General features: G+C 37.9%; 1 protein-coding gene across 1 annotated transcript; it reads right to left on the bottom strand.

Moving 5' to 3' along the window:
- Window positions 1-17114: 17114 nt before the first annotated feature.
- Window positions 17115-48292, bottom strand: ANKRD50 (ankyrin repeat domain 50). Its single transcript, XM_077861112.1, has 5 exons — window positions 48063-48292; window positions 45553-46498; window positions 27933-28162; window positions 21775-25325; window positions 17115-20178 (listed from the first exon to the last, which is right to left on the bottom strand). Exons 2-4 carry the CDS (start codon window positions 46062-46064, stop codon window positions 21778-21780), a joined length of 4290 nt encoding a protein of 1429 aa, XP_077717238.1. The 5' UTR covers window positions 46065-46498; window positions 48063-48292; the 3' UTR covers window positions 17115-20178; window positions 21775-21777.
- Window positions 48293-72089: the final 23797 nt, after the last annotated feature.

The following is a 72089-nucleotide window of genomic DNA, read 5'->3' as shown; positions in this document are numbered from 1 at the left end:
CACTAACACTACACATTGTTTTGAATGTAAATTATGCCTTTTTTTCTTCTATATGTAAGGTACAGCCTAATATTTAACATCTTCCTGTTAACTATACTGGAATTAAAATTAAAAACTTAATAAAGAAAACATTTTCCTTATAGATTTTATGAATTTGGAAGTAATGCTGAGTCACCCTTCACCTTTTGTTTTCCACACTTTCCAACCTCCCTTTGCGTGACCATTCATACACCCTAAATTGTCACCTGCTTCTTCAGCTTTTCCTTCTACGTAATATTCAGTAAAGCAAATCCAGAATTTTGGCACTATCTGTTTACTAATTTTTTTTGACAATGAACAAGTTAAGTAGTCCTCGTAACATGATTTCTCAATTCATAAAATATGAGTAGTATAACTTCATGAAATTTTGTAAGGATTACACGCAAAGTAATTGTATATGATGCATTGAGCACAGTGCCTAAAAGCACTTGGTAAATAGTCTATTCTCTGTAGCTCTTAAGCTGAGGAGAGGAGCATGGGGAAGGTCTATAACATAAGATGGTTCTCTGTAGAAGAAGGAAGGAGGGAAGGAAGGAAGGAAGGAAGGAAGGAAGGAAGGAAGGAAGGAAGGAAGGAAGGAAGTTGAGAAGGGAGGAAGAGAATATGGAAGTGGAGGGTGGAGAGAAAGAAGAAAAGAAAGAAAGAAAGAAAGAAAGAAAGAAAGAAAGAAAGAAAGAAAGAAAGAAAGAAAAGAAAGAAAAAGAAAGAAAAAGAAAACCACTAAATTAGTCTTTACCAATATTCATGGATTCCGGAAGCAGGATTTTCTCCCCACTCTGGTCAGTTCACTAATGCTGTTCTGTCCTTTAACTACCCACTGCCTTGGTGTTAGCAGGACTGACTCTGTTTGGGGTTTTGCCTACCGGCCTCATCCTAAATAGGCTATTTCTTTGCAAATGTAGCCTCTGATTGCTTTACACCCATGTGTTCCGCCCGCTGTTCTCATTTCCCCAACTCCAGAGCTGACGTTACTATTCTTCAAATTGAGGGCACCCTGAGGATGGAAACCTGCAGGGAAGCAGAATGAACTTAATCCCGTTGTTAGTTTCTATTCTAAACTGCTCAGCAAGCAAAGAGCAACTCTTGATAGAATGTGTTGCTCCTGAGAATGTGTTGCTCCTGAGGGTGAAAGGGTAATGAACTGTGAAACCAGATGGCTCAGTCCCCTCAGGCCATTACAGGGTTAACTTCCCACCAACTCGGGGGCAGCCTGGGTGCTGCCTCCTGCCCATCACCTCCTCACATCCCTGTGTCTTAAAAGAAGTCCCCTTTCATTGGGGGAAAAGAAATGTTAAAATGTGCTAAGATGAAGCACAAGTCATTTGTTGTAGAAACTGATAGGGACTGTATCCATTTCCTGATCCTTTTCCCTTTCTTTCTTTCTTTTTTTTTTTTAAGATTTTATTTATTTATTCATGAAAGACACAGATAGATAGGGAGAGAGAGGCAGAGACACAGAGGAGAAGCAGGCTCCATGCAGAGAGCCCGATGTGGGACTCCATCCCAGGACTCCAAGATCACACCCTGGGCCAACCCAGGGATCCACCCAGGGATCCCTCCTTTTCCCTTTCTATCCATTCTATTTTTTCAATAATTGTATTAAGACGATGACAGGAGCCACAGGTGATTAGTGGTCAATGTAGTTCTGAAGATGTCTTTTTTTCTCTCAAAACTTAGTGGAAGGTACCTTCATCCATCCAGTAAAGTTAAGACGAGAAGAAGAGGAAGCCAGTGTTGTTCATTCGGTCCACATTACAATCCTCATTGTCCCTTGGCCTTTTTTCAAGTTGTAATACTGTCAGAAATCAAATACAACCACAAATCTTGCAACACGATTTTCATTCTGCATTGTTCTCAAATATCACTATCTTGATTATGACATGAAACATGCAGAAAACTCCTTCAGAAAGTCATTTGGGGAACCAAATGCTATTGCTTTGATGCCTGGTTTCTAGAAGTCAGGAGCAGTCTTCATGGGACATCCCAAATAAATCACAAGTCCCCCCTGGATGACCTAACCCGCAGTTTCATTTTCCTAAGTAGAATATTTCAGAGTATTTATTAGCCTTTGAAGGGGAAGCTTGTTGCTAATGCTAATTTGGCTTCTAATTTGCTTGTATCTATTTCTTATTTACCTCTGCTTTACCTTCACTCCTAACATGGTAGTCACCAGGTGTAACATTTTGCATTACCCCTAGTTGCTAAATCAAAGCATAGAGCTGTCTACACTATAATTAATCCTGATTAGTAAGGAAGAAACAAAAAAAGTCTGCACACAAAAACCCATTTCGCAGTTTTCATGGAATGAACTTGTCCCAAGAAATCCATGAACCAGCTATCAGTCAGCATCTCGTGAAGGACTATGCTGTTCATTTAAACTGGCAGCCCAGGTGAACGTACGTTCATAGGCTGTGTCTATAGTCTTGGCCATAATACCGGAGAAGGCAAAAAAACTCATATGGCCAAAGAGTTTTATCAGAACTGTTCACACTTAATTAGACTGATGACTACAAGAGTCATCAATGAATGAATAAGGGCTAGTTATTCGAGTCAGTTAATTTAGAGTATCATTTGCTAAACCTAGCAAGGCAGGTGGGAAAAAGAAAAAAAAAAAAAGGCAACTGGCATTTGTTTTGTGCCTCAACAGGTATTCAACGTGAATTAACTCCTGGAATCCTCCCAACCTTGCAGTCAAGGTGTTATGGTCCTGATTTTGTGAAAAGGAAATCGAAGCAGAGAGAGGTTAAGTAACTTGCCTAAGGTCGCAGTGCTAGGAAATGGTAGATACTGGATATGAAATTAAGTCTGACTAAAGCAGTTTATACCTTGCTCTTATACTTTGCTCGTGGCGTGCCGCCCAGGCAGGATACTGCTTCATGTCTTTCGCTCATTCATGGGGTTGCAAACAGGGAATGCTGAAGGGAGGTGGTGATGAGTCATGTTGGCGTAATTCCAGCCCACGTACGAAGTGGCAAATGGGACCTACTTCACATGCAGGAAAAAGATTAAATGGACGCCTGGTAAATAAATAATATTTTAAAATATTGACCTGGAGGGGCACCTGGGTGGCTCAGTGGTTGAACATCTGCCTTTGACTCAGTTAGTGATCTCAGGGTCCTGGGATCGAGTCCCACATCAGGCTCCCCATAGGGAGCCTGCGTCTCCTTCTGCCTATGTCTCAGACTCTCTCTGTGTGTCTCTCATAAATAAATAAGTAAAATCTTTTTAAAAAAATATTGACCTGGAAAATGAGAATTCAGCTATCCCATTTCATTGGCCATTCTTTTTGAAATGGGAATACATTCACTTGGTAGATAAATAAGAGGTATCCAGTGAGAAAGTCTCCCTCTAGCTTGGCTCTGAGGGCCCAGTTGGCATCCTCTTCCTCCTACATGGAAACTGTTGTTTAGGGGATCCCTGGGTGGCGCAGTGGTTTGGCGCCTGCCTTTGGCCCAGGGCGTGATCCTGGAGACCCGGGATTGAATCCCACATCGGGCTCCTGGTGCATGGAGCCTGCTTCTCCCTCTGCCTGTGTCTCTGCCTCTCTCTCTCTCACTGTGTGCCTATCATAAATAAATAAAATAAATTAAAAAAAAAAAAAGAAACTGTTGTTTATACAGAACTTATCATCATCACCCTTTTGCTCAAGGTGTTGTGTATCAAGCTTTTCTCGCGTGACACAATGTTGTGGGGATCACTTAGTGTTAGTACACGGGGAACATTCTCGCTTTTATGTTTTTTTTTCTAAGATTTTATTTATTTATTCATTAGAGACCCAGAGAAAGAGGCAGAGACATAGGCAGAGGGAGAAGCAGGCTCCCTGTGGGGAGCTCTATACAGGACTCAATCCCAGGACCCTGGGATCACCACCTGAGCCAAAGGCAGATGCTCAACCACTGAGCCACCCAGGCGTCCCTTGCTCTTACTTTATAGCCATACTGTTCCACTGCATAAATAGGCCAAATAATGTATTGAATTAGTCTCCCATCAATGGACATGTCTTTCAGATGTCTCGCCATTTCAGTTTTTGTTTCTTAATTGTACTCTCATTTTTTGTTGGGCTATTGTCTCTTTCAATGAATTAACTTGTGCCGTCTTCATTTCAAACGTGTACAGGCCTATCTGTAAGTAAACTATCAAAGTGGAATTTCTGGATCGAAGAGAAAATTAATTTGCAATTTCATTATGTAGTAAGTAAATTGCTTTCCACAGAAATCGTAGCAGCCTGTACTCCCTTCTGCAGTGTAGTAACATGCCTGTTTTCTCACAGAGTTTCAAAAAGGGGGTTTTGAATGATTGAATTTTTGGGATTTTGTCATTCTGATAGACCCCAAAAATGTCATTTTCATGTTTTTCTTCCACTGTATGTTGCACCTGGTTATTGAGTGTATATGTGAAAACTGCTGAAAATACATGTTAACGGTGTACCTCACTGCTTTATTGAAATCTTTAATTGCTTATGGTAGTTTTTCAGTTGATTCACTTGGGTTTTTCTAAGTATATGATGACAATGTTGGCACATAGTGATAATAACATTCCCTGCTTCTTTACAAACTCAACTCTTTTTTCTTCTTTTTCTAATCATGTTGGCTATGACATTAGAACAATATTGAATAAGAATAGGGATAGTGAATTTTCATGATTTATTCCTGACTTTATTTATTTATTTATTTACTTACTTACTTATTTTTAAAGACTTTATTTATTCATGAGAGACACAGGGAAAGAGAGAGAGAGAGACATAGGCAGAGGGAGATGCAGGCTCCCTGCAAAGAGCCTGTTGCAGGACTCGATCCAGGGACTCCAGGATCATGCCCTGAGCCAAAGGCAGATGCTCAAAGACTGAGCCACCCAGGTGTCCCCTATTCTTGACTTTAGAGGGCTGTGTCTCCTATTTCTTCAGTAAGCCTAAAAATGAATTTTATGCTGAGAAATATATTTTATCCTATTTCTATAGTGTTTTTGCCAAAAACTATTGTAATTCATCAAATGTCTTTTCAGAATCCATGAAGGATGTGTGTATATATAATTAAAAGAACTACTATATGAATAGCTTTCCCAATATTGAACCATGCTTGAGTTTCTGGTTGCCAATATTTATTTAGGTTTTTTTTTTAACTAGAGATTTTATTTATTTATTCATGAGACACATAGACAGAGGCAGAGATGTAGGCAGAGGGAGAAGCAGGTTTGATGTGGGACTCAATCCCAGGACCCCAGGGTCATGACTTGAGCCAAAGACAGACACTCAATGACTGAGTTATACAGATGCCCCCACTCAAGTTTTTTTTTAATCAAAAATCATAAGGAGGGTGCCTGAGTGGCTCAGTCAGTTAAGTCCTGGGTGGTCCTGGGATGGAGCCCCACATCAGGCTCCCTGCTCAGTGGGAAGTCTACTCTTCCTTCTCCCTCAGACCCTCCCCCAGTTTGTGCTGTCATCCTTCTCACACGCTTCCTCTCTCAAATAAATAAATAAATAAATAAATAAATAAATAAATAAATAAATAAGTAAATAAATAAATAATAAAATCTTTTTTAAAAATTAAAAAAAAGAAAAAAATCATAAGTAAGGTCAGTCTATGGGTCCATTATTTTCTTTTTCATGTAAGTTGGTACCAATTACCAACTCATTTTGCACTGCAGTGTGAAAATGTAAAATTGACTCTGCACACTGAAATCATGCAAAGAGATCTTAATAACCTTTGAAATTGAGTGCACATTTCTCAGCAGCATCCAGGGTTGTGCTGACAGTTTCACCAGATGACGTTAACCAATTCGCATCAACTCCTGAGACAACGAAACCAACATTTATTGGCAGTGAAATAAACGTCAGTCTTCTCATAACAGCTGTATACGGTTTCAACCACAGTGGTTTCCTGTCTTTAGCACATTTTAAACGAAAAGATGTTAAAACAAGTTCGGTTTGTTTTTTATGTTTATCAAACTTGGCTAACATGGTTTGTACTATAACTTCGTGGAGACCCAATCTCACCCCATCTTTGGTGTTAAATCTTCTTCTCACATCCAGTTTTACTCTGGCATCATCCATTTTCATGTCTTTGCTGTGCTTAAGTCTTTGTTGGCCAATTTCCTCTTTCAATGATCCATCCTTGTAAAATGATACAAGGGTTTGTCATTGGGAGACAAAGAAACAACACGATTTCATGTTTTGCTGTCTGTGCATAAAGTGAGTGATGGATCCTCAGTGACCCATCACAATAGACTTTGAAAGAGGTAACATGATGGACACTGGTCATAATGCATATCTGTTATGTACATAGTGATTTATGGACTGAAAGCTACAGTGAAGTGTTTATTTTATGCAATTACTGTTGGTTAATACATCTTGGTTACTGAAATTTGAACCCCGTTGTTGAGGAACTAGTGTTATTAAACTAAACTATAATAAGTTCATGCATTATGAAGACTGCATACAAAGTATTTGAATTTTTTTTCACAATGTTTTAGAACAGTTTTAAAGACATGACAATTTTCAGCTCTTTGTCACATAGAATTCTGTGAGGTGATCTATTCTTGCTTCTTTTCTTTTTTTTCTACTCTAAGCTATATTTCTTTTATAGAAATAAGATATTTAGATTTTAAAAAATCTTGTCTGGGGTCAGTAGTGGTAAGTTAGATTTTTTTAAAGATTTATTTATTTATTCATGAGAGGGACAGAGAGAGAGAGAGAGAGGCAGAGAGACACAGGCAGAGAGAGAAGCAGGCTCCATGCAGTGAGCCTGATGTGGGACTTGATCCCCAGACCCGGGATCATGCCCTGAGTCAAAGGCAGATGCTCAACTGCTGAGCCACCCAGGCGTCCCTAAGTTAGATTTTGTAGGAAAATTATCCATTTCAGATTTTCAAATGTATCTAACATTAAATAGATCTCAATGTATGCATCAAATATAGGTTGGTTATTTCAGGTTGGTCTTTTACCTTAAGAAAGTGTATTTTTGCTGCATTCTTTTGTTTTTTTGGGGTTCTGCTGCCACTGGGCCATCTTGCTGTCCCCTTTCCCTGAAACTATATTTGCTGATCTTCATCCCGAGAAGCTTAGGAGATGCTCTTACTATGCACAGCAGACCCTATCCTTTTATTTGCATCTGTGAATGATGGTTGTCTTCCGATTTCACTGAAAATGAACATACAGGTTTTGTTAATGTTCACCTTGCTACTTTTGTATAAAATACAGAAAGACAAAAGGGAAATTGATGCCTTGCATTTCATGTTTTACCAGAAGTAATCACTGGCTTTTCAACACAAAGTTAAACAATTTTATTATTTAACATATACATGTATTGCAAAAAAAGTAGGACTTTCATAACTAAATGACCTGTGAATACCTTTGTCACTGTAGCTGCCAGGGGCTTGGTTTGTGGGAAAAGTGTGATTATAAAGGGAGAGCTTGAGGGAGTTTTTGGGGGATGATGGAACAATTCTATATCCTGATTGTAGCAGAGATCATATAAATTCATGTGTGTGATCCAATTTCATAGAACTATTTAAAAAATGAAAAACAAAAACATGGGGAGTATAATTAAGGTTTTTTTTTTTTTAAGGATTTTATTTATTTATTTATTTTGAAGAGAGTACAATCAGGGGAGGGGCAAAGGGAGAGGAAGAGAGAGAATCTGAAGCTGACTCCTCACTGATCTCAGAGCCTGATGCAGGGCTCAAGTTCCCAACCCTGGGATCATGACCTGAGCTTAAACCAAGAGACAGAGGCTTAACTGACTGAGCCACCCAGGAAACCCACAAATAAGGTTTATGGGTGTTTTTTAGCAGTATTTTTTCAGTATCAACTTCCTGGTTTTAGTAAGTATACTATGGCTATATAATATTATCACTGGGAGAATCCAGGTGAAGAATACACAAGAATCCTAAATCATTTTTGCAAGAAAAATAAAAAATGTACTTACATTTGAGCAAACTTTTATTCTAATTCTTAGATCAATTTCTTTTTTTTTAGATTATTTATTTATTTATTTGAGAGAAAGAGAGCACAAGTGAGGGGAAGGAGGCAGAGAGAGAGAAGCAGACTCCCTGCTGAGCAGGGAGCCCAATGTGGGGCTTGATCCAGGACCCTGAGGTCATGACCTGAGCCAAAGGCAGATGCTTAACTGACTGAGCCACCCAGGTGCCCCTATTTTTATTTTTATAGAAACTCAGACCTTTTAGATATTTAGGTATGCTTAGAAGTAGTAAGAAACTCAGTAATATTGTTTAGTCTATGCTCATTCAGGGTTCATATGTGTTTCATTATGTCATGGTTGTATTTCCATATAGCATGGTTATCTTCACTTGAAAACTTGGATAAAAATTTTCTCAAAATTGGAATATATGCTACTGTTTCCTGTACTGATCTTTGATGGGAAAACAGGCATCTTTGTTCAGTAGTGTGAGGTTAAAGAAAGAAATATGATCCACTGTTCTTCAAAATAATCAAACTTGGGATGCCTGGGTGGCTCAGCAGTAGCATCTGCCTTCGGCTCAGGGTGTGATCCCAGATCCGGGGATCGAGTCCCACATCAGGCTCCCTGCGAGGCACCAGCTTCTCCCTTTGTCTGTGTCTCTTTCTCTCTCCCTGTGTCTCTCATTAATAAATAAATAAAATATTTTTAAAAAAATGTTTAAACATAAAAGAATAATAAAACCTCACCGTGGATTCCCTTCAATGGGGGAGGAAGAATGTCAGAATAATCGAGACAAAAAGTGAAAGGTAAAATCTTAGAGGTTGATGTGGGAAACCTGGGAATGGGAAATCACTCAGCTTGGATGAAGAAGGTCTGGCACATGATTGAGATTAAGTTTTCTGAGTCATTCCGTTAAAGGAGGAGGTTGAACCAGAAGACCCAGGGCAGTGCTTCACGAGCACAGCTGGTGTCCAGAAGATACTGAGAAGCTGCTAAAGTGGCCAGCTGGATTTGGAAATCCACAGATCCAAGATAAATTTTACATCAAAAATTACTGCTTTGGGGCACCCGGGTGGCTCAGTGGTTGAGCATCTGCCTTTGGCTCAGGTCGTGATCCCAGGGTCCTGGGATTGAGTCCTGCATGGAGCTCCCTTCCCTGCATGGAGCCTGTTTCTCCCTCTGCCTGTGTCTCTGCTTCTCTCTGTGTCTCTCATGAAAAATAAATAAAATCTTACAAAAAAATTTACTGCTTTAAGTAGGACTATAACAATATCCATTGCAGAAAGAAGTGATATTCCTATCTAACAACCAATTGATTGAAAAAGTGAGTGTTCTTAAACCAGTCTACATATGCATTTTCAGACCTTAGAGAAATATTCTTATTTATAAGAGCATCTTATCCCTTGGAAATTCTAGATCACCTACAATCTTTATTCTTATGCATTCCCTTGTGAGCATATTTGACTGAAATATATTGTAAATAGCAGTTTTAGTGCCATGAAATCAAAATTTTCTTTGAGTTATTCTGAAGTACTTCATTATCATAAAGGAATTCATTATTTGAGGTTTGAATAGGATCACTACAAAAAAAAAGGGAGGAAATACTTCAGATAAAGCCTCTGTTTGACTTTATAACTGATAAAACATTTCTTTAATGTACATTCTATTTTATACTCTCTCTAGCTTTTCATTACTTAATTTTCAAAAATGACTGACCAGTTTTTCTTTCTCTTAAAATATATATATTTTTGATTGTTTATCACCTCCATGGGGTAATCACTTGAAGTTCTTACTCTTGTTTTGGTCTGTATTAGCATATACTTTGGTTAAAAAGAAAAAAAAAAGGTTTTTTTTTTTCTTTAATGCAAGTTAAAGACTGTTTTTTTGTTCCTTGTAACTCTTGATTTTTACCCTAAGCCACTGATATGTTTTTAAGGCAGAGATATTCCTGTGAACATTCCTGTGAGGCCCATTGCAGGAGAAACTATCACATGTAGGATAACTAAGGTCATGGCCCCCTCTTGGCCCTCTTGTCCTGTCAAGGTTAAGGGTGTCGCTCTTGGCTCTGGTCCCACGCTTACATTGCATCACTGCCCTGGGAGAAGGGCGGGAGCCCACAGTGACTGTCCTGGGGTTCTTTTCTTCAGGAAGTCTATGTGTTTGGATAGGGAAGGTGCCTTTATGATAGAGAGGAATGTTTGATGGGGAAACTATTTCAAAGCAAGGTGGCCACAGTCTTCTTCTCCCTTAAGACCCTATGGAGGCCCAGACACTCCTCTGGGAATACCAAAGAACAGCTTCTGGAGGGAAGCACAGGTACTCTGACATGAAGGCAACGGCATAAAGCTGGTCTCTTGATTGAATCCCAAACAGCTTTGCCTGATTTCCTCGTGTTCCTGCATCTTCTTCACAAATACATTTATATAATTCTCCAAGTTCCACCAAGCAGATGGAGGCGCAAACTGGCAAAAGATCCATCCTGTTCTTGGTGTCGTAGGGCTGCCTGACACATACCAGAAGCAAACGACAGGGTTTGAGGATACTACCCAACACCAGCCCCAGCACTGCTGCCCTCTTCCCTCTGAACCTACACAACCTACACAAATCCCTCAGCTGTATGTCCCTAACCATATTTTATTCTCTAGTCCCTTTGAACTCCAGTTTTAATGATTTGGACATTGGGTTTTTCTTCTTCTTTGGTTTGAATCAGACTTTCATCTATCAGTGTCTCTTTGCTCCTCTCAGCTCATTCTCTCATCTTGTTAGTAGACAATTCTCCATGAATCCCTCATGTTTCTGCCCATCTTGTGACATAATTTGTCTGGAATGTCTTTTCAAGGATGTCTGTGTTGCAAATAGCCTTGGAATATACAGCATTTCCTTTCAGTCCAGAGGGAAGATTTCTTTGCTGTCCAAGATGAAAACGATGGCTCTCTCTGGGATGAGTATAGGCAAGTGTGCTAGCAGCCCTTTTAGAAGATTGAGAGTCCTAGGCTCACAGTTTCTTGGTTGTGCATGTGATGTTCTTCTGGGCCTGCTTCTGCATCATTCCCATTGAGCTCAGGGATAAGGAGAACCAACTCAAACACGAAACCCATGAGGCCTGCTGTTGGTATGAATAATAAAGTTCTGTCTCTGATCTAAAAGTCTTGTGTCTTCTGCTAGTATATCTCTGAAACTGTGACACACTGACTTGTGACTTTATAAGTGGGATAATCACAGTTCTTGGTGTTGACATAAGCACTCAGTTGACATAAGCACTATGGCTAGCATTTTCTAGCTGGGGTTCCCTAGCATTTATTTTCCTTTCCTAATAGCAACCCGATGCCCTCTCGAGAGTTCTGTATTCCCTATTGGACAGTATCTCGGGAAAATGATTTCATGTTCTGTCCTCTCCTAGCTAAGAGATGGGAGCATGACCCAAGTTGACCTCACTGAAACTTAAACAGAATGACAGACACAATGAAAAACAATTGGTATTCATTTATCCCAGCAACCTAAACAAGTACTTCCTGCTATTTCTGAACATCCTTTTTTTAGAATCTATAGATAACCTGAACTCTGCCTGTGTCCAGCCCAGTTTCTTCATGTTTCCCATGAATTTTGCGAGTTCCTAATATTCCCCAAATGAATTTCCTTTGGCTTGAGTTGGTTTTTATTTCCTTCAACCAAAGACTTCTAAAATAATCACCTCAGTCTAGCACTTTGCAAGTCATAATGCGTTTCATGTGTGTTGTGGATTGTGTATTCACATAACATGATTATCCTTCACTATGTAGAGTTTTGGGGTTAGAAACAAGACAGTTTTAGACACATAAATTAAAAAAAAACCAACTAAATATCTAGATTCTGTAGATCTTTTCTCTGCCTGCAAAGCTATTTCAAAGCATTCATTTATTAATTTAACTAATATTTACTGATCACCTTCTTTATATTAAGAACTGCTAGGACTATGAACAAAAGGGCAAATGTCTATTTTTTTATACAGTTTCTAATCTCATTCTATTATACATCCTAGTTTTACTCTTTCTTTAAAAAGAGACTGTTAAGGGACGCCTGGATGGCTCAGTGGTTGAGTGTCTGCCTTTGACCCAGGGCGTGGTCCTGGAGTCCTGGGATCAAGTCCCACATTGGGCTTCCAGTGTGGGGCCTGCTTCTCCCTCTGCCTGTGTCTCTCCCCTCTGTGTATGTGTGTGGGTCTCTCATTAATAAATAAATAAAATATTTTAAAAAAGAGACAGAGAGAGAGAGACAGTTAAAATATAAATGCTTTGTGGGCAAAAACCTTGTTTTTCTTCTTTATCACTTTTATTGGTGACTGCTTATTAAGTATTTAATAAATATTTACTGACTAAAAAAATAAGTCTCACTTCTAAAGGGAAGTTGCTGGCACTGAAATGTCTGCATTATTGGTCACAAACAATTGTCCAAAACAGAAGATTAAAAGCAAATATCCCAAAGGGATGAGAGGATAAATAAAGTTATCTTTGTATTTAAGTCTTAACTTAGTAATAGTATGACAAAGTCTCTATGTCCAAAGGACACTGGAAGTCATTCTTTATTAATAAGAATTTAACTGGAAAGTATGATTACCTTTAAAGAGAACAAGTAATAAATGTAAGAAATGCAAATAATAAAATAAATGTAAATAAAATTTAATTTACAGTTAATCAAAGTATTTTTTTGCACAAATCAAATGAAATATAATTCAGAACTTTAAGGCAAAACCATTGTCTTCGTTAATTAGTTCATACAATCTCATCTTCCTTTCCCTTTCAGAGCCTCTGTGTTTCTTTTAAGATCATATTTTCTTTTGTTTTCCATCCTGGCACATATTTTTTAAAATTTTATTTCACCAGTTTTATTTCATTTTTAATAGGCTATTTTTTCCCACATGCCCAACTGTTCCCATTGCAGCTTCTATTAAAATCTACATCAAATGAATTATTATGGATCTCAAATCAAATGCCTATTACTATTATACTGGAAGAACTTACTTTGGCTTCTTAGGGAAAAGGTCGGGGAGTGATGCATCTGTGACATGGAGCAGAGCCGTCACTTACACTTAACCTTGTTGTGTCCCTGAAACCCTCTGGCTTTCCATGTTTGCTGCATAATTAAGGGACAAATGGATACATTTTCTCAATTTTAGTGACGGTTACTAAGTTCTCCTTAAAAGAATAAACTGAATTCAACTTAATTGTTTCCAGTTACAAAGAGGTCAGGTCAGGTTATCAGCTGAAAGCAATCAGAGTCTGTCACATGTTCTAATAAATGATAAATAATTGGCTTGTTTTTCTGCGATATTCAATACAAGCTAAGTGAGTAGAACAGATGGAAAAGCAGTGATGGGAAAATATATACTATTTTTTACCGAGTTTGATCACTCTTGGAGGTTGGGTAAGCTCAGTATGTTTTGTCCAGTGGACCAAAAATAGCAGAATTTAAATATTTCTCCCACAGCTGTCTCTGAATGAGAAGAAAGTGCCATGAGAAGAATAGTAAATGAACACTTACTATGTTCGAGACAATCCAAAAGATACAAAGATGAGTTAAGACTCAATGCCTGTCAAGAAAGAAGATTACAGTGGGAGAAAAGGGGACAATGTTTAGCATAATGCATAAGAAGGACCACAAAAGGCAAGTGTAAAAATACAAGAGTAATTAAAAAGCCCTTCCCTCTGGTTGGGAGATGGGGAGAAAGATGAACGTGGGCAGAGAAATATAGGTCAGAAGGAGCATGGAGTGTTCTAGCAATAGCAAATATGTCTGTGGGGGTTGGGGAGCAGAGGGTTTGGTGTGTGGCCAGTGGGGTGGAGTGGTAGAGGACAGGGAAGCAGGGGTGGTGGGCAGGAGGGGCAAGAGCTAATCTGTGGGGGGCTCTTGGTGACAGGCATGAACTGTGCTGGCAGATGGTGAAGGTTTCTGGGCAGGAGTAAACCGTAATCAGAGTGACGTTCTAAAAAGATAACTGGTGGCTACCTGAAGGACAGACTTCACAGGAGACAGAGTAGAGGCTGGCTGGAGCCTGTGACAAGAAGAGGGCCATGCTTTCAGAGATAGATGTGTTCAGTCTGTAGGGGTGGAGGAGGCCCAGCACAGGGGAGAGGAGTCCTGGTGAAGAGCGGGTTCTGGGGGAACAGATGAGGCCACAACACGAATGGTGGGAGTGAGAACTCACGGGTGACAACTAACCTTGTGAACAGGGAAGAGAGGCAAGGCAACTCTGTGATGCATTTCTAGCCCATGTTTTATTTAACAGGCATTATTTAAGACTATGGAGCAGGGAGTGCAATCATCAAATTTTTTTTTTTTTTTTTGGAAAAAAAAAACACTAGTATATACAAAGTTAAATTATCTTTTCCTGAAGGACCTCTCAGAGATTTTATTTTATTTTAAAGATTTATTGATTTTTTTCATGAGAGACACACAGAGACAGAGGCAGAGACATAGGCAGAGGGAGAAGCAGGATCCCCTCGGGAAGCCCGATGGGGGACTGGATCCCATCCTGGAACCCAGGGATCATGCCCTGAGTGAGCCACTCAGGTGTCCTGCCCTCAGAGATTTTGATATGATGATGTGCATTATGACTGGCCAAGAGAATAGCATGCAGCACTTAGAAAACCTAGTATAACATAAACATCTATTTTAGACCTAGCAACACCTTTTGGAAACAAAGCACAGTAATGTTACTTTGGAGTTTTAAACCTACCTGCCTAGGAGAGTGATGTGGAAAGTAGAAACCCTCTTAGGAATTCAGCTAGGATGGATATTTGGTTTTCTTTTTTTTTTTAATTGGAGTTCAATTTGCCAACAGGATATTTGGTTTTCTAATCAAACCATTAACTATTTAAAATTTTAATCACAACACATTGTATTTTAGCTAAAAATATATAGCAGTGCATCATCCCTTGGTTAATTTCTTGAGGAAGGACCAAAGCCTTGTCTACGAAGAAGGGCTCCCTGATGGGATTTCCCTGTCCTCTCCCATGCATAAGCCACACATATAGAGCATCATCTACAATATCTGATTTCAGTTTCTTGAAAGTAGAATGAAAAACTATTCACAAAGGAGTTAAGAGGACTGGTGTTTAGGTGAGAAAGTTGACGGCTTTAGGTTTGGATATACTGAATTTACGGTGTATTTAAATGTGTTTGCAGGTTTTTTTTAGCAGGTTATTTGGGAATGCATAACTTGCCTTTCCCTATGAGAATTAATCACAATTATAGCATTTCTTTCTTTTTTTTTTTTTTGCATGTATACAAGTGTTTGTTCTATCTTTACCTACTGAAAGCTACTAATGGAGTTAAATCACCATCGAATCTCATAAGATCACGTTTTCTTTTAACCTCTACCTTCACAATAATCATTATTCTCAGATGCAGGAGGTTTATAAATATATGTTTTGGCCAATATCTTGGTCAGGATGATGGTTAAATAGGTATGCTCAATTTGTAAAAAATGATAGGACAGTGCCTTAAGATTTGTGTATTTTCGATACGTTATAGTTCAGCATAAGTTTACAAACAAAAAGGGAATAACACTCTTCAAAAATGTAAATCAATTCTTTTGGGACCTATCATTACATCACTTTTCACCATGAAGACTGAAAACATGCAAAAGCTTTAAGTAAAAGCTTCTTCTTCTTTTTTTTTTTTTTTTTTTTTTAAGATTTTTTTATTCATGATAGACACAGAGAGAGAGAGGCAGAGACACAGGAGGAGGGACAAGCAGGCCCATGCCGGGAGCCCGACGTGGGACTTGATCCCGGGACTCCAGGATTGGGCCCTGCGCCAAAGACTGATGCGAAACCACTGAGCCACCCAGGGATCCCCAGTAAAAGCTTCTTCTGAACATTGCAAATATATCCTTCTACGAATATGTTTCATAATTTAAGTTTTGTCAATGTGAGAATGACTGTACATTTGAGTAGTACTCTAAACATGCAGTAAATTTCAAATGACTCCATTTTAATATTGGATAGTTTTAATTTTACTGTACTAGTAAGATAGGTCAGCAGAAACCCTATCTTGAAAGTAAGATTAGTGCATATATTTGCTTAATGGAAATTTCCCCCCAAATCCAGGAATCTAAGCCTTCATAATATCTAACACTACTATTAGTTGGAATCCTCCCAACTACTAGGGCAAAAGAGTTAAAACCTTAGTCATTGCCAAGTTCTCACAGTGTATTTCTTTGGATTACCAGCTAGAAAATTCCATAGAAGTTTGTTAACCAGTCTTTTTCAAAATTCTCCTAAGTACCTCACAATTTGTGTTTAAACATTGTTATTAAAAAGTTTGAGGGATGCTTGGGTGGCTCAGCAGTTGAGTATCTGCCTTGGGCTCAGGGTGTGATCCCGGGTCCTGGGATAGAGTCCTGATAGAGTCCCACATCAGGATCCTTGCAGGGAGCCTGCTTCTCCCTCTGCCTATGTCTCTACCTCTCTCTTTTTGTGTCTCTCATGTATAAATAAATAAAATCTTTAAAAATAAAAATAAAAAATGTTTGAGTCAGATTTTTATTAATCCATTTATAAAGAATATATGTAATTACTGTAGAACTCTATAATTATCATAAAATCACCTAACACAGAATTCCTTGCTGGCTTTTGCACAAACCTCTTTAGAGTAATATATTGTATATGTTCACACAAATATAGATACATGCATATGATGTTGTGTTCTGGTGGGAGAGGCAGATCATGAAGTGACCCAACTTTACTAAGAATACATAGAAATTTATTTAGAAAAGGACCATATTTGCAATTAACTCCAAAATATCAAATGTGAGATGGCCATAATATTCTAATGACCAAGGAGCATGCATGTACACAACTGATTGGATTACTGCAATTTCAGAGTCATGAAATCTGACATGGTGACAACAGTAATAACAGTTATTAGGTGAAAAAAAAACAAACCACTAAGTCCTTATAGTAACTTTTAGATGACATAAGTCAAGTTCTTTTTGTTTTTCCATCTTTCTTTGTGAAGTTCTTATATCTCTTTTTTTTTGGTAAAATGTTTCCAAATTCGTCTTCTCAGTATTTATTTAAAATAAGTCAAAAACTTAAAACTGATACTTGTTTTTTTTTTTTTTCTGCAAATGTCATGCATGTTCTGTTGGGTCAAGGATTAAAATTAAAACAAGATATCCTCTGTAGAGCAAATATATTTATTATGCACTTTCATATACATAGGGATTTTTGCTTAATATAATACAAGGAATAAAATAAAACTTTTACAATGTGAAATTCAATGTACATTTTAGGCTATTTACATACCCCAAACCAAGGAAAAAATAAAAAAAAAAAGCATTTGTCTGCAACTACATTTGCTGAGAAGTGTAAATGGAGAACATTAAGCAAAACAAACATTTGCATAGCCAAACAATATTGAGCAAATTATTCACTCCTGTTTTTAAAGTAGTGAATTATTTTTGGTAAGGATTCCAGTAGGGGTGTGGAATGAGGAAGAGAGACACAAGATACTGGCTGTACTCTGCAGTACATTGGGGTTCCAGTCAATTTTCTTTCCAAAGCCTTTCCAACATATATTCAGATCTTAGTTTTTCTTTACTGTATTTTTTTTTTATCACTTCCCTTATTACCAGCTCATGACTTTTAGGGAATGGGCATAGATGGAATGTTAAAAAAAGTTATAAGCACATGGCATTATAGGTGTGTACTGACATCAGGTGATTTACAAAATTTAAACATTTTGATTTTTAAAATAGCTATTTAGACATTTTAAATTGAGGGGGCTATTTTTTTACTCTTAATGAAGCAAAAGCCACATTCATTCATGTTATTCAATCCCCCACAAAAACAAATAGGCAAAGCAGGGCATCTTCAGCACCCTTATCATCCTTATCCTAACTAAAAGCCATTTCTTTCCTATTCCAAAACACAATACAAAAAAATCCAGAGGAGTACTTACTTGTGAAAATCATATTTTTCCAACATATTCTCTTCCTACCAACTGTTTCAAGTGTACATAATATGGATATGAAAACATTCAGCTCTTTGAAAAACATAAATCCCTTATGTAATGAGTCATATCTTTGCCCTTTGGCCACAAGGTGCATTTTTGTAAAAAACAATAAAATTAAATAAATACAATTCCAATAATTCAAAGTTATAGAAAAACTGGCAGCTTTCAGGGTTCTCTTTCTAAAGAAAAATACACCTAATAAGAAATTAGAGCTTCATCTTCTACAGTAATGTAAATGTACTGTATTTGAGATACGAGTAAGATTGGTTCTAATAATAGTATGTATTCATATTTATCAATAGAATCATTAACACTTTTAAGGCTACTTTGCAAGAGTCCTATTAAGTGTATTTAATAAATGTCCCATGGGGACAAAAATTCAATACTTGAAACATTCACATTCGAGTTATCAATATTGCCATGTCATCTTATATCGATTGAACTTCTCTCCTATTCCTGATTATGACTTACCGATGACACAAACAAAATGTGTTTTGCTGACTTTAAAAAGTAAATTAGAAAATAAAAACCTTACACGAAGATTCAAGTGAAACACTTATCACAACCAATTACACGTTTCTATTTCCGTGAACAATGCATCACATGTGTCCTTCATAGATGAGGATGACATTACTGACCTCTGTTACGAAGACCTTTGTTACTCAAGATTTTGCTCTAGTAGCAGTGTTTTTATGCTGAATCTCCAAATTCTCTTTCCTCATTCCTCTTTCTTATCAACAAATGCACATGGGAAAATAGAATTTCTGGGCTGTCTAAAATTCACGGGGCTTATCCAAAAATCAAACCCACAACAATGGCTTCTCAACAATAAATTCTAACCTTTCCAGACATCACACAACCCACCTAAGTCAGCTCTGCTGGTTTAGTCCATCCAGGATGCCCAGGCTGTGGGTCCCCTGCTCATTTGGGCCAGTCACCTTGGTTTTCCTTGGTCATAGACTTCACCTTTAACCCTACCATCCAGTTATCCTGTGAGCAACTGGCCAAAGAAGAAAACAGGAAAGAGTATGTGGACAGAAAAGTGCAAATCTATCACTATCATTTACCAAAACTCAATTAAAAAAAAAAATACACATGTGCTGTGACTGGCAGGTTAGTGGTGTCACCTGTGAAGGACCCACATATTACGTTCATTAGAAATATTCACCCAGCTACCACTAAAACTGCTTCAATTGATTTTGAGTGGGGGCTATTTTGGTCATTCAATGATTTACAAGATAGAAACAACTGAGAGAGAAGCCAGCATGAAATTTACACTGGTCAATTCTATTTAACTGGACAGGAGATAAGTGTGGTCGATGAATTGTTCAGGGATCAAAAATCTACCCTCAGGTGCATCTCCTTCTATGTACACTCGCCCTGAGGCACAGCCTTGTCCCTGAGAATTTCCATGCCTCAGAAATGATGGGTGGACTGACTAGTGAGTGGAAGGTGAAATTGCATCCCAGTGAATGAAACAGAACTTTGTTCTGCCTATAGTCTGTTTTGTTATTTCTTTCTTTTTTCTTTCTTTCTCTCTCTTTCTTTTTTTCATCCTTAGCCAGAGATTAGGAGGATTCTACTGGGAAATTCAAATTTAAACTACTTAGAGCAGCTCCCTAAAACACTAGAATTATTTTTTAAAACTGTCAACAAACCATTTTTCACCTCAATGTGGCATTAAATAGAAACACATGTTCAACCAATGCTGAAGGTGTACTGAACATAAAATAGTTGCATGATTTATTTTATTGAGCAACATTTTTTAAGATACAAGAAACAAGCCATACACTACAACAATGCAAATGTGACTGAAACAATATGCTTACGTTTCGTTTGCCACTAAAAAGAAAAAAAAATAAATACAAAGAACACTGCCTTTTCGTATATAATTGATCATGGCACATGCACATTTATCAAATCTTAACTTAAATTTTTTTCTCAGCTTTTATCAGCGAACTGCAGTATATACCTGCATTTAAAAACAAAAGTGCTTATTCTTGTGTAGTGAATACAAAGCACACAAAATGAAATTTTTTAAGCACAGAGGGTTACATTGAGAAGGCAGCCTTACTATTTAGGCACATTACAGTAATTAAGGTAACTGTACTGCAGATATCACATTCTTCATTTTTTTTTTCAGCAAATCAACAGGCATTTTATGTTTTCATCCAGTAGCTGAAGAACCACTCCAATCACAATGTCTTCTGTTTCACAGAGTAGGAAACTAATGTAAAAGTTAAAAAAAAAAATTAATTTCTACATTATACTTACTATATAGCTACATGTAGTTTTAAGACCATATATAATTATAAGTACATATAATTATATATAATAGTATATATATATACATATATATATATATACTATGTGAAGCAAAGTAGACACATCAATTAGAGATTCATTATTCAATTTAGAAATCACTTTTAAAGATTCCACACAATGTTTACCCTAATTCATGTGTTTTATTGTTTAATATAGATTTATGCTTTGCCTTTACAAAAGATATCATTAGAGTTAGAGAGTTGTACCATTAGAACTAAACATTCTTAAAATAAATCACATTGCAGAATGAACTACTTTATACAAATTATTTTTGAATGGGATTTGACCAGTCATCCATCTATTCATATTGAAGGGTATTTACTATTAGAAAGCACAGGAAGTTTATAATTTATAATAATGCTTCACCTAAAATACCCCTAAAATATAGCTCCAAAGACAAAGAAGGGAAAGGAGGAAATACCAGTTTGCTAAAGTAAAGAGTACAATTCTGTTAGAGGATGAAAAATGATTAAGCAAAGTGGGATAAATATACTTGCAGTATAAATTAGCAAAGATTCCTAATGAAACCTTGGAATTTATCTCAATGGAGAGAAATGTGCTTCTGAAAAAGTATCTATTATATAAAATTACGTATATACTTTCTCATTAACTTCCCCTATGTAAGTAGTGAAGCATCCATTGTAGTGTAAAGAAGTAAAAGGTTTTATTTAATAAATATGACTTTATTTTGATCTTTAAACATAATTCTTATGTCTAAGTATAGGCCCTAAATACCCTCTTACCAATACACCCAATTTATCATCTTCCCTCACCTATTCTTGGTGTGTGCAAATTTTACTCGGAAGATTCTTAAGAGATGTGTCATCATAAAAGCTACTTTGTGCTAAGTCTTTGACTTCTTCCAGGGTGAGAAGGAAGGAAATTAACATTGACTACCTATCTACTAAGCACTACATACACTATTTTATTCAAATAAAAATGTGAGTATTACAGAAGTGGTCCTCTCCCCTCCATTACCATCAAAGAACTTTAAAGAGGGGAAATGACTGTCTCGAAAGAAATTCTTAATCAGAGATCCGTAAGTAGTATATTCGTTCATTCATTTATTCATTCACTCATCCACTCGTCCATTCACTGACTCAATATATTTTCACCGAGAAAAGACTATAGGTCAAACAGTATTCCAAGTGCATGGAATATGGCAGAGAACAGATAAAAATCCCTTCTTTCACAGAGTTTACATTTTAGTTGGGAAGAGACAAATAAACATAAAATACATAATAATAAATAAAATACATGAAGTATGCTAAATAGTAAGTTCTTTGGATAACAAAAAGCAGGAAAGGAAAAGAATGTTGGTGGTGGGACAATTCAAATTCACAAGGAAGCTAAAGGCAGGTTTTGCTGAGAAAGGGGATGGCATCTGAATAGAGATTAGGTGAGAGAATTAGCCATGTGACTAGGAGGGAAAAAGAGTATCCTCAGTAAAGGGAACCATACTTTGGATAGTTTATTCTTTAGGTTGATGAAAAGTTACCTTTTATAACGGTGTTTCCTTTTTATAGTTGAAGCTAGGGTCAGAACCCTCAATCTGAAGCTTCAGGGCTTGCTTAAGGCTTAATTCCGTCTCTGAGGAAGGATATCCTTCTAACACTTCCTGATGCCCTCTGTCTTGTATTGTCCTTGGGACTGAAACTCTACCAAGAAAAACCTGGTTGCTCTGAAGATGATAATTTGGATTTGTCATTATTCCATTTCTCTTCTTCTGCTCCCCACTTTGTTGATGAATAAGAAACTGCTGCTGAGATCGACCAATTTCTTGCTGAGTCGAAGGTACCATAATTTTGCACTGAGATTCTGCTGGCATTTGTTTAGGTGGTGCACTAGTCCCAGATTTGGCTGGAGGCCCTCTTTTATCAAACTGAGTCATTTCATATTCTAAAACCTTTGGCTGTGAAGAATTATTTTGTTTAGCTTTTTTCCCAGGTGCTCCAGATTTGCTGGAATTTTCTGATTTCCCTCCTTTATTTGTTTTCGTCGACTTCAAACTGGGTTTTACCTGACTCCACTCAAATTCACTACTCGGTGAATTATGGCTCTGTCCCAAGGATTGTGTTGTGGAAGACGGAGAAACAATTGACTGTCGACTTCTACTGCGCGGCAATGAATGCTGCTGAATTTGTTCTGTAAATGACAGGCTATGAAAGCTATCAATTGGTACTGTTTGAGCTGTTGCTGTAGAGGAAGTAGTTCTCAAAGATGAATTTTTTGAGCTTTTCAGGGAATTATTTGACAATGACGACTTCTGACGATCGACTGTAGAATCTGGAGATTCTGAAGGAGAACTGAATGCGTGAGCTGGCCCATTAGGTAAACCACGGAGTGAAGGCTGCATATCCCCTCCACCAGTACTGCCAGAGCTATTTGATTTGATTGTTAACGACTGCATTTTTGAAGATACTGATTGCAGAGGTTTTTGCTCCATCGTATGAACGGGAGAGGGGGAACAGCCATTCAAACTAGATGCACCGTATTTTTCTAATAATTTGATTATTTGAGAATGTCCGTTTTTGGCTGCAACACGCATAGCAGTGCGTCCGAATTGATCAGCATGGTTTGGATCAGCACCGTGCTCTAATAAAACCTGCACAACATCAATGTGCCCTTCCTGGGCTGCAATACAGAGTGCAGTCGCACCCTGATTACAAGTGTGGTCAACTATGGCACCATGCTCGATCAGAAGCTGGACCACTTTTACATGGCCCTGCCAAGCTGCAGACTGCAAAGCAGATCTCTTTTCGTTGTCCGCAGCATTGATGTCAGCATGGTAGGTTATCAGAACCTGCACCATTTCCAAATGGCCTTGCCAGCAGGAAACATGAAGTGCTGTCCTTCCTTCGGCATCACTCGCTTCTACATTTGCACCATTTTCTAGAAAATACTCAGCCATTGTAAGTTGGTTTTCTAGGGCCAAAATATAAAGCGTAGGCCTCCCATCAGCATCCTTGTAGTTAACGTCGGCTCCATGGCTAAAAAGTAATTCAACAATGTCCCTATGCCCTTCTAATGCAGCAACCCGCAGTGCATTTCTTCCATCGTAACCTCTTTGATCAATGTTGGATTTATTTTCCAATAATATTTGAACACAATCATAATGACCCTCTTGTGAAGCTAATATGAAAGGTATTCGTCCATCATTATCAATCTCATTTGTTCTAGCACCTTGTTCAATAAGTGCTTCACATATTAATCTGTGACCTTCAAAAGCTGCCATATGCAAAGGTGTCCACCCGGCATCATCTCTGTGATTTTCATCTAACCCTCTATCCAATAGAGTACGTACTACCTCAACATTTCCTTGGGCTGAAGCTATGCTGAGGACTGTCCTACCTTCACTATCGATGCTATCCACGGCTGCACCCCAAAACAAAAGAGTGTTTACAACTGAGGCATGGCCCATAGAAGCTGCCGCTAAAAGGGGTGTACGACCATTGTTATCTGTGTGGTCCACATCTGCTCCCCCTTCTAGAAGCAAGTCAACCACGTCAACATGTCCTTCATAGGCAGCTACCAGCAGTGGAGTCATGCCATCTTTATCACAATGATCTACTTCAGCACCTCGATCAATTAAAAGACTAACAACCGATGCATGTCCTTTACTTGCAGGCACACAGAGTGCAGCTACAGAGAGTGCAGTCCTGCCATCAACATCCTCATGATTCACTTCTGCTCCGTGGTCCAGCAGGTGTTCGACAATTTCTCTATGTCCCATATATGCTGCTGCTATCAAGGCAGTTCTGCCTTCATTATCAGCTTTGTTGACTTCAGCACCATGTTGTAGCAAATTCAGTACAATATCCTCATGTCCTCCCCAAGCTGCTGCTCTCAAAGCTGTTCGGCTATCAGCATCTGCACAATCCACTTTTACGCCAGCATAAAGTAGTGCAGAAACTACCTCAGTATGGCCACCCCAAGCAGCAGATCTTAATGCTGTCCAACCATCTTGATCAGTATGATTAATATTTGCACCACACCCAATCAAACAATTAACCACCTTGGTATGTCCTTGTCTAGCAGCTAGGGTAAGTGGTGTATGTCCATGTGCATCTTCTATCTCTAAATCTGCTCCCCTGGAGACCAGTAAATTCACTACATCAAGATTGCCACTGTATGCAGCATTAGCCAATAATGTTCTTCCATTTGAATCACACTGATTTACTGAAGCTCCATTATCTAATAATGTCCGAATGGAATCCTCTCGTTCTAAGGCTTGTCGGACTATGCACGATGTGCGATCGTCTTCACTGTTGACGTGAGCACCAGCTTTAACCAACAGCTGTAGCACTTCTTGTTCCTTGGGAATTAGAGTAGACAGGGAATCTCTGACAGGTGTACCATTCCATATCATCCAGAGAGCTAACTCAGCTGTCTCCAACTGTAAGTTTGAGTTAATTAAATGCAATGCAAATTCTTGTGCTTCCAATGGTGTTAAATTCTTGGCTTGACAGGTATAACTCATGGCCAACATTCTGTGTCCTTCTGCTGCATTACATAAATACTTCTGAGTGCAGTGTTTCACATCCAGAAGCCACTCTGCAAAACTATAGTGAAACAGTATTTTAGTATTTCCTAGTCCATCAACAAGAAGTTTGGAGAGGACATCTAACTTACGTTGGAAGTCTTCCAAGGTTAATGACATATTTTTAGTCCATACTGCATGATATAATTCCGTGATGGTCAATGGCCGGCAGGCTGCAAGAATCACATTCAAAATGGGCTGAACTTTTGCAAACTGTTTCCTTACGAAAAGTCGCTGACACAGCCAGAGATATAGACCATTTAGAGTTCCTGGGATGTCACGAATCTCTCTTAACATAATAAAGTTTTCTACGACTCCATCTAGAACTCGTTCTAGATAAAGAAAGCATCCGCTGCTTTTAATGTGCAGTTGATTTAACATCTCTGCGGTTTCTTTTGTGAGGTGTTGTCGCAAAGCTTCTTCTTGATCTAAACGATGAAGGATGTACTGCTGAACATCCTTAACAATGTATGCCTTCCGAAGGTCATCTAAGCTTATTTTCCGAAAACCTAGAGAGACAAAAAAGTGACGTCATCAGTTGAAAGTGATTACAGAAGTTGCCATATATTTGAAGAGGATGTCCTCAATATATAATAAACTAATAAGCAAATAAATCAATAACAAATCAATTAATATTAATAAACATCTGTGAGCATGTATATACATATATATATTTTAAAGATTTTATTTATTTATTCATGAGAGACATAGAGAGAAGGCAGAGACATAGGCAGAGGGAGAAGCGGGCTCCTTGCAGGGAGCCCAATGTGGGACTCGATCCCGGAACTCCAGGATCACATCCTGAGCTGAAGGCAGATGCTCAACCGCTGAGCCACCCAGGCGTCCATATATACATAGATAGATAGATTTTAAGGATTATTTTAAAGATTTATTTTAGAGAGAAAAAATGAGAGCCCTCATGCATGAGTGGGGGAAGGGGCAGAAGGAGAGATCTGATTCAAGCAGACTCCCTGATGAGCACAGATCCTACCCGGCTTTGACCTCATGACCCATGAGATCATGACCTGAGCTGAAACCAACAGTCAGCCACTTAACCGACTGAGCCGCCCAGGTAGCACAATATCTATGAATATATAAATCAATTGTCCTTTCCTTCTGTAAAAACGCATTAGTTGCAGATAAACTATTTCATTTTCTGATGTACAAATGGAAATATTTCTTATCCTATTAGTGGTTCAGGGCGCCTCTCAACTCTAATGACAAGAGATAGTAATCTTAACACTAAAAAGTCATACATACATACTCATGAAAGCATCTTGGTAAGATTTTCTGTACCCCCAAATGACTAAGGACAAAAAGTTGCCAGAAATAACACTTGCTTATTTTTGCAAGCTGATCTTTTTCACATGAAAAATTTATGTATTTCCATCCACGTAACTGAATGAACACTAGCCAGCCTTAATTATGGGACAGAGTATCACCTGTCACTGCCTTTATATTACTACCATAAATACACTTTCATAAGGAATACATACAGAGTTTAAAAAACAAAGCTCTTCCAAATCTAAATGCTTAGTAATATTAAAAATTCATATGTTCATCATTAATGATAGTTATCTGTTCGGTAAAACAGAACTGAGAATACCTGTTAATAATCTGAGTATCTTGAGTTAAAGCTACTGAAAATATAATTGCTTTTTAAAAGTTGAAACTCCTAATCATTATATATGTGATTCTCTTTTATTATGAATATGCACAATTTAATACATTGCCATCGAAGCACTTCAACAAATTTTTCTAAGGCTGAAAAGTGCTCAAAACTTTTAAAAGAATAAAAAACTGATTTACTGAAATGCTGGACCATTTCCCTGTTGAACCACTTTGTATTCTTACTGAAAATATTTCCCAGGGTATGAAACTTCTCAATGCTGATAATAGAATGATAGAGTGATAGGATGTGCTCCAACCTTTATAACCTGCTGCTCACTGAAATTATTTGTTATCCTCAAGAATCTGGGAGGGGAGGGTCTAGGAAAATAAAACCTAAAAGTACAACAATAAGAAAGTCAAATAAATTCTGGCATACTGATATATTAATAAACTATGTAGCCATTAAAATAGTTATTAAAAAGACAATATAGTGACACTAAAAGGCTTACAAATGTCAAAAAGCAGGAAATCAAATTGATATAAGGAGGATCTCAATTAGGCAGGATGACATACACAGAATTTAACACATAATGTTAAGGAGTGGTTACTTATTACTTTATCCCTGAAGGATGTTAATATTTGACTATGTTGTCATTTAAAACATTTTCCATATGGAGCACGTATTATTTAATAACCAGATAAAACAAATATGAAAATCTTCAAAAATACTAGAGGATTAATTTCTTTGTGCACAAAACAGTTTCAAATAGGCTATTTCCTTCAGTCCCATAACAAGTCCAATGCTGTTACCCCACAGTTATACCCTCATAGGCCGATTCTGATTAAGGGCCAAAGTAATTTTCATTAGATTAACTCTCACCTGAAGCCATTAATAACAATGCTGCTGGTTAGTGCAGTGAATACATCAGGAAAGAGAAAATCTCATTCCAAAAATGTTAAATTCTCAGATACGAGTGGATGAAACTTATTTAGACCCAGTAAAAATCTTAATGTTCCTTCTCTCTGGTGATACGTCTGCAAATTTTAATTCTGAATACACTCATTTCAATTCAAAACCATGTTTCAACTTAAAACAGCGAAAAGCAGAAAGAAATATGTAGGACATAGGCAAGGAGAACTGAGAAAAATCTAGGAAAAATTTAAATAAATGGAATATGCTATGTTCATAGATGGAAAGAAAGCACTTTTTATATTTCAAATTTCTCCTATATTAAAAGTTTTAACCAAATTTAATATTTTTTATTTCATTAACAGAATTCTTAAAAGTATGCTATTAAAGCCAATCTGGAGGAATAGAAGTAAAACTATATAATTTAGAATAAAATATTGGTGACAAAGAGGGCTAGGAAGTAACTGTACAAAAAAAAAAAAAATTTAAATATTAAACCAATGTGGGATTCCCCCAAAATGCCAACAGATGGTTCGGAAGATAAGACAGATAATTTAGAAATATGTCAGTAACACATCAACAAACATACACTTACCGGTAAACATTTTAGTAACAGCCTTACTCTGTTTTCGGGCGGAACACAGAAGCAATAGCCATGGTGGAAAGAACTCATGGTGACCAGCTAAAAGTTCTGCAACAGTTCCAGATAAGCTGGTAGACGTCTGTTCACCTTCAGTAATGTTACACCCTTCATCAACAGAATCAACAAGTAGATATAGGCTTTGCTGAGGAGGCTTCATTCCCAAAAGAGGGAGAAGAACACATCTGTAAAACACACCCGTATGAACATTTTGAATATTATTGGCTATGATGTTTAGTTTATCACTCAAACATTAGTAACGTAGGTTATAAATATGTTTTAAGAATAAACTAAATTTTAGAATACAAATATTGTACAAACTTTAGTTCCTCACTTTATGAATACTCATCCTAAATAGTTCACATTTTCAGTAACACTTTCCACCTTAAAATATGTGAGAGAGTATGCGTGTATCAGTAATTCAGCATAAAAATAAGGAGGACAGTAGGAATGTCAGGAAACTAGATTTCAGTGTTCCCTTCCTGATTTTTTCAGTCACCAGTAAAAAGCTTGAATTGCTTATAACCAAGTAAAAATGTGTTGCAAAGGATAAAGAAAAAAAGAAAACAAGTTTGGGGACTGCTTTAATAAAAAGAAAATATCGGGCAGCCGGGGTGGCTCAGCAGTTGAGTGCTGCCTTCAGCCCAGGGCATGATCCTGGAGACTGGGGGTCGGTCGAGTCCCATGTCAGGCTCCCTGCATGGAACCTGCTTCTCCCTCTGCCTGTGTCTCTCTCTCTCTCTCTCTCTCTCTGTGTGTGTCTCACATGAACAAATAAATAAAATCTTTAAAAAAAAAAGAAAGAAAGAAAATATCAAGTATCCTACAGAATTTAGAAATGTTTTATCATTCTTTCTCTTACAAAATGACTGCAGGCTATACTGGCGTGTCACACACAAATTTTATTTGAAAAGATAGTACAAAGATAAATCACTATAATCTAGATCCCATTTGGGACCATTTGGTGTATGTTCAAATTTCAATGTAAAGGACAACTTATTAGGTTTAATTCAACAAACAATGCATTTCCTACTCATAATTTATATTGCAAATCAATGTAACATTTTCATAACTGAAACAATGCTCATTCATTTTCAACAAATATTTACTTAAGCATGTCATGTACTGAATAAGGCACTGAAAGGGACATAATCCATTTAGTTATGAATACCAAATATTTATAGCTAATCCTTCCTACAACTCTCTTAAACTTTAAATCTAATTTATCAGTATGTCCTATCAATATTTCTTTACAAAAATCTCTCAAACCCACCTCAGTCTGTAACATTAACCCCCTACTCACACCACCATCATCTCTCTCTCACCTGGACTATCAAAATCTCCTGTATGTTCTGTATGTTACTTGTCTCCAGCCACTCCCCAGGGTTCCTACTGCAGCCAGAGCAACTTTTTACAATACTACTCCAGCCACACTAGCCTTCTTTCAATGACTTTTATTATATACAATCACATGAGGACCTTTTCATTTGCAGTTTTCTCTACCTGAAATGTGCTTTTTTCTCTTTATGTAATTAATTCATCCTTAATCTTCAACTGTAAACCTGAGAGTCACTTTCCCAAGACTGAATCCCTATAATACACTTTCACGGTATTAAATATTCCTTTCATAACACTATCAAATTTGCAATGTTAGACTTACTAATTCAATGTCATTAATCCTTGTTTCTTCCTTTTCACTGTAAGCATCAAGAAAACAGGGACTATGTCAGTTTTGCCCATGATAGTGTACCCCGAGACTTAGCATAGTGCTGTGCCCATAATAGATCCTAAATAAAGACTTGACATTGTTGTAGTCTAGAATGGAAAACAGGAAACTTCAAAGCAGTGTTCCCAGTGCTATGGTAAACAGCAGTAACATTACTAATGTGGTAAATAAGAAATGACCAACTCAAGGGAAGTAGAGAGGAAAGGCAGAGGATGTCAGAGAAATATCCAAATATTAGGTGCTCAAGATGAATTAAGTTTTGAAGAACCAATTATAACTTTCCAGGAATTAGGGAACCCTGGGTGGCGCAGCGGTTTAGCGCCTGCCTTTGGCCCAGGACGCGATCCTGGAGACCCGGGATCGAATCCCACGTCGGGCTCCCGGTGCATGGAGCCTGCTTCTGCTTCTCTCTCTGCCTAGGTCTCTCTGCCTCTCTCTCTCTCTCTCTGTGTGACTATCATAAATAAATAAAAAATAAAAAAAAAATAACTTTCCAGGAATTGTAATAAATTTACAATAAATTTACAATAAAATACAATGAAGGGGAAGCCAGGCAACCCTGACAGAAGGAATATGCTAAATTTGGGAAAATTTACTTTCCTGTATCTTATGTATATATTTCCTGTATTAGGAGAACAAAGAAGGTTGATGAAAAACCAATACTATAGTTAATATATATATTATAGTATTTAACATATTATATAGTAAGTACTATCATCACTGCCAGTTGAGAAATAACACACAGTGCTGTGAGAGTACACAGAAGGCCAACCTAACTTACATTTGATAGGGACAGGGAGGGGAGAGGGCTTGGGAAGACAAAAAAAAAAAAAAAGGAGCTTCGTAAGGAGAAAGAGCTAGGGTAGGGATAATATAATACACAGAACCCCCATTTCCTCCCCCAAAAATCTAGTTGAGGCAACCTCACCTGCAAAGTCTTGAAAAGAGAAAGACCACTGAACAAAGTATGGAAGAGAAGAGTTAGGACAATGCATAAATACTGGGCTTTATAAACTTTATTATGAAATTTGGAGTATGACCTAAGGGTATTAGGGTATTAATGAGCCACTGAAGTATTTTAAGCAGGAAATTGATATGTTTATATTTGTGTTTATAAAGATAACTGGCTATATTTGAAGGAGAGCCTGAAGCAGGGTTAAGTCTACAAGGGAAGAGTGACATGGAAGGCCACTGCTTATAAAAAAGGGGAGGGCACCACTGCTAACTTTCATTCACTGTTCTATATGCTTTAAGTAGTTTACATATCCATTAACTCATCAGATTCTCACATTAACTCTTTAAGATGGTACTATTATAATACCATTTCCAGATGAGGAAATCAAAGCAACATGAGGATAAATCATTTGTCCTAAGTTAAAGGAAGAGATTCAAGTCTAAGGACTGACTCCAGAAACTACACAAGGTGCCAATTCATCCGGTTTGCCTGAGACTTTCTAAGTTTTAAGCACGGAGTCTAGAAACTAGCTGCCCTTCCTCCCCCCTCGCCCCCACCTCCTGGGCAAACCAGGTGGTCAGTCACCCTAATCTATACTCTTAACCATTAGGGTCTAATAATTATGGCGCATATTGTAAGGATTTGAGGGAAATCTGGCAGGTGAAATTGATGGGATATGATTATTTGATGGCTTTTGCTCACTCTAGGTTGTTGGCTCTTTTCCTAGTTTCTTATAATAGCAACTGAAATAATTGTTTCATACTTTTCTTCTAATATGATCCTTTAATACTGTGTATTCCTTTCTAAGTATTTTCAATATCATCTAGCTCAAAATAATTTCCCTTTGATTCCTTCTTTCAATTATAGGTTATTTAGAAGTGAGCTCTATAGCTTTCAAATATTTGGGGATTTCCCAGGGTTTTTTATGTTGTTGTGTTATTATCATCATTTATTTCAACTGTGATCAGATAACATACTTTGTATAACAGGCATGCCCTTAAATTTATTAAGATTTGTTTTGTGGCCCAGAATATATCTATCTTAGTAAAAGTTGTATGGGCACTTGAAAAGAATGTGTACTCTGCTTGTTGGGTAGACTGTTCCACAAATGTCAATTAGGTCAATTTGGTGATAGTATTATTCAATTGTTCTTACCGATCTGCTGTTTATTTGCTCTATCAATTACTGAAAGGAGAGGTTAAAAGATCAGAATGTAAATGTAGATTTATCCATTTCTTCTTGCAATTGTATTAATTTTGATATTTTGAAGTTGTGTTATTAGGAATAAACAGTTACAATTGTTACATCCTTTAGGAATTTATCACTGTATCATTATGAAATGCTCCCCTCTTATGCCTGGTAATATTCTTTTCTTCAAAGTTTACATCCCTTGATATTAATGTAAGCTTTTCCTTTTGTAGGGTTGGCAGGGTATATATTTCCTCATTCTTTTTCATGTAGACTATATGTCTCTTTCTATACAAAGTATACTGAAGGCAACATATAATTAGATCTTACATGTTTTATGCAATCCAACTGCCATTTTAGTTAGGATATTTACAATTTATATTTAATATGATTACTGATATACTTCAGTTTAAGTCTACCATGTTTCTGTATCATTTTGCAATATAAAGGTACATCTGTTAAATATATTACTTAGGATTACAGTTGCTAGGTTAATGGTCATACTTGTGTATACTTTGGTAGTAACTGACAAAATATTCTCCTCAAAACTTACATATATATTCACAAAGTTATGTAAGAGTGCCTGTTTAATTTTTCCACAGATGCACAGAAAATGGCATCATTATAGTCTTAGTTTACATTTGCCTATCATGAGGCCAATCACATTCACATATGCCTAGGAGTCATAGTTTTTTTTCTTTAAATTGTGTCTTCGTATTTCTTTACCCATTTTACAAAAGACTATCAATTTTTCTTTTAAGGACGCCTTAGTATTAAAGAAGTACGTTTGTTGCTAATTTTCACCCACTATATGTTATTTTTCTTTTTGGCTTTTAAAGGTATTTTTTAACATGCAGTTTCTTTCTTTGTTTTTATGTAGATAATATATCAGAGCTTTTTTTTTATGATTCCTGAGTTTTATGTCACTTTTCTGAGGGTACTTCCCAACTTTATGCTTAAAAAACATTTCCTCATGTCTTCTTCAAAAGCTTTGAATATTTTATTTTTACTTTTTAATCAAATTAATTTTGACATAAAGATGTGACCTAGGGTTCCAATTTATTGTTCCATATGGCTCCACAGATATTCCAAAACTATTTATGAAATTATATTTCTCCTATTGATTTGAAATATCTCCCTTTTCACAGAGTAAGTCCTAATATATACTTTGGATATATTTCATTTCATTCTGTTGTCTTACCATCTCTTTTCCAAGCACTTTTATTTCTGCTTCATGTAATAGTTTAACTCCAGCAATTGCTTATTAATTACATTTTCAATTAAGGCTATATGATGTTTGGCCACGCATTTCTTTTGTTCCATGGCAACATTTTTCCGGTGAGAGTTTTCTGTGCTCGGTTTCTCAGATTCCTTCCTCTTTTGTTCCTGAGATATATTTTTAAATATCTGTGACAGCTCTTCTTCAGTAAGATAAGTTCCCTCTGGACCAGCAATTGCAGGTTAGTGTATCCAGTGTCCAGGCTTGTAAGAATTCTCCTTATGACTCAGAGTTACAGGCATGAAAAAGGCCTTTGAGCTTCTACTTCTCCCCAGCCAATTAAGACCAGAAGCTGTGGGGATACACACATGAGGCATGGTTTCTCACCACAAACCTCTCCTGAACTACCCCCAAATGTCTGACTCACTCTTCTCTGCCCTCTTTGTTCTTCCTTTCTGCCTAACTGGGTCCAGGGGAGCTTTTAGTACATAAGTCTTTAACCTGTCTCCATGGTTCCAAATAAGAGCTTTTATACTCTTGATGATATTCAGGGTATGGACTTATTTTAAAGAATAAATGTTCTGCTAGTTTTGTCTGCATCTCAATTTGATGTTAACTTCCATATTATATTGAGGTTTGGGCTTATAGCTCTTTTATCGTTTTACTTTCTTGCTTTTGTACTATTTTCCATGTCTTAATCATATTACAACCAGAAGCCAGTTTATGGCTTTAAAAATGTTAAGCTATTTTTTCTAGTCTTGACCTCACCTAAATCTCAAAAGTAAAAATCCCCCAAACTATCTATCCCTGTGGATACCCCATACGCATCTCAAATTTAAATGTTTAAAGAAGTATCCTCTCAATTTTTCCCCCCAAATACATTCTTCTCCACCTGCCTTCTCCATGTCACTTAATGTATCTTATCATCCCCTAATTTCTTTTTATAAGATTTTATTTATTTGAAAGAGAGGGAGAGAAACAGAAAGAGGGGGAGGGGGGAGAGAGAGAGAGAGAGAGAGAGAGCTTGTGCAGACAAATATGGGGGTGGGCGGGAGAAACAGGCTCCCTGCTGGGCAGAGCGCCCAACACAGGGCTCCATCTCAGGACCTTGGAATCATGACCAAAGCCAAAGGCAGATGCTTAACTGACTGAGCTACCCTGGTGCCCGATCATCCCCTAGTTTCTTTTTTTTTTTTTTTAAAGATTTTATTTATTTATTCATGATAGACAGAGAGAGAGAGAGAGAGAGAGAGGCAAAGACACAGGCAGAGGAAGAAGCAGGCTCCATGCAAGGAGTCCGATATGGGACTCGATCCCAGGACTCCCAGGATCATGCCCTGGGCCAAAGGCAGGCGCTAAACCGCTGAGCCACCCAGGGATCCCATCCCCTAGTTTCTTAAGTCAAAAATCATAGGTTTCATTCCTGAGTTCTCCCTTTTGCTCCAGCCACAATGCTCTCCTTTCAGTTCTAACATCAAACATGTCTTTTACTCCTGAAGGACACCTTCCCTAATCACCATGTCTTAAGAAGACTTTGTCATCACTTACTACTGCTACTCTAAACACTGCATCTCAACTGTCTTCTTTGTACTAGTTATATTCTCAAATTAATTTATTGCATTATTTGTGTAAGTTGTAAGGCTAAGTGAAGCTCTTTCCACCTCCGTATCCCCTCCTCTAGGATTTGGCTGTCTTCTCCTACCACACTAAGCTACTCTTCTTCATATCTTCTCAACCTTTCAATTATGAAATATATCAATATCCAGATCTTGGATCTTCTCTTTACCTATTTATATTCACTTTTTACATAAGTTTATTAATGCCCTTAAGTACCATCTATATGCCACTGAAAACCAAATTTATATACACAGCCAGGAACTTTTTTTCTGAATCTAGACTTGTGAATCAACTTCTCTGCTTAGATATCTAATGTTGAATATATATTAAAACCCAAACTTCAGACCTCTAAACCTCATCTTGTGTTTCCCTTAGTCTTCTCCATTTCAGTAAAGGGCAATCCCATTCTTCCAGTTTCTCAGAACCATAATTTTACTTCTCTTTGTTCTCTTCATACTCCACACATCCAATGTGCTTTCAGATCAATCTTAAAAATAATCAAAACACAGTAATTCTCACTACCTCCACCACTCTACCCAAGTCCAAGCACCACTGCCTCTTACTTCCATTACTGCACTAATCCAGTACTTATTGCCTTGCTTCCACCTTCACCAAACTAGTTCTCAACTAAGTAGCCAACATGATACTTTAAAATCTTAAGCTAGATATTACTATGCTGTTTAAAAGACCTGATATCTTCCAAACTACTAATAGTGAAAATAAATGAATAAATGTACATGTTGTACTTACAACAGCCTTGAAGTCCACACATTGTATGGATCCTATTTCTCTACTTGACTCCTTTTTTTTTTTTTTTAAGATTTTATTTATTTATTCATGAGAGACACAGAGAGATAAAGAGAGAGGCAGAGACACAGGCAGAGGGAGAAGCAGGCTCCATGCAGGGAGCCCGATGTGGGACTCGATTCCGGGTCTCCAGGATCAGACCCTGGGCTGAAGGCAGTGCTGAACCGCTGAGCCACCCGGGCTGCCCCCCAAATTCCTAATGTTTTAAATTAAAATATATTATTCCTCAGTCAAGAAATAGTTACTGAGTCTCTACTATATTCTATGCCCTGGAGATATAAAGGGAACAAGACAGGTAAATAGTCTGCTCATTCCAGTAGGTAGGCATAAAGTCAAAGTAAACAAATGGCACAAAATAATTTCAGATCATGATAGACACTGAAAACTAAGGAATGAAGAAAATAAAAGTGTGATGATCTGATTTAAGAAACTGACTGGGTAGGAGACTTCTTAAAGATGTGATGTAAAGGAAAGGCTCTCTGAGGAGGTAATATTAAAGCTGGCATCTAAGTGATATCAGAGCAAGTAGTCACATAGAACTACTGGCTGGAATTTGACCTATTTCAGAACATAACAAGGGTAATGATGTGGATAAAGAGCAATGAATAAGGATGAAAGTGGTACAAGCTGAGGTCAAACGCTAGGCAAGACTGGATCATGTAAGTTTATATTTTACTCTAAAGGTAGTGAGAAGCCATTGGCAGATTTTAAGCAGGTAATTAATATGATCTGATACTCCAACTGGTTTGTGAAGGTAAGGGGGACAACAACAGCAACAGGAAAACCATATTGGGAGGCCAGTGCAGGAGTCTATGCAAGAAAGAACAGAAGTAGTAGAAATGGGGCTGCATAGAGGTGAAGACATTTGTTTTATCACTGAAATAAAACAAAAATAGTTAATGGATTGAATGTAGGGGATGAGTCAAATTGAGGAATCAATGATTTCTAAATTTTTGATGAAAATTATGGATTTTGTACGTGAAGTATTATTTCCTTAGCTTTTTTACTGCTAGCTATTTTTACAATAGTGGTATAGTATTGGTTCCACACCTCTAGCATTCTCCTTGAACCGAGAAGCTAGCCACAACATGTCCTTCTCATGGTGATAGTACAAACAAAGAGGATAAACCCAACTACTCATGCACATTTTAAGCCTCTGTTTGAATCATGTCTACTGACATTGCACTGGCCAAAGCAAATCTCACATGGTTGAACCAAACGGAAAAAGTCAGAGAAGTATATTTCTCCTCTGGTAGAAGGACCTGCAATATCATATAGCAAAGACCAAGAGTACATGGAGAGATGAAGAACAAAAACAAATCAATCTATCACAGTTTCTATGTATTCAAATCATGAGTCATAATTGTAAAAGGTCTGTAACTTCTGGAAAGCTCCAAATCTTTCTTCTAGATAACCGCAAGATATAATTAGTTCTCCTAATTAATACTTATTTATTAAGCAATTATATGAGCACTTAAAATTCTATTTTATTACCAATGGCTATATTTAACTATGCATGTACACAGTAAAAAAAACAATAACAGTAGAATATTTCTCAGATTAGAATAACACGAAAGACAAAAAAACTGAAAAAAAGTAAGACAATTATATATAGTATGGTCAAAGACATAATGAGAACAACGGGAGGGTAAATAGGCAACCAATCAACGGGAGGGTAAATAGGCAACCAAGCAGAATATACTTAAAAATGTATTTTTTAAAATGTAAGCTCTATGCCCAACACGGGACTTGAACTCACAACCTTGGAAATCAAGAGTCAAATGCTTTACTGACTGACCCAGTCAGATACCCCTTAGAGATATTTTTAAGGGCAGAAAAGCATTTACTTCATTAATTCAAGCCTCTACTATATGGAAACCATTTTATTTCATAAAATTTTTTTAAAACTGCAAACATGCTAAAAACAAAGTAAAAACAAAACAAAACCACCTAAGAAGAAAATAATCTACAACATATATAATAAAAAATCCATACCTTTATTTTACATACATGAAGTTCTCATTAAACACTGAGAAAAGTAAGAATATTCTTACTTTTCACATCTCCTACTAGCTTTAACACTCCTACATGCTTAAAATGTTTCTTAAACAACAAATGACCTTATGTGCTCTGATGAGGCTTCTGAAACAGGATACTACTTTAGATGGAACAGAATGAAATTATCAAGAGCTATAAAGATATGCAGAGAAATTTGAATTTGTTGTATAGGTTATCACAGTCTCAGAAGAATGACCCAAAGAAAGCACTGTTTTACTATGGTTAATTGGCAAACTATGAACAAAATGAATTGGGATATAGAGGCTAAAATTAAGTAGATCAACTAGGAGTAGATGAATAAATATTCTAGATTAGGGTAAAAGATTCAAGAAACATTCTAAGAAAAAGATTAAATGCCTTAGAATAAACTAATAGGAAAAAAAAAAAAAACCACCTCTAGAAACAAGCTCAGGGCAGTGCTTCTTAAACTTCAATGTGTACAAGATTCACTTAGGAAATGGGTTTAAAGGCATATTCAGATTCAACAGACCTGAGATTCTCCATTTCTACTAACCTCCAAGTGATGCCAATAATGTTGATCTTAAGATCACACTTTTAAGTAGAAAGAGTCCAGGAAATAATTAAGAAACAACTTAGATAAAAAAGTCAGTTTTCCCCGAATTTCTGATAATGATCAAGTTTCATATTATATGCTTTCCATGTATCCTTCCATCTTGGCACCTGTTAAAGTTGCATTTTTACATTTATTTTTGTGATTATTTGTTCCAAGTATTTCCCCACACACACTTAACCCGGTGAGTGTCCTGTTTGGGTCACAACTTTAGCCCTGACACTGAGTGTATTTCAGGCACCCAGCAGGTGCAGAATATTCATTTCAGAAATAAATGAATGAGCCAATGAATAGAAATGTTAAGAAAGATGATGATTTGAAAAACACAGAAAGGGCAGCCCTGGTGGCTCATCAGTTTAGCGCCGCCTTCAGCCGGGGGTGTGATCCTGGAGACCCGGGATCAAGTCCCACGTCAGGCTCCCTGCATGGGGCCTGCTTCTCCCTCTGCCTGTGTCTCTGCCTCTACCTCTCTCTGTGTGTCTCTCGTGAATAAACAAATAAAATCTTTAAAAAAAAGAAAAAAAAAAGAAAAACACAGAAAGTGAAAAGATACACGTTGATCAGAGTGAGGATAAAAGCTGATGATACAGATTCATTGCTATCATATTAGACATGAGCATTGGAAGCCATGTAAAGTAAATAAAATTATTGAAGGAGTGTGTTTAAAGAGAGAAGGAAGACCTAAGTATGCTTTGTTGAACAAATACTTAGAACCTAGAGGGTTCTCTAGGGAGGGTAACCAAACAACAGAGTCATGGGATTTGGAAAGGAAGAAATTCAAATAATGAAACAAATTCTAAGGCTAAGATAGAGTGAGCAATGAGTTCAAAATCTACTATGCATAAATATCTTTCTGTGATTATGGATACATAGAAGTCTGACTTCAATAAGTTAAAAAATGAGGTGAAAGTAGTATTTGCATACAAAAATTCAAGATATGAAGATTTAGTGGGAAATTTGAAAAAATATATTTTTTTCAGAGGAATAGGAAACATGTTTCTGTATGAAAATGCCAGTAGGGGCCAGGCTGGATTTATAGACAAATGAAGTAGTCTTGGAATAGAGTAATAGAGTTGGGGAAACTCAATCAAATGAGGGCATGTAGGCCCCATCTAAAGACAGCAGCTAACTCAGTTCCACCAGATTACTGATTCAAAAGAATGAGAACCTAATATTGTCAAAATTTCCATTTCTTTCCAAGAACAAATAAAAATCTGGACGTGTGTGTGTGTGTGGAATTTCCTGAATTGGGTAAAAAATATTCTATTTGTAGGGCATAACTTTTACTCTCTCTGTTCTAAAAAAAAAAAAAAAAAAATTTCTGAGCTAAGAAGTAAATGAAAGAATGACCAAGCAGAACTAAAAACGTGGCTGAAATCAAACAGCATAAATATGGACCAATAGGTTATGTCATTTTTCCTTTTTTTTTTATAGGTAATGTCATTATAGCAGAAGTGACTAAAGGTTAAGGAATAGTTCGTAAAAATGATAAGGTGTACCAGGAACGGGAATCAATGGAAGGCTCTTAGATATAAAGTATAAAAGAGAAAGAATCCATCAGGGGTAGAAAGAAGAGGTTTTAGGAAGGGAACATGGGCGGGTTTGAATAAATGGAAGTCCATCTTAAAGTAAAATTAACATGATTAAAAGTTGGAAACAACAGACAATTCAATGAAAAATGACTATCTTAGACTAAAAAGAAATATAGAATTTTGATTATGAAAATGATATTCATTTATTTAAAATATGAACAGTAAAGATACTTTATAAGATCTTTTAATCTGATAATCGCTAGGAATGGATAATGACAATTATTTTAAATAGTATTAGTTATACAAGACAGATAATAGAAAGGGAATATTTTGCCTTGAAAATACCCCAAAACCAAAAGTAAGAGGGAAGCACACATTCCAGTCTCATTCTGTTCTTGTCCCTTTGTTGAGTATGCCAAAAATACTTGGAGCCAGTTAAGACAGAAGATAGACATCTGACCACTTAAAACTATCTGGACTAATGCCATATTCATACATGCTAAAGAGCAGACACAGCAGGTTAATAAATTAATAATCACTATACCAGACTGGTCTGCATGGAAAACTGACCTAAATGATATACCATTTCAATTCTTTCTTTTGCAAGAGCTTCAGCTGTCCTTCAATTAGGTTCAAACATATTCTAGATAGGTAAGTAGCATTATTCACTCATTCAAATGATAATCATTTATCACTTACTATATGCAAAGTGCTGTTCAAAGCACTATGGTAAACATAAAAAATTAATCAGTCATGAATAATGTCATGAAGAAGCATATGCCTAATAGAGGAGATAACAGAAGATGCATGCATAAAGAAGCTAAAAATCTAAAGAGATACAAGTGAAAAATTATAAATGTTCAAGATAAGGAAATAAAAAGATTAGAAGACTTAACCATTTGAGGATTCCCATCTGATGTAAACAAATGTCATTTGGTCTTCAATTCCTTTCTTTTTTTTTTAAAAAAAAAGGTGTTTTTTTAAAAAATTTTTTTATTTATTTATGATAGGCACACAGTGAGAGAGACAGGCAGAGACACAGGCAGAGGAAGAAGCAGGCTCCATGCACCTGGAGCCCGACGTGGGATTCGATCCCGGGTCTCCAGGATCGCGCCCTGGGCCAAAGGCAGGCGCTAAACCGCTGTGCCACCCAGAGATCCCTTCAATTCCTTTCTAACAAGCATTTCACTACTAACACATGTTTTTCTGCTAAACTCTCAAAGTTTAGAGTCAGTCATCCTAATTCTTCATCACAATTTTATTCCATTTGCACATCGCACAGAACAAAATTCTTTTACTCAGGAAAATTGATATAACACATAGAAAACTCATACCTGGTCCTGTAGATTGTTAATTAAAAATAAAAATTACAGAATGAGATCTACCAGGAACAAAAATTTGTATTTCCTAGCACACATCCATCTAAATTGCCAAGAACACCCTTGGGTTCAAGGACCATGACAGGAAGGTTCAGAAAGGAGTTTCTGGTTGAATGAAATAACCACATTCATTCATTTCTGCCTCTAAACCAGTCACAAGATCTGAAACTACCACACTCCTTCTCACATTTCCTAACTTAGATATCTTGATACTTCTGTCAAAAATAACTGAGATTTGTTTTACAGTTTTATGACTGCCAGGGAACTGTAACACTAACTTTAGAAAATATACAAAATATACAAAGTTTTCCAAAAAGAGGCTGAAAAGGCAAAACTGGCAAAGGGAAAAAGGCAAAAAAAAGAAAAAAGAAATCAGTCTCTAATTCTCAAATAAAAATGTAATTGTCATTAACTTAGTTTCATCAACAGAAATGAGAAAAAAAATCTAAATATAGCAACAAAAGCTTTGCACTTTAACCAATTAAAAGAGAAACAGGGAAAAGGGAAAAAAATAAATTAAGGGGTCTTCATCCATCATTCCCTTTAGCAGATCATATAACTCTTTGCAGCTAGTGTTAAAACATTCAAGTGTTTCATGAACACTCGAACAAGTATTTACCCCAAATATTATTTCCCTTTATACCAATAACTTTTATCGTAAGAACTTAAGCTCCATGAAGGCAGGGCATTTTGTCTGTTCTATTCACTGATTTATGTACAGCTGAATTCGACCTAACACACAGAAGGTTCTCAAGAAGTATCTCCAGCTGAACTGTGCTTAAAACACAAAAGACTCAAATATTTGCTATAAAAATCAATGAATATCAGAAGAAATTTTGTGACAACTAAATCTAAAAATCAAGATACTATATTATGACAGAAAGGAAAGAAAGCAGCATTTAACTAGAGTAAAATAACATTCCTCTTTTTTTTTTTTTTTTTTAAGATTTTAGTTATTTACTCATGAGAGACACAGAGAGGCAGAGACACAGAGGAGAAGCAGGCTCCATGAAGGGAGCCTGATGTGGGACTCGATCCCGGGACTCCAGGACCATGCCCTGGGCCAAAGGCAGGCGCCAAACTGCTGCGCCACTCAGGGATCCCCCATCTTATTTTTATTATCACATAGGAAAAAGGATTTCAATAGACCAGTAATTAACAAGTTACCATGTAGGTGTATGACTTCACGTAAGAAGTTTTTTTTTTTTGTGGTATTACATATTCTATCTAGTATTATTGAAGATAAAAACTAGGGAAAAATTTAGGAAGTAAATTGCAGAAAGTGTATAAAAATGCATTCAATAATAAATCGCTTCTCTGCAATTCCCCCAACTTTGTGAAATCTGTGAAGAACTAAGATTTTTATCAATTTTCTATTACTATTAAATTGTTTCATACGTGAATATATTAAACTATCAATATTATTAAGTGTTAGATGTTTAAAAAGGAACAATACAAAACTGGTTTTTAATTTTTTTCTTTTAAAGATTTTATTTATTTATTAAAGACACAGAATGAGAGAGAGAGAGAGAAAGAGAGGCAGAGACACAGGCAGAGGGAGAAGCAGGCTCCATGCAGGGAGCCTGACGTGGGACTCGATCCCGGGTCTCCAGGATCACACCCTGGGCTGCAGGCGGCGCTAAACCACTAAGCCACCAGGGCTACCCTTAATTTTTTTCAAAAGCATATTATAATATGCTTTGATCTCTGTCTCGCTTAAAATATTATAACTTCTTGAAAACAGTGATTGTTTACCTGTTAAATTACATTTCTCCCTGCCTAAATAAAATCAATTCCTATTAAAATGCTCTAAAGGACTTATTTAACCAATCAATCACCAATAAACTTAAAATAAAATCTTCACTCTGTCTAAAAAGTAAAGGCTTAGATCATCTAATGCAAAAATATTTCTCTTTAACTATGAACTGCATTGTCATATTTGCAATTGACTACGGTTATATTAGAGCTTCACAGTCTTAAAGGAAATGTACTCTATAAATCATCATAAACAGTTGTTACAATACCAGAGTCATCTAATTTATTTGATTAATTACTTTAATGATGAAGAAAGAAAGTGACCCAGGTTTTTGAAAAATCTAGGAAGAGATTAAGAGCACCAAAATGGTCCAAATAAAAAGGCTATGCTTCCTCTATCAAAATACAGATTAGGAATACAAAGTGATTAGTTCCTTCTGCCAATCAGAAAATCAGGACTGGTGTGGTTTTTACATATAGCTCTAATTGCTTATTTCCCTTCAATTAGTTAAAAGTCACACAGGGAAAAAAATAGGGGGACCATCTGAGTATAAGGACCTTTTTCAGAAAAATCTATGCTACCATACAGAATGATATGCTCAAAATCAAAATACAGCAAAAATATAGAGTTATCAGACATGATTTAAAATTTTTAAAGACGTTAGAAATTTACATATGAATTCTAAGAGAATAAACTGTAAAACTGCTTAATTTAGTTGGACTAATAAATTCAACTTAGCTAAGTTCTTTGAAACACTAATATGTTAAATCCACATAACTTACAAGAAATCACATTATAAAAAATGAAAATTCAGCTCTTCAACTAGTGTTAGGATCATCAGAGAAAGTAGAAAGTCCATTGGAAAAGAGCTGTTGATATACAGAGATTTTAAGTATCTTATAAAGTAGAGTTTTATATATTAAGGACTACACTACTGGTTCCATTCACAGTGATTCCATTTTTAAAACTGTCCACTGAACCTGGTATTTCATATTTGTGCACCAGTATCACCTATCAGATTTACTTGTTACTTAAAAATGATCTAATAGTTTTAACCCTGATGTTGGTGGCTAACAGGAAAAGATAGCAGATTTGCCCTGAGTTTTATTGAATTACAATTATACATTAAAAACTGCAAAAATATCACACCTCTCAAAGATACCTCCCTTTGGGTGACTTTAATATACCTGTCCCATGTTTAAATTCATATACCACTATCCATAAAGATCATTCCAGATTACTACTACACATCACTTATATGAGTAATCTGAAACCTACACTCAAAATCACAACTGTGACACACACCCCTGTCCTCCACAAACTTCCAATCTACTCTCCCCCTCGAGTCCTTCAAAGAGTTTCTATGACTACAAACATGTGCACATACACACATGCTTCAAATCCTAGCTCTGCCACTGACTAGCCTGTAACCTTAAACAAGCTACTTAAGCTTCCTGTGCCTTGGCTTCCTCATCCATGAAGTGGGAGTAATCACAGCACCTATCTCACAGGATTGCTATGAAAATTACGGAACAATATTTGTAAATCATTTAGAACACTGACACATAGTGTTTGCTATATTATTAGTATTTTCAATTATCACTTAAAAATGAATAGATTTAATGCCATTAAATCTGAGGACATCATAAAAAAAATCACTCCTTTCATAGCGATTCAAATCCTGTTTCAATGACTCTAAGGGACACACAGAGAAACAGATGGACATTTGGTCACACACACACACACACACACACACAGGTATGCTAATCTCCACCACATGGTATACCTGCCGCTTTAGGGAACAAACTCTTGCCTGCTAAGAACTATTTACCGTGCAGGGATAAAAGTCTATGGAAAATGGGTAATGCAAGTAGCAGTGAGGCAATAGCAAGCACAAAAATAACAATTTGCCTGCTTCTTCTACAATGAGCAGAGACGGGTGATATGCAAAGAATTATTCTCAAGGAATCACATTTTCTTGAATACACTTTGGATCTACAACAACTCTAAAAAGCAACTTGCTCACTTCTGAGACCAATTGATTTACCTATGGGAAAATGCTTAATTGAGGTTAGGGAAAAGTTGTTTTTCATATTGACCACTACAAATACTAAAATTATGCCAGATTTTCATTATTTTATAAATATCACATATTTAAAAGTACCACTTAACTTTGTTTACTTGATAGGGGAATAAATCCCAAAACACAGATTTTCTGCAGATTCTCAATGGTCAATGATCTCTTTCAAAGAGAACTTGTCTTAGAGAAATAATAATACTATAAGCAAAAAAGATAGTAGATTCTATGCTGAAAGTTCCTTTAAATTCAGCATCATATTCAGTTCGCTCTCCCCGAAAACGTAGCCCACTTTCAGGCAGCTAAATGGTTTTCTCTACCATAAGAACATATAGCCCTCACCAGTTATAGATAACAGTAGAAAAGTAAATAAATAATATTCATAAGTTTAAAAAAATTAAATTTCAACAGTGTTTCACATTCTGTTATTAAACAAGTAAAATAAAAGACATACTTTTAATCCATATCCTATGCAACACAAAGCTTAAATTCTGTTTCTTTCAATACTCAAAGTAGACATGTGTATTTCAACTACAGATTACCCCCAAATACAGAGGTAGTACAGGTACCCCACAAAAAAAAAAAAAAAAAAAAAAAACCACTAAAAAAACTCAAAAAAAAAAAGAGAGAATCTAGAAAACTGTGAATTTTTGCTTAGAAACCACAACATCAGGGCATTCTTATTGTTACCTTTTAAATGCTTCAGCTGGGTTCCTTTCACATTCTCCAGGCTGTAAGAGGCTTTGGACTGCTGGATCCCTTAGTTTATCCTCATATCCTTGGAGTAGTCCACTGCGGCAGATCTGGGCAACTAGACCTCTAATAAACCCTCCAACACACAAAGTGTCAGAGTCTTGGGCTTTGCAGAAATGAAAGGCCAAAGCCTGTCGATGTAAACCTCTCTGCAAGCTTGTAGGTGAACTTGGCCACAACAGCTCAGTGCATAGGGCTGTCTTGCCACTGCCAGGCCCTCCTACCAACAACACACCCCAGGCAGCTCCTTTTCCAGAGACAACACTAGCATTATTCCCAGAATTCATTACAAGGGATGGTGTGTTGACAGCACTATTGCAGCAGTTAGTTTTCTCCTGGAGGCAATGCTGAAGCTTGTGGAAAACCCACTCCCTACAGTAAAACTGCTTCCCCTGCAGTAAACTCGTTTGAGCCATTTTGCAGACTTTCTCTTCCCAAGGATTAGTCATAATAGGTTCCTTATCTTCAACATCTGCTAGATCCTGGATACATCAACACAGGTCTTTACATCCATTAGGACATAACTTGCATATTAAGTTGACTTTGAATGATACATAACGAGTTACAGTAAAACTCAATAGCCACAGATGCCACTTGCCAACTGAATGTGCATGACTTTATTTGGCTCTTTACTCTTGATTATCAGCAGAGAATATATTAGTTTAACTGTTGAACTGGTAGAAAATTGCCTGGTTCCAAAGCATGGCAATACTTTCCCTAAATCTTGATGGGTCACATAACTCCATGGTTATGTCTGGAGTTTATGTGATTGTGGATGTTTCAAGTGTACAGATGAGACAATACATCTGGAAAACTAAAGAGAATGCCCAATCTTTCAATTTGTACAAAATGCTTCTCCAGATTCGAAGTGTTAACTCTGTATCTGAAAATTAGATGCAGAAAATATGTCCGTTATAGTAAATGCCATCAAATAGATTACGCGCATACAGCAGATAGGTAGGTAGCTCTATATTTCTTGTGGAAGGACAGTGGCTCCAACTATTAGACCTTGCCAGTTTCAGGCCTCTGGGCAACTGCCAGCGAGGAAACTGTTTCAGATTATGGCTTTTTATGTGGCAGAAATGACAGGCCTTCATAATCCAAAGCATTCCTCAAATGCACTTTTCAAGAGGGTAGATTCTTAAGGAACCTGTTCACAGGTTTTCTAGGTTCAAGATGCCTGGGAAAAATCAACATTTCCACAAGTAACCAAAATAGATCTTAGGGCAAAATATTGTAATGTTAAGAGCTTATTTACTTAGAAGCTTACAAAGGATACAATCTGCCACTTAAAATAATCCCAAAGATCCATATGCTTCCAAAAAAAAAAACCCATATACTTAATCTTTGGCACTTTCAAAAAGTTGGACAATTACTCCCCCCGCCCAGAATCATAATTACATTTTCCTTCCTCTACGGTTATGCTTCCCAAACAGCTTACATTTCAATCGTTACCCTAGATTTTTGTTGTTGTTGTTGTTTGTAAACTTACTGTAGGAAGAACAAAAAAAACAAAACAAAAAAAAAAGGGGGCTTTATGCACACACAGTAACATCCTTAACTCTTGGCCCAAAAGGTCCTTCCGACTAGGTTGGTAGAACAGCGCCAGTTAAAGGAAGCTCTATTACACTGCACAGTCCAGCCAGTCAAGGGCTCTGTTTACTCGCCTAAGTCACACTTCTTTTGTTGATAGTTCGCAAAATCTAGGGGATCCTTACCCGGGCTGCGGCTGGAGGGGAATGGGGAAGGGAGGGAGAAAAAAAAAAAAAAATTTTTTTTTTTTTTTTTTTTTTCTTGAGGGGAGGCTGGGGATGATCTTCCATGAATGACACATCTAACTACGAGTGTGAGGGGAGTCCGTCCGTCCGTCCTTCCTCCGCGCTCAAGATGAAGGGTTCGGATGGGGCCGAGGGATGCAACCTACGGCAGTGGCCCGAGAAAAGGCTGCCGGGGAGGAGCGGGGCGCTTCGGGGCTGGGGGGCGCGGGAGGGGGGTGCCTACGGCTCCGGCCTCTGCTTCCAGCTGACAGACAAAAGGAACTCCGGGATTCCCAGGGACGGGAACCACCTCGGGATGGCGCGGCCGCCAGGAGCCGCAGGGGGGCCACCTCGGGGAGGCCACGCACCTCTTCCCTTCCAGAGGGCTGGGAACGCCCCAACACCCCGCCCCGCCCCGAGATTTTGGGGTGTGTCTGGGGGGGGGAGGGGTGCCCGACGTCCTCGCGGATCCCAGGAGGGGTCGCCGCCCCCGCCCGACCCCCCGGGGCAGAACCAGGGGGAGAAGTGGGGTCTGCGGCCGAAGGGCTGCAGAGGCGCGGGCGGGGAGTCAGGTTCGAGCCCAGCCACAGCCCGAGCGCCCGAGCCCCCGAGCCCCCGAGCCCCCGAGCCCCCGAGCCCCCGAGCCGAGGAGGGGCCTGGCCCGTGCCGCCGCTGCCGCCCCTCGGTTACCTCCGCCGCCGCCGCCGCCGCCGCCGAGCCCCAGACACTTGCTCCTCCGAGAATCCGCGGCCGCCAGCGCTCCCCGGGCTCCAGCTGCAGCCGCGTCCTCCGCCCGGCCCGGGGCTCGCTCTCGGCTCCAGATCCCCCGCTTGGCCCCCGGCGACGGCCAGTTCCAGCTGCCCCGGCAGCCTCGGTCGAGCTCCTCCCAGCCCCCACCGGCCAACCGCCGCCGCCGCCGCCGCCGCCGCCGCCAGGGCAGTGACTGTCTCAGGCAGCCCGGGACGCGGCCGGCTCCGCCCCGCCCAGGCCCCGCCCCGCCCCCGCGCAGGCCCCGCCCACCCGCCGCCCCGCCCCCGCGCAGGCCCCGCCCCCGCCGCCCGCGCGGCCTTTCTTCGCCCGCCGGCTCCTCCCCCCCGCGCTGCCGCCGCCGCCGCCTGTGCCCGGGCGTGTGCGGGCGCCCGGACCCCGCTGCCGGCGTCGCGGGACGACCTTTCTCGGGGGTGGCCTTGGGGCCCCGCCTCTCGGGGGGCGGGGGCTGCGTTCTCACGTCCCGGGGCTCACGCGAGTCGCCGCTCCCACCCACCCCGTCACCGCTCGGCCCCGAGCCTTTCTTTGTCTTCCAGGCCGGAGGGGCTCGCGGGCTGGGGGGGGGCGCCCTGGCCGCCCCGGGATGGGAGCTGAGCTGGGGGCTTGCGGCTGGCAGCTCCTTACACCCCTCGTCCCGGAAGGCCACCTCCCCGCCCCGATCGCCCGGGCTCCCTTGCAATCCCTGAAATTCCCGGGGCGCCTTTTACTCGCTCAGTCCGGGACGGAAGGGAGCCGGGCGAGAACCGGGAAGACTATCGTAAGATTGAAAAGTACAGGCGGGTGCAGGGCGGCCTCCCCACCCGCTTGGTGGCAGGGACGCGGCCTCCGCCAGGTGGAGGCGGCAGGAGTCGGGGTCTGCTGTCAGCCCCCCCCCCCCCCCCCGGGACGGGCGCCGCCGCGGGGAGAGTCCACGGTCGAGGTCACCCGGCTGGGCAGTCCCCGGAGGCCGCATTTGTGCTGGGAACGTGGGTGTGCGGCGACCGACCGAGCGGAAAACGCGCTATCTTCATTGTTTTATTATTGACGCTGGAGCCGCGAGCTCTCCTTCTCCCATTCTCCATTAATTTGAATATTTATTTCCCAAATACTAAACCGGCCAGCCATCTGTTTCTTTTTTTCTTTTTTCTTTTTTTCCTGGAATTCCAAAGTACAGCTATCACAGTTAACTAGAAAAACATATAACCGAATAGATTGCGCTTCGGCTTAGCCTTGCGCTCTGTTTATTCCTGGTTAGGAATATCCATTTGCAGCTTGCTGATCTTAGTATTTATTTATTCTTATTTTAGATTTATTTATTCATGATAGAGAGAGAGAGGGGGAGGCAGAAACATAGGGAGAAGCAGGCTGAGCCTAACGCAGGACTCGATCCCGGGACTCCAGGGTCGCGCCCTGGGCCAAAGGCAGGCGCCAAACCGCTGAGCCACCCAGGGATCCCCTGATCTTACTATTTATTTATTTATTTTTTATTTTTTAATTTTTTTTTCTGATCTTACTATTTAATTCATTGTGTGTGTGTGTGTGAATCCTGAGGTTCTATTCCAAAGCACAAGCAAGAAAGGCAGAAGATTTAAATTCTCCAGAATTCGAGAGCTGAAACTTGATTTTTTTTTTAAAAATACAATTTTGATTTGCATTTGCTTAATACGCCATTTTAATTACCACTTAGCTTGTTCGCCACGAAGCTTTATAGTCTTCGACTCCTTCAATTTCATGGCTGTAATTTATGTTTAGAGAAAAAAATTATAAATATGTGCATCGTACTAGCATTTCCATTAAACTACTTGCTAATATAATAATTGAAATAATTTCTGCCCCGTACAGAGAGAAGTTACGGAAACTTGGTTTAGTGGGCCAATTTTTCTTTTTTAAGATTTTATTTATTTATTCCTGAGAGACATAGAGAGAGAGAGGCAGAGACACAGGCAGAGGGAAAAGCAGGCTCCATGCAGGGAGCCCAATGTGGGACTCGATCCTTGGACTCTAGGATCACACCCTGGGCTAAATAAAGGCAGGCGCTAAACTGCTGAGCCACCCAGGGATTCCTATATATATATATATATATATATATATATATATATATATATATATATATATTTATATTTATATTTATATTTATATTTATATTTATGATAATTATCTCAGAATACTACTTGAAATGCATCAGCAATAACTGAGCTGTAATTAATTTTCAGACTTGTTTGGAATTTTTTGGCTTTAAAGTTTATTTCACATTTCACTTTTATGGCTTTTTTGCTTTCCCGAATAGAAACATTTCTGAAGAGGAGGGACTATGCCCTACACAGCTTTGCATTCCCAACACTTAGCAAGGTTCCCTGCTTGTAAAGCCCGTTTGTTCTTTCATTCCATAATTACTTACTTGAAGCTTCCAACTACCTGGCATTGTGCTGAACTTAGTGATGGGTTATACACGACTGTGGCTGGATGAAGATAATTTCTTAAAATCTGGGGAACTATTGCAGGGCAAAGGAAACAGAATTATTTTAGCCTACTTTTCTTTTGAAATATCCATCCAAAAATGATGTTTTTTTGTTTTTTCCACCTCCTCTAAACCATATTGCTGCCTTTAAATCTCTCTCACCAAAAGCTGAGATCTCCATTGTTGGGGAGGAAAAAAAACTATATATATATACACACACACACATATATATATTAGACATGTGCACATGCATATATCTAATATATATGTGTATGTTCATGTGTTTACACTTAGTGGGCCTATTTACCAATCTAACCAGGACATTTTTTGAGAACAAAAAAAGAGAAACAATAAAATTAATTAAAATTCTTTAATTCTTAGATATATATATATATATTTTTTTTAAAGATTTTATTTATTTATTCATGATAGTCACACAGAGAGAGAGAGGCAGAGACACAGGCAGAGGGAGAAGCAGGCTCCATGCACCGGGAGCCTGACGTGGGATTCGATCCCGGGTCTCCAGGATCACACCCTGGGCCAAAGGCAGGCGCCAAACCGCTGCGCCACCCAGGGATCCCTAATTCTTAGATATATTTATTTATTGAATGGACATTTGATTATATTTGGTGGAGATATCGAATAGTTCTATTGAAATATTATTTTCCAATAATATAAGTTACATATATAAACACATAAATATATATTTATACACTAAATTTTATGGCTTTTTTATCAATTACATGAATGCTAAAAATGGCATAAGCAGCATACTCAGTACATATTCACATAGATTAATCAATTTCTTAGTGTATTTTTTTACTAGCACTACATACTGGTATTTTTCCAGAGAATGCACTTTTTTAAAATGTAGTTTTCCTTATTTTTAATCTGTTCATAAAAATTGCCTCAAATCTTCCTCAGATTTGAATAAATTTGAAATTATTGACACCATTAATGCTTCTCTGTATACCATGGTATATATTTTTTAAAGGTTTTATTTATTCATGAAAGACACAAAGAGAGAGGCAGAGACATAGACAGAGGGAGAAGCAGGCTCCATGCAGAGAGCCTGATGTGGGACTCGATCCCGGGACCGGGATCACATCCTGAGCCACCCAGGCATCCCTACCATGATGTTTTCAATTGAAAATTTTCTCTGTAAGTGCTGAGGTACCTAGTAAGTTCAAAGCAAACTCTAATAAATAAAATATATTCTCAATTTAAATGTCTTTTTATTGAAATGCACAGTTTTCAGCCCAAATCTTTCCATAGGAGTGTTCTTTTTTCAACCTCAGAGTAACATAATTCAACAAATACTTTTACAAGACAAAGCTCATCATATATATTTGCTTTATGTTTATTTTGATAGTTGCAACCAAATTTAGATACTGCAAAATTATGGGTCTTCTCATTTTTAATCCAGTTAGATACAAAATATAATTTTATTCACTGAAAAACAGAAGCTCTATGAAAAGATTCTCCTCACAAGTTTAAGTGCTCCAAAGCACCAAAGCACAATCACAATTTTTTTTTTACAATTAAGAATTTGAAAACTAAGTCTTTTATAATGTCTGTGCCCTATAGTGAAGTACATTCAGTTCCTTTCTTTTTTTTTTTAAAGATTTATTTATTTATTTATGATAGACAGAGAGAGAGAGTGAGAGAGAGAGAGAGGCAGAGACACAGGCAGAGGGAGAAGCAGGCTCCATGCCGGGAGCCCAATATGGGACTCGATCCCTGGACTCCAGGATCGCACCCTGGGCCAAAGGCAGGCGCTATTCCGCTGAGCTACCCAGGGATCCCCCATTCAGTTCCTTTCTTGATTGGTAGAGGTATACTTCAATATTTTCCTGTTTGCAACTTTTGCTTTCAATAATTACAATACCTAAAAACTGCAAAAGTCTACTATTTTAATTTTAGGGTTAATGATTTTAAGTGAAAATTCAAAGGATTCCTTTTAATCCTCTAGTGTAACTAGTGTCCATCACTCAGATTTGTTTACACTGTAATTTTTAAAATAAATATCAATGGCAGGCAGTCTTCCATATTATGCCACAAGTTTAAAGAACTCTGTTTACTTCACAAAGCATTCAGCCTACTTGCTCTATGTTCTCCTACAGGGTAACTCAGTCTCCATTTCAGCTACACCTTACCTGTAGCATTCCATATTTACTCCTGATTCTCTGAAGTGGCAGCCTGGTGAGTTCATGCATGTCAAAGGCTGCAGCCACAGTAACAGCAGTAGGCCACAGCACACCTGACTGGTATACCAAATGCCTGGTAGGATCAACAAACTTGAAAGTTTCTCTATTACAAACACCAGGAGTTGGCTGTACCTAGCCTCCCATAGTCAAACTGTATTTTTTTCCCCAGCTGCTATCCTTCACACTACCCTTGAAAGGAAGGAGTTAGTTACTTTGCATCTGGAAAGAGTCCGGAAAAGAGTTATTGCTGGCAGTCTTTCAAATTTCCCCACAAATTTAAAGAACTCTGTTCACTGCTAATGCATCTCACACGCTATTAATATTAAACAAGACCATAGCAGAAGCTGCAAATAACTATGAAGGTCTACCAAACCCCTTCCAGATTATTGTAATACAGTTACTGCTCATAACAATGCTTTGTTTACACCAACATACACAAGTTATGTTAGTTAATTGGCCCTGATGTGGCCCTAGACTACAGAAGTCTTTGACATAGTAAGCATTATGATAGGAACATCCAGCTGTGGCTGTCTGCTTATATGCTCCTTTTAAAAGAAAGCTTATTTAAGCTTTACATTTTAAAAGTACTGTTGCCAGCTTTATTTGTTACTGTTCTTAAAAACAAGCCTAAAAGTAGTTTTTGCTTATAAAATGTGTAAGGTGTAGTCCCCTTTCCTTCAAACGATTAAACGAACTCCAAAATAAGATGTATTTTGCAGAGTTAAAGCTAACCCGAATAAAGACTCCCTAGCTGTGGTTACTGAGTAGCTGCTACAGTGCTCTCTGTATCCTACCGGCTCCTAGATGGAGCAAAAACTCTCAATAGACCCTAAAATTACACCTATAGTACACGTAAATCTGAAACTCGTATCTTTGCCCAGCTACCAAAGACAGCTAGGTGTTTAAAGTAGCAAATTAGAATCTGCTAACATATGTCCTTCCATTGGATTCTCATACTGCATTTCCCTACCTTTTTTTTTTTTTTTTTTTTTTTAAGATTTTATTTATCTATGAGAGACACAGAGAGAGAGACACACACACAGGCAGAGGGAGAAGCAGGCTCCATGCAGGGAGCCCGATGTGGGACTCGATCCTGAAACACCAGGATCACGCCCTGGGCTGAGGGTGGCGCTAAACTGCTGAACCACCTGGGCTGCCCTTCCCTACCTTTTCTAATATAGACTTATATATACTTTAAATGCCCAGTTCCAACTATGATGTCACCATCAGCCTTTTATCAAATCTCGTATCCGGATAAAGGTCATTTGTGTATTCTCTAAATCACATTTTAAATATCTAGAACAGCTGAAACTGACTTAGTAATAAATTATATTCCTAACTCCTGTGTCATATGGTCATATGTAAAAACAACAATAATTACATATAATTATAGTAATTTAAAATAATGCAAAATGTCATTTGTCAAGGTGGATTTCTCTAACTTTATTATGTCTATGTACTATGCATTCTTTGATAAAATTTCAGTGAAATATGAGACAGAATTAACCTCTTGATTTGCAGCACATAATTTGTTAACTTGATAGGCCCAAGGTTAATGACAGATATTTATTTATTGTCCTCAGTCTCTCTGCTTTTCTAGACACCATTCTTTTTTTTTTTTTTTTTTTTTCTCCAAGCCTCTTGTTTGCTACACCAGTACACTGTGGCATCAGCAACCTCTGAGAGGTAGGTTGTGTTAATTTGGAAGATTAATATAATATACTAGAAAGCATAAAAATAAACTGACCAAAGAATGTGTGGGAGTAGTTCATCTTAGAAAACATTTTCCTAAGGTCACAAAGGCTCCTGTGAATCCCACGCTTCCCATCCCACACATGTTGCCAGGGAACTCATTTATATTTCACTGTGGTGATGGTGGAATCAGGAACAGTCATAATGTAGCATTGCCAAGAGACCTATGGAAGAATGGTTAACTTCTCAGAAAGTTTGTTTTGTTTTCTCTCCATTAAGCTAGATATTAAATGACCTCCATGGAGTAATTCGAAGTCTCCTTCCTAATCAGTTTTATCTAGGTGCCTGTGCTCTTCAGATAGCCTAATATATGATCATTCGTTTAGAGCATTCCTTTTATTTTCATTTCATTTTGATTAAGCCCCCTCTTTTTTTTTTTTTTGAAAATTCCTCTGATGGAAAAATGTAACTGAAATCCCAAGTCTAGAACCAAATTGGTTGAGAAGTACCATAGGCTGAGTCTCTTGACTATGAATCACAGCATTCTATCAGAGATAATCGGTACACTAGAAACATAATGAAAATACCACCCAAAAGTTATTTTTTAAAAGGCACATCTATCGATTCCCACACTGGAAAAAGGAAGCACTGTTTTTATGCCTTTCTTTAAGCTATTAAGAATACCTGTCCTAGGTAGACTCCAAAGATACCCTCAATGAACCATGCTTACTGGAGTCTACACCCCTAAGCGTTGCCTCACATTGTATCTAGTCTGACCTGTACTTGTATTAACCAAAAGAATGAGGCAGAGTGACACTATCCTGTCTCCTAACCTTGATTTGAAGAGAACGGGTAGCTTCTGTGTCATGTCTTGGAATGGTCACCTTTGGAAACCACCATTAAAGAAGTCTGGCTACTTTGCTGGTGTGGAGAGACCACACCAGGAGGCCACGTGGAGAGGCCCTGAGACCACCTGGAGGAGTGGAGAGACCCACTCAGCCCATCATCCCAGTTAGGCCTTCTGATGACTCCACCCCAGCCATCATTTACTACAATTTCATAAAGAACCCCAAATAGGCCAAGATCTGTCTAGCAAGATTTGTCCAGCTGAGCCCAGTGGGACTACAAACTATAAGTGATTATAGTCAACATGATTGCTATTTAAGCATCTAAGTTGCAAAATGATTTGTCATATTGTAATAAATAACTAAAACGTTATATGATAGAAATAAATCTAGTATTTCACAAATACTACATATAATTTCTCCTGTCCCTCTTTTCACCCAGTGTCTTAGGCTATTTAAATAGCTCTGGGGATCTGAAACAATATACCTTTATTTATACCATCCTACTTTTCTGTAGTATATGCACAATCCATTTGGGAAATAAATAGGAAAAATGAGACAGAAGTGAACTCTTTAAGATCATATAGACTGAATGAGGACTTATATTTATTTCCAAGTGTTTTTTCTCTCCACTGCATATTCCTTATTACATTAGAAACCTTTATTCAACAAAGATGTTTCTGACTTTAGCCTACTGGATACCCACATGATATTTCCAGATATACAAAAACATCAGGTTCTAGCAAACTCCTTACTAATAAATGAAAACCTGAAGCAGGTTTACTCAATTTACTACCGAAGTTTTATATATAACTAGGATGATATGTTGGGGAAAGCAGGGGGATATATAAATCAGAAGTAAATTATTTCAACAATGTTGATTTAAGTTCTGAATGTTTGTAGCTACTTCAAAATTTAAAAAAAAATAGTTTAGCATTAACCTTAAGTAGGAGGTTTTGATTTTTTTCCATAGAAGATTTTGTATATTTGCTCTTAATATACTATTAAGAAACTTAACAAATAAAAGATAAATCTAATTTTTGAACGATTTAGGTGAGCAAGCTCATTAATAACTTATTCAAAATCTCATTTTTTTTACTAGAATATTTAACATGGAGGTAAACTAGTTTACCCTAGGATCATATCATCATATAAATTCCATCAAATTTATTGTTACAATCTCAAAAAGAGAAAACTAGACATTTTTCAATCAAATCAGATAAATTAAGACCCCAGGTAAGATGGAAAAGGAAGTAATCAACTTCATACTTGGAGAGATACACTTTGAAAAAGAGAACTAATTTCTTTTTTCTAAAAAACTATGAAGAACAAAAAGGGGATACAGTTTGAGGAGATTTTGCGAGGGAAGATATCTAAGAAACAATGAACATTACTTGCAGGAAATCACCATTGTTGGAACCGTAGGAGGTTTGTAGCTTTAAGAAAGTATAGCTTTGGTCTGCATAGGCTGTGTGCTGTACAAGTGCAGATGACACCATTCAGATGGACTCTCATGTGTTTCACATAAATCAGAGTGCTTGAAGATAGTGAGTGCAGTTAGAGATCATATTTGAGCATCTATGACAAACAACATCCAATGGTTTGATACATAGGACTTATTTCTTTTAGTAATAAAAAGCCAGATGGCATGGCTCATACAGTACCTCCAGAGTGCCATCAGGAATCACCCTTCTAGCCTCTTCTTTCTCCTCTACCATCCTAAGTATATATCTTTCATTTTCATTGTCACATCATGCTGGGATGACCAACTTATCCCAGCTTTAAAACTGAAAGTCACATATCTAAGAAACCTCCTTAGTCCTAGTAAACCAGGACAGCTAGTCACCTTACATGGTGCCAACATGGCATTCTGCCTCTAGTTTCTCATGTTCTTTCCTCATATCCTTCTCATATCTTGGAGACAAGAAGATGAGGATAAGTAGAGAATGAGGGGTGCATAGAACCTATGTCAGGAGAGTAAAACTTCTAATAATTCTCAGCACACATCTAAGTTACCAGAACTACCAAGATAAGCTGGGAAATGGATTATATTAGCTAGACACATTGCTACCCTGAAAAAAATCAGGTTTCCATTTGTAAGGAGAAACAGAAAGAAACCTAGGAAGACAGTTAGCAGTATGTGCATAATTTTGCCACTTTTTCTAGAAGTAGTCAGCATCTCTAGGATAAGAATAGAGAAGGCAAACAAGGGGGCAAACCCGAGCTGGAGATTGTCAAAGAAAGAATTTCAGAAGGATAAGGAAACACATTATTTTGGGGTACGTATATCATTATTGAAATGGCTCATCATACAATTCATACTGAGGGAAAAGTTCAATAAAACTAGGAAGGGTATCACCCACAGAGAAAAATGATAGAGGAATTAGAAACTTAGAATGAAATATTAAGATTCCTTTTCAATCCTGGGGGAGATACCTCGTGTGAGAAAGTCTATTATTTCTTTCATTTTATTGGTATTAGATTGTTTACCTTCATATATTCATAATAATATTCATAATATTCACCAAGTAGTTCTGTTTTATTTATTTTAACACTAAACTTTAGGGAGAAATTTTTATTTAGATTTGTCTTAAAATTTTAACATTTTTTTAAATTTTTTATTTATTTATGATAGTCACACACAGAGAGAGAGAGAGAGAGGCAGAGACACAGGCGGAGGGAGAAGCAGGCTCCATGCACCGGGAGCCCGACGTGGGATTCGATCCCGGGTTTCCAGGATCGCGCCCTGGGCCAAAGGCAAGCGCTAAACCGCTGCGCCACCCAGGGATCCCAACATTTTTGTTAATATCAATAATAAACCAATAAACACATTGACAATGAAAACCTAATAGAAAAATAGGTAGTGAGTTAACGAAGGATTTAAAAAAAATATTTTAATGAAAATGTGTGTGCAAAGTTTTTTAATGTCACATAACAACTGAATAAATCATTGAATGAAGAGCACACCAGGGGTGTCTGGGTGGTGCAGTTGGTGGAGCACCCAACTCTTGATTTTTGGCTCATGATCTCTGAGTCGTGAGACTGAGCTCCCTTTGTGATCCTTGCACAGTCTGCTTAAGACTCTCTTTCCCTAAGGGAAAACTTTTCCCTAAGGGAAAAGTTCCCTAAGGGGAACTCCCTTACACTGTTGGTAGGAATGCAAGCTGGTGCAGCCACTCTGGGAAACAGTATGGAGGTTTCTCAAGGAGTCAAAAATAGAGCTACCCTATGACCCAGCGATTGCACTACAAGGTATTTATCCAAAAGATATATATGTACATATATGTGTGTATATATATGTATATATATATAAATACATACATACATGCGTGTGTGTGCTTGCACACAATGGAATATTACTCAGTCATCAAAAATGAAATCTTGCCATTTGCAAGGACGTGGATAGAACTAGAGTGTATTATGCTAAGCAAAATAAGTCAACTAGAGAAAGATAATTATCATATGATTTCCCTCATATGTGGAATTTAAGAAAAAAAAACAGGATCATAGGGGAAGGGAGGAAAAAATAAAATAAGAAGGAGTCAGAGGTGAGAAAAACCATAAAAGACCCTTTTTAAAATAGATTATATTTATTTATTAGAGACAGAGACAGAGACAGAGACGAAGAGAGGGAGAGAGAGGCAGGCTCTATGCAGGGAGCCTGAGTGGGACTCAATCCTGGATCTCCAGGATCATGCTCTGGGCTGAAGGCGGCGCTAAACCACTAAGCCACCAGGGTTGCCTGAAGACTCTAACTATAGGTAACAAACTAAGGTCTCTGGAGGGGAGGTAGACTGGGGAAGGGGTAACTGGGTGATGGACATTAAGAGGGGCACATGATATAAAGAGCATGGGGTATAATATGCAACCAATGAATCATTGAACTCTATCTGAAACTAATGATATGCTATAAGTTAATTCATTGAATTTAAATTAAAAAAAAAAAGACTCTCTCTTCCAGTCTTTCTACCCCTTCCCCAGCTCGTGCTCGCTCTCTCTCTTTCTCTCTCTCTCTCTCAAATAAATAAATATATCTTTTTTAAAAAGAAAAGCAACACCATTTATTTTAAATCATAAACAACCACTGAATTGAGATCACTTTCTGTTTAAATTAAACCACATTAAAATTCATATCCTATGCATTTATTCAGATGGGAAATACATAGGGCAAAGAAGATTTAGAATAGGTGATAGAGATAAGTAACTACTTTTAAGGCAAGACACAGTGAACATAAAATGATCAATTTCTTAGAGGCAGACTCCTCCTCCATGACAGCTTTTAAACGTTCCAATTGGAGATTCCATATATTTGCATAGAAAAGGTCAAGAAATTCCACTGACACTATTGTAAGAATTGGGAATGAAGAAACTAAGACGATAAGCTTATGAGGCAGCTAAAGAAAGCAGTTGCCGATCAATGTGCAGTAGCTGTGTCCTGGTTGACAATCTCCTGAGGCACGCAATTCTTGTACTTCTCCTTCTAGAGCACAAGACTTCCCAGACTTGTGCTCTATTTCCTATAATGGCATAGGTCAATTTTACCCCAAAGTCTTTCTTACTTCTCTAAGCTAAGGAGGAAAAATCAAGAAAAAGCAAAAATCAGACAGTAAAAGAACAGAGCAAATATAACCTGCAAAAGTGGCTGCCTAACTGAGAAACTGAATATGGTTTAGGCCTGTGAGCTCTTGTACTGATAAAAAGATCTGGAAATTTTGACTACCTCACAGTAAACTTTTATTTATTTTACTTATTTTTTTATTTTTTAAAAAGATTCTATTTATTCACTCATGAGAGACACACACACTCACACAGAGAGAGAGAGAGAGAGAGAGACAGAGACACAAGCAGAGGGAGAAGCAGGCTCCGTGCAGGGAGCCCACTGTGGGACTCGATCTCGTGTCTCCAGGATCACGCCCTGGACTGAAGATGGCACTAAACCGCTGAGCCACCGGGGCTGCCCTAAACATTTATATTTAATAAAATTATTTCAAAAGTATTTTCTAAAATTACAAAAGCATTGTAAAATAATACATTTTTCTGAAATCAGTATGGTCTCCTTTTGACTTAAAGAGTAGACGAAAAGTAGCATCAAAATGCTGATAAAGAGGCTCCAGGGGCAGCTGGGTGGCTCAGTGGTTGAATGTCTGCCTTTGGCTCAGGGTGTGATCCTGAGGTCCTGGAATCGAGTCCCACATCGGGCTCCCTACAAGGAGCCTGCTCTCCCTCTGCATCTCTCTCTGTGTCTCTCATGAATAAATAAATAAAATCTTAAAAAAAAAAAAAAGTCTCCATTTTTGGCACATTTGTCAAGATGGCTCTGTAGTAAAGGAAAAAGTATATGAAGGAAAACTTGCTATTTGCCTCTAATCCAGCTTTTGGAGGCATATTAGATTTTTGGTGGATCAGTTATCTATTGCTACATCACATATTATAACCTAAAGCTTGGTGGCTTAGGACAATACTTTAAATATTTCACATTCTTTGTGGATTGACTGGGTGGTTCTGCTGGTCTTACCCAGGATCTCTAATGTAGTTGTATTCAGCTGGTTTCACTCCCATGTTTGGGTCACCAGCTGGGTCGGCTGCAAAGAATGAGGTGGCTGGGCTTTCTTCCCACGGCTTTTTCACAGCAAGGTGGTCTCAGAATTCCATGTGAGCTAAGGCAGAACCTGGGAAGTCTCTTGAGGCTGTGGTCTGGAACTCACACTATGTCCCTTCCACCATGTTTTATAGGTCAAAGCAATTTAGGAGGGCAGATCAGATTCAAGGGGTGGAAAAACAGACATGCAGAATATTAGTGTTAGCATTTTTAGGTACTACAAATAGAAAAGTTTGAGAATTTGACAAATAATTTAAACTCTCCACCAGGAAAAAAAAAAAAGGTAAATGTGCACAAAGTCTGTGTTAATTTTAAAGCAAAAATAGCCTTTCACATCATGGGACTCCAGGTTGAGTCCCCGATTTAAACAGCTCTTCCTAACTTCAATGTGCAACGTAACATGAATAAACAGGAATACAGTTAAAAAGATTTGCAAAAGATTAAAAAAATATATGGCCATCTGCACTGACATTTTTCTCAGAGTTAGATTCTATATTCTATATTAAAATTTATGTTTTTACTTAACAGGACTTTGAAGAGTTAAGGCACAGAATACTTACATCATAGTTGAACAGAGACTCATAATTTCCTTGACTATGGATGAAATGATTACTAATATAAATTAATACATAACAAAAGATAATTTCTCCTTTCTAGTTCTTTAAAAATCTTTTGACTTTAATCAACTTGTCACTCTGTCTCTGATTAAATTCTTTTAATTTAAGAAGTCTAAAAGCACCCTATTTTTATCTTCTTTAGTTACTGGTTGTTGAAAGATCTCTCAAACAGGAAAGTGAAGTAGAGTTTTTGCATAATTTTGATTAATAATGAAAAACTTATATAAGTGTATGTTGGAACACACATCAACATAACATTTTTCAAAAATAATTTCATTTTTAATTACTGACATTAGAAATGCCTTCTGAAGACATAGTTCTTATGTAATATAATCTTTGTGATATAAACAAGTATTATGACACATGGTGGTTTAAGTTGGCTAAATCCCAATTAAAATAAAGACTATTTTATTTTAGTACTTTTATTTATTTATATACATTTATTATTTGCTCCCGGAAGAATTTAAAAATGTCACATAAGTAAGTGCCTGGCGTTTCAGTCTATAATCTTCAATTGATAAGATAAAAGCAAGACTTTCAGATATGTACACAGGTTACATAAAGGAAACCCTTACATGGTTCCTGAAATTTGAGAGGGGACAAGGTACTGCCATTTGATAACAAGAGGTAGAGGCTGGAAAGAGGAAAATACCTTCATCAAGATATGCTCTCAGACCAAAAAATAAAAAGAAATTAAAAAAAAAAAAAAGATATGCTCTCAGACCAAGGCAGAAAAAATTATTGAAGACTTCATTGTGGGGAGTTTACATTAAAACCAAAGTCCACAAAGTATACATTAAGTGAAAAATCTACAGTTCAAACCTCACAGTTGGACTAAACCCAACTATAAGTGATGATTTTTAGAATTTTTTTTTTTTTATATATATACACAGAGATCCAAGGCTGGAGAAGGATTTGATACACCATTGGTGACTTTGAAAATGGAAGAGGGGCTATGTGCAGGACAGGATAGTCCCGCAAGGAGCTCGGAGTAACCCTGACTAACTGCCAACTAAGAAATGGCGATCTCAGGTCTACAGCTGCAAGGAACAAAATTCTACCTATAGTGAGAATAAGCCTGGAAGAAAAAGTTGAACTCCAGATGAAAATGCAGCTACTTGACTCCTTTAGTTAAGCTTTGAATACTTGGAACCCACACAAGCCTGCCTAGACTTCTGATGTACAGAAACTGTGAGATATTAAGTGTGTGTTGTTTTAAGCTCCCAAATTTGGGATCATTTATTCTCTAGCAATAGAAAATTAATGCTGATGTTGGTGTCCATGATGCTACCAGAGCAAATGCCCATAAGTGTACAAGTGGTTTTGGAATTGGTGGGGGGGGGGGGCGGAATGAGATTGAGAAACATGATAGGAAGAGCCTTGATTGCTTTGAGAAGACGGTTAGTAGAAATATGGACACTAACCATGCTGCTGTTGGGGGCACCTGGGTGGCTTAGTTGATTAAGCATCTGCCTTCTGCTCAGGTCATGATCCTGGGGTCCTGGGATCCAGCCCAAGCCCTGAGGTGGGTAGAGCTCCCTGCTCAGAGGAGGATCTGCTTCTCCCTCTCCCTCTGCCCTTCCCCCCTGCTTGTATGTGCACACACACTCTCTTTCTCTAAAATAAATAAATGAAATCTTTAAATAAAATGCTGCTGCAGATTCAGCAGGAAGTGAGGAACTTGCTACTGAACGCTGGAGAAAGGTAGATCCTTGCTATGTAGTAGTGGAAAATTTAGAAAAGTGGTTTCCTGCTGTTACAAAGAAAGCAGAACTTGTAAATAATAAACTTGGATATTAAATTGAGGAGATCGCTAAGCAAAGTGTTTAAGGTGAGGCCTGGTTCCTTCTTTCCGCTTATAATAAAACAGAAGAGGAAAGAAAGAAATTGAAGGAAGGACCGTTAACCAAAAAGGAAGCAGGACATGTGGATTTGGGAAATTCTCAGCCTATATAGATGGCAAAAGATGCTAAAATTAAGAGATTACTCCTGAAGGTGTGGCACAAGTGAAAGGTGCGGGTGTGTCTATACAACATTTTGCTGTCACTCTGGAAAGATCAAAAGGTCAGAGTGTTCAATCACCAGAGATTAAAGGTGTGCCCCAGAGATCTCAATCAGACCTGAAGCCTCTCTGAGAAGCTTATTGGCAATGTCTCTTAGCCATCTCAGCTCAAGCCAAAAATAGAAAATGAATTATCTCAGGAAAAAATCTATGAGTGAGCCCTTTGCCTAATGGAGTGAACCCCCCAGAAATCCACGTAAAGCCACAAGGTACTTGGGAATATTTTACTAGCAGGAGCCCTGCCAGCTGGGACTGAAAGGGCAGAAAGAATATGAAATAAAAGGAGACTCTCCACATACCCAAATTCTCCAGGTAGATAGCAGGGTCTGATAATCCTAGTCAGCTACAAACAGGATCTCCCTTTCAGGAGAAAGGAGAGATGACTCAGAGCTGAGATCCCAGAAGGCAGAGGTGAAAGTCACAGAGAATATCCTTAAACCTTGAAACCTAATGGGGCCTTACCAGCTGGATTTAGAACGAACTCCATCTTCCTTGCTTTGGAGCCGGACTGTTTAAAACTGTATTCATTTTCTATTGCAGTGTAACACATCACCACAAACGGAGTGACTTAAAACAACGCAAATTGATTATCCCTCAGTTCTCCAGGTCAGAGTTTACTATGGCTCATCCAGCTTCTCAGCATCTCACAAGGACAAAATCAGTATGTCAGCCAGGCTGGACTCCTGTGTTGGGGTTCAGAGGAAGAATCTGGCTTTAAGTTCATTCAGGTTGTTGGCTGAGTTCAGTTCCCTGTAGTCCCCAGTTTCCTTGCTGGCTATTGGCTGGGGCCCAGGCTTATCTCTTACGGCCCACCTACCTACCTTTGTGCATGCCCCCCCACCCCACTTTCTTCAAAGCCAGCAAAGGTACACTGAATCCTCCTTCTGCTTTGAACACCTCTGACTTTCTCTTCTCAATTTCAAACTTTGTTCTGGTATTTGAGTGTATGAACCCATTTTAATTGTAAGCGGTAAGAAGCCCGCAGTATCTCAGCAATACACATAAAATGGGTGTCCTTGGTTAAAGTCAGAAACACAAGTCAGGGGATCCCTGGGTGGCTCAGCAGTTTAGCGCCTGCCTTTGGCCCAGGGTGTGATCCTGGAGACCTGGGATCGAGTCCCACATCGGGCTTCCTGCATGGAGCCTGCTTCTCTCTCTCTCTGTCTCTCTGTCGCTCTCTCTCTCTCTCTGTATATCATGAATAAATAAAAAATCTTTAAAAAAAAAAAAAAAGAAACACAAGTCAGTGTCTCTGCTGGAACCACCCTTTGATTTTCTAAGTGTCCATTTCTACAGCCACACCCTCTCCATGCTGCCAATACTGAATGTTAACTGAAGAATATTGATGAAATAAAATGACAAATAGTAAGTAGCACTCTATTTTAATGGCCATTGGGATAAAACTCTATTGGATTCTCTGAGGAAGCAAGCCGATCAGAACAGTAAACTTAGAAATCCAGGTATCAGGTTTCTGATTCTACTCTTCAGTGCATAAATCAAGTTATTAGGTTCATTTTTCACCATAGGATTTTTTTTTTCCTAATAAAAGTTTTAAAAATACTACTAAACAAATGGAAAGCCACGTATTATTATTATTCATTCTGTGGCACTGCTACTACTGCTGTGGTTGTCTCTGATAAAATAGTTGTTTCCACCTATTTTAGAGAAAGAGAGATCTGGCTCTTACATCTGTCTTATGATTCCTTTACCATACATATCAAATATACACTACGTGTAATTCCCCAGACATACTGTTTGTTCTTTTGTGCCTCCTGACCTTGATACTCTAAACTGACTTGCAATTTTGTCATTTTTTTTTCATCTGCACTTTTCATCCTTTAGAAGTCAGATCACTAAACCTTTAATACTTCACTTAATATTTGGTGCTCTTCCATGTGCCTTTTGCAGATAGAATGGTGTTCCCTCCAAAATTCATGTATTGAAGTCTTCATCCTCTATGTCACTCTACCTGGAGGCAGGGCCTTCAAGGAAATAATTAAAATTAAATGAGGTCAGAAGGGTGAGGTTTTTTTTTTTTTTTTTTTTTAAGATTTTATTTATTCATTCATGAGAGACACAGAGAGAGGGAAAGGCAGAGACACAGGCAGAGGGAGAACCAGGCTCCTTGCAGGGAGCCTGACATAGGACTCGATCCCTGGTCTTCAGGATCACGCCCTGGGCTGAAGGCAGTGCTAAACCGCTAAGCCACCCAGGCTGCCTGAAGGGTAGGGTCTTAATCCAAGAGAATCGGTGTTTTACAAGGAGAGGAAGAGACACCACGGATGTATACAAACAGAAGAAAGGCTGTGTAAAGAAACAACGAAGAGGTAGTCATTTGCTAGTCGAGGAAAGTGAGCTCACCTGAAACCAACCCTGTCAGCACCCTGACCTTGGATTTCCAGTCTCCACAACTGTGAGGACATAAAATTCTGTTGTTTAAGCCTCCCAGGCTATGGTGTTCTGTTAAAGTTGCCCTGGCGGGGTGATACAGTGCCTTTGTAGTTCCCCATGCATAGCTCTTAAGGTGTTGTTGTTGCTTTTTTTCCAATAGTAAAGCCCAAACTGAACACTAACAGTAATATCCACCTATAAGCATAACTAGAAATATGAAGGTTGATTGCTGGCTTCCATCCTTAACTTCCAACTTCCAGAAACATTGGGCCAAGTTTAACGTTTCCAGTGTCTTAACTGCCGTTTTCTCTGAAACTTCTTATCATTTGACTTTTACCTTTACAACCCTGCCAAAATAGTTTTCAGTTATGTCATCAATGACCTTCTAAGGAGCCACTCCTCCTCATTTAATCAATCTTACTGTGTCAAAACAACACTGTTGAGCATGCCATTGTTTCCAAGTCACAGTTCTGTTGTTTTTCTCATAAACCTTTGACTATCGCTTCCTGTCTTCTTTTGTGCATTTCTTTTCATCCATGTTTACCTTAAATAAGGATATTCCACGTGGTTCTAGTCACTGTCCTCTTTTTTCTTTCCAAATTCTCATTCCGGACTTCAACTTCTGCTGTTGTCTGTATTTGAAGGGATCTCCCAAATAGACCTGCCTGGTCCAGCTACTCTGTACTGTGCTCTCTACTGAATATTTCCATTTGGATTTCACACAGGCTTTTAAACTCATTATGCTCAAAATTGAATGCCAATGATAATTTTAAAATAAAGGAAATTGTGCACTGAGAAAATAAAAGGGAGATAATGTAAATCTTGGAGTTGGAGTAAATATTTTTCCAGTGCAAACTTGCTAGAGATAAGAAAGCTAACGCAAAATACAGCAAGGCTTCAAGTCTGTATTTCTGAAAGAAAAGCAGAAGGGTTGGATGATTATCAGTTAAGGTGGCCTCTAGATTTTTGTATGCTCTTGTTTTCAAGGGCAGAACTAAAGCTATAAAAACCTGCATTATGCAGACAGATCCCAGAAACATCTTTAGATGTTCTGAAGTAAATAAAATATAAGTTGTTAATATCAGTTGCTATATCAGTCGTATATTTTTTCCTTCTAAAACATTTGTCAGTTCTTAATTTTTTTGTCTCAAGATAACCTTCACATTTTAACAATTTTTGAAGAAGCTACAGAACTGTGTTTATGTAGATTGTATCTATTGATGTTTACTATATTTGGAATTAAAGCAAAACTATAAATATATTTAAATAACCATAAGCCTATTTCATACCAATATACATAAATTTATAAAAAAATAATTATATCCTCCAAAACAAAAAAGATTATGTGAGAAAAGATCAATGTTCTACATTTTGCAAATGTCTTTAATGTCTGGCTTAATAAAAGATAGCTGGAATCTCCTGTCTCCCTGTGCATGTACTCTGTTTTGATATGCAATTTTGATTGAAGTATGTAAAAAAAAAATCTAGACTCCCACAAATAGATAATTGGAAAGAGTATTTTAATAGCCTTTCAGAAAATGTATAATATTCTCTTTTATATTACACCAAAACTTGGCAAGTGGTGATGTCTTAAAGCTTTAAAGCTTTAGCTTCAGTGTGGAATCTGAATCCATACCAATGAACTTTTCATACTATATTACAAAAAATTTAATTGGTCTCTTAGTCTGCTGGGCTGCTTTAACCATAGTATAGAATGCCATAGTCTGAGTTGCTTCAACAGAAGTTTAGGGTATTTATAGTGTTTCTGAACTCTGTCCTACAAGTTTCTCTGGGTCTATTTGAATAGAGAAAATGTGGGGAGAAGAGTGCACAATGTGTGGCACAGTGCCAACTCCCCCCCCCCCCACTGCACCCCAGCTTCCCTCGGGGCCAGAAATTGCAGTGGTAGCAAGTAGGGGAATAAGAATTACCCCTGGTAATGATGGTGCCTAGCCAGGACTGGCCATCTCCATTGCTGTGTTCCTTTGTTTTCTCCTGCTAGCCATCCCAGCCTCTCATTGTACATTCAATTTTTGTTTCTGTGGTTTTTATTTTTTATAAAATGAAATAAAATCTAAATAGTGGTTTTTAAAAAAACCCACTACAAATACCTTGAAGAGCAACAGAAATTTATTTCTTATATTTCTGAAGTCTGGGAAGTCCAAGTTTCAAAATACTGGCAGATTTGGTGTCTGGGGAAAGCCCAGTTTCTGGTTCATAGACAGCAATCTCTTTGGTATCCTCACATGGCGTAAGTGGCACATAAGTCCCAGAGAGATGACCTAAGCATCTTACAAGGGCTCCAGTCCAATTACCAACACATTAAAGTTCCAACATATGAATTTAGAGGGATACAAATTTTCAGTCTATAACAACTAGTCTATCTTGAACTTTCCTTTTTTATCTTGAACTTTCAATTTACTTTTACCCATGCATGAATTTGTAACACCATACATTGGTCATTTGAAAAATATTAATTCACAGAGTTATGCAAATGCAAATACATTTCATTATACAATGTCAAAAAATTCCACATTTGTTCATATCACCACAAATTCAATCAGAAAAAAGTTAATCAAGTTCACAGAGATGCAAGCTAATATTTCACAATTTTAATTTCAGCTCAAAAGCATAAATTTGGTCATTGGCCATAAAAACTATCACTGGTATTTTATTTTTTTATTAATTTTTTTGGTAAAGATTTTATTTATTTAGTCATGAGAGACACAGAGAGAGAAAGAGAGGCAGAGACACAGGCAGAGGGAGAAGCAGGCTCCATGCAGGGAGCCCAACGTGGGACTCGATCCCGGGTCTCCAGGATCAGGCCCTGGGCTGAAGGCTGCACTAAACACAGGCTGCCGTGTCAGTTGTTCTTTCAATTAAAAATAATGTTTTGTGACAAAAAAAAAGTGGCCAGTTTAACTCAGAATTCACATCACACACAAGTGCTTTTCATCAAAAATGCAACAACTGCTAGCATTCCCCATTTGAATCATATCAAGCTGCCAGCAGTTTTACTCACTATTGCGTTTGTACCTGTCAATGCAAATGTCAACACAGTGAAAAAGGTAAAAGATTTTTTAAAAAATATTTTTATTTATTCATGAGAGACACAGACAGAGTCAGAAACATAGGCAGAGGGAGAGGCAGGCTCCCTGCAAGGAGCCCGATGTGGGACTTGATTCTGGTTCCCAGGATCACTCCCTGAGCCAAAGGCAGATGCTCAACCGCTGAGCTACCCTGGTATCCCAAAGGTAAAAGATTTTCAGCATTTTTATGAAAGGAATTTTGACCTCGAGGATCCCCTGAAAGGGCTTTAGGGACCCTTAGTGGTCTAAAGATCACATTTGAGAAGAGCTGATTTACATTACTCTAAAGACCGGATTATAGTAGAAAATAGGAAGAGAGATCACATTTATTATGTTTTTCTTTAAACTGGCTTCTCTGTCCATATTCTCTGTCTTGTTTAGTGGCACCTCTTACAGTGAAGGTCCTGGTAGGCAAAAGGATGGCATCCTCACATTGAGTGTTGTGAAGATCATCTTAAATATGCTATATAGAAATGTGTAAGCAAGGTTTGTAGAAACAAAGAAAGGACAGTGCCATGCCCTGAGGTTAGCCACAGCAGAAAGTGTTAGCACCCAAGGCCTGAAGGAACAAGTGGGGAGAGGAATTACTGGAAACTGGGGGGAGTGGCACAGAAAGAGCGCTGCCTGAAGCTGGCCTTCAGTTAGAGGGCAGGGCCAACCTGTGGTGAACCCTCAGGAGAAGAATGAGAAGAGTATCTTGACCTCCCACCCCTGCCTTCTCCCACCTTCTGCCTAACTCAAAGTGAAACCAGAGGGCCAGAGTGGAATCCACACAGTTAGCCTCTGGGCACAAGTCTAGTGACTCCTGGAGAGTAGCTTGCAAAGGGAAGAAGGAAGACATCCAGGGACCTAAATGGATCTTGATTTGGCATTTTGCACCTCCTTCATTAAACCTATAATTTGAGCGTTCACTGGACCTGCTATTCGGACATGGCTGCTGTGAACATTGGGCGACAGGTGTCCTGATATTTCACTACATCTGTATCCTTGGGTAAATCCCCAGCAGTGCAATTGCAGGATTGTAGGGTAGCTCTATTCTTAACTCTTTGAGGAACCTCCGCACTTTTCCAGAGTGCCTATATCAGCTTGCATCCCCATCAAAGTGCAAGAAGGCTCCCCTTTCTCCACATCCTCTCCAACACTTGTTGTTTCCCGTCTTGTTAACTTTAGCCATTCTCATTGGTGTAAAGTGGTATCTTATTGTGGTTTTGATCTCCAGAGTTTTCTTGTACCCAGTGTTGTGTGAGCAAAAATCAATTGTTTCTTATATACCTCCAAAGAGCTCATAAGCACCTTAGAGAACTGGTTTTCTAGATTAGGGTTTAAGGAAGATTAAAAACGAAAAAGCAGAGACTTGTGTGGACTAATAACTAGAGATCAAGGGGAATATGAGCATTATAGCAGAGACCAGTGTGACTGGAGGAGAACAACCATTAATCTGACTGTCCACTTTCTACTCCCCACTGCTTCTTCCTTCACTGTATCTGAGTGATCTCTTAGAACACTGAGATAATTCTAAGAGATCAGAGGAAGAGTGAACTATGAATAGACTGAGGAAACCCTGAATTGACTAAGGGAATTCCAAAGTTTTAGCGAGGCTATTCTAAATTGACTGATTCTCTGATTAAATTTCTGTTATCAAGCAGAATGGGAGTCACAGTAGAAATAGGTTCAATTATAGGAAAAGGAAAATCACATGCACATTGTATTGAAGACTAAGATTTTTTTATATGCTGAAAATGCCCTATATATGCCCTACTAACATGGGACTTATAACACTTTGGTTCATTTATTTGTTTGCAAATATGTCTTTCTCACCTGAATTGTAAACATTTGAAAGAAAGGAAAACATTTTTGTTCATTTTACTATTACCAGTGCCTGCACATTATCTGCCCACAATGGTTCTTCAAGGTGTGTAGAAATATCAGAAAATCATTGATTCTTTCATAAATACAAGTATCAAAGTATTAAAATAGTATAAAAATATATTTATTTCCTTTATTTATTCATTTCTCTCTTCCTTTTTGATTGTACTGCTACCATGAAGAAAGAGAAAGTGAAAGAATAGAAGGAAGCAATTATATCTTAATAATACAAAGATTGGATTACAATCTTCAGTATCCACATATACATATTGAAAGTAGACAGTGAAACTTTGGCTATCTTTATGAGTGGCTATCTTTAAAGTGGGTATTAGCCTTTGAGAGTTAATTAACAGAAACATAAATTGACTCCACATAAATGAAAAAGAAAAAAGATAATTACAAGTGTAGTTAGATCCTTTCATGCTATTATGAGTGAGTCAGCAGAAAAGCACCTTGCTCTCATTCCATTATTTATATATCTTAACATTTTTGAGTATAAAAATAGAATAAATGCCAAATAGTATGAGATAGGAAAGAGCAATTACATATATGCACTTAATTATGAAATTTCCCTACAGCATTTTACTTATCTTTTATGTGGACTGAGAAGTAAAAGACATAAGTTATAATGTACAGGCACTTAGTAATGTGTATTTGCGTGTGTGGGCCTGCACAGGGGTAGAAGCGAATATGTGCACATGTGCATGCCTGTATACATATACAAATAACAAATCTCTTAAAGTTTAAATTTCAAACTTCTTAAACTTTAAATTCAAAACTATGAATTTATAGAACCTGAAATCAATCAGTTATCCAACAACATTCCTTTGTCTACTCTTAATTCTATTAAATTTTGTGGGAGAATAAAATATTAATTGAAAACATACTGTTTAATTTAAAACAGATTATCCTGTAACTGGAAAAGGAAAACACATACTGATAAAATAATAAAAGAATATTGATAGAATATGTCATGAAATAATGTCACCCTCGTATTGAAGACTGTTCTATGAGTTGCAGGTTAAAATCAAACAAAATGCCTTACCACCAGTTGCATTCAATTTAACCTTATACATTTAATATGATCATAGCAGGTTATTAAGAGTAAACATTAGGTCAATCTCTGAAATATTTCAAATGTACA

This window comes from Canis aureus, chromosome 20 (assembly GCF_053574225.1).
Source record: "Canis aureus isolate CA01 chromosome 20, VMU_Caureus_v.1.0, whole genome shotgun sequence".
Taxonomy (NCBI): Eukaryota; Metazoa; Chordata; class Mammalia; order Carnivora; family Canidae; genus Canis; species Canis aureus.
The sequence above is the reverse complement of the archived record's forward strand: the minus strand, read 5'-3'. Positions and strand labels throughout refer to the sequence as shown.

What these genes read in the sequence shown, in the direction of transcription:
- ANKRD50 (XM_077861112.1), bottom strand. Translation starts at nt 46,064, where the DNA reads ATGACTAATCCTTGGGAAGAGAAAGTCTGCAAAATGGCTCAAACGAGT. An exon ending in CCAGCTGAAGCATTTAAAAG is followed by an intron (nt 28,163 to 45,552) that starts GTAACAATAAGA and finishes TGTGTTTTACAG; the next exon opens with ATGTGTTCTTCTCCCTCTTT. An exon ending in TGTTACTAAAATGTTTACCG is followed by an intron (nt 25,326 to 27,932) that starts GTAAGTGTATGT and finishes TTGTCTCTCTAG; the next exon opens with GTTTTCGGAAAATAAGCTTA.